This window comes from Myxine glutinosa, chromosome 10 (assembly GCF_964187855.1).
Source record: "Myxine glutinosa chromosome 10, kmMyxGlut1.1, whole genome shotgun sequence".
NCBI classification, from domain to species: domain Eukaryota; kingdom Metazoa; phylum Chordata; class Myxini; order Myxiniformes; family Myxinidae; genus Myxine; species Myxine glutinosa.
In genome coordinates, this window is record NC_136270.1 from 129,242,398 (window position 1) to 129,304,385 (window position 61,988).

At 49.0% G+C, this 61,988-nt stretch overlaps 1 protein-coding gene across 7 annotated transcripts; it reads left to right on the top strand.

The window, feature by feature from the left end:
- Positions 1–22,536: 22,536 nt before the first annotated feature.
- Positions 22,537–60,717, top strand: WDR25 (WD repeat domain 25). 7 transcript variants are annotated; one of them, XR_013624818.1, is made up of 8 exons: positions 22,537–23,261; positions 28,096–28,234; positions 38,783–38,930; positions 52,341–52,471; positions 54,471–54,641; positions 58,786–59,037; positions 59,331–60,360; positions 60,418–60,717. XR_013624818.1 is itself a non-coding variant. In XM_068126058.2 (7 exons), the coding sequence occupies exons 1-7, from the start codon at positions 22,735–22,737 to the stop codon at positions 59,550–59,552; spliced, it is 1,479 nt and encodes a 492-aa protein (XP_067982159.2). In that variant the 5' UTR covers positions 22,537–22,734; the 3' UTR covers positions 59,553–60,717. The 7 variants fall into 7 exon arrangements, 2 of the variants coding, with proteins under 2 accessions (XP_067982159.2, XP_067982160.2); XR_013624816.1 differs by having other exon boundaries at positions 58,786–58,926; XR_013624819.1 differs by having other exon boundaries at positions 22,547–23,261; positions 54,504–54,641.
- The last annotated feature ends 1,271 nt before the right edge of the window (positions 60,718–61,988 follow it).

Here is a 61,988-nt window from a genome sequence, read left to right on the forward strand (position 1 = left end):
AGATCTCATCCAAAAAATGGCTGAGGTTTTACGTGGTTCAGGTCTGGAGCCATATGGTTTCACATACATGAAAGCTAAACTTCTTGGGCATTTTGGAGACGAAATCATAGTGACAGAATTAAACGGCACTCAAAATGTAGTGACATTTAGACGCACAGCTTCAGCTATTCTAAATGACTTTCACCGGCGACCCAAGGATAGTGATCCGGTGACTGAGAAGTTGAGACTGATAGAAGCTGCGTCTAATCTCATCAAGAGTGATATTAAGTCAGTTGTTCAGTCCAAGGATGTTTATCCAACTAGTCTTTCTATGTCTGCCATCCCAGAGGCAACTAGCTTTCTTCCACAGTCATTGCAATTGTTGCTGGATCATTTACTTGTTGGAAAGGACAAAGACTCAAAGATCTGCTCATTAGGCCAAGCCATAATGCAAGCCACACGCCCCAGAATTCTCATTGCTCCCTTGCAATTAGGTCTTGGTGTGCAACTACATTCCCATTTTGCCTCTCGATTCCTCATTGATACATTGAATGCACATGGCTTTTGCAGTTCATATTCCGAGGTACAGAGGTATGAATGGTGTGCAGCAATGAATCAGGGATTGGACATATCAGGATTTTTTCCTGGGCAATTTATGCAATACGTAGCAGACGATGTTGATCATGATATTAGAACACTTGATGTATCTGGCACATTTCATGGCATGGGAATCATAGCAGCTGTAACACCCAAAAGAGATGTGGCTTCAGTCATAAAACGTGTTTCTGTGAGTGCAGATGAGATAGCTGCTGTTGGACGTATTAGCATAAAGCAGTTCACATCAGATGGTGATGGCCTGGGTGGTCTCAAGTATGAAAGTCTGCCAAAATCATCCAGAGACAAGCACAACTCATTGATAGATATCTTATGGATGACATCTCTGTCACTTCGGTCGCCCAGACCTGCATGGTCAGGTTATATGCAAATGATATACCAAGGAAGCCACCCAGGACAAGCATCTGTGATGTTCCTCCCGATGATCCACATGAATCCCAGCGACATGACGTGTGTGAACTCAACGTTACATTTTGTATCTGAACATGCCAGGCACCATGGAGTGACACCAGTACTTACATTCGACCAGCCTTTGTGGTTCAAGGCAATGACAATTGTTGAAAGTGCTCCAGAGGACAGTCCATTGCATTCGGTGGTGTTACGACTAGAGGGGTTCCATACTTTGATGAGTTTTCTTGGAAGCATAGGACACTTAATGGCGGGGACAGGCCTTCAAGAGCTCCTGGAAGTGATCTTTGCTGGCAACACGGTTTTACATATACTCAGTGGTAAAGCTGTTGCCCGTGCCATTCGCGGTCACTTTCTTATCGATTCTGTGCTTCATACACTTTTGCTGTGTGATATTTTCCAAACAAAGCTCTCCATATCACCCCAAGACATCAATTCTGAGGAACTTGAAGCAATAGGAAACCTCTACGATGATCTCGTTTCTGGTAAAACCACAGTGGAGGAAGTGAAATCATCTTCAGAGCTGAACTCTCTGCAAAGGAAACTTGAAGCAAGCACAAAAAGTCTACTGGAGGCAAAATACATCACTGCCAAACTGTGGCTGCAGTATATGGAAATGGTTAATATCATGATGACATTTATCAGATCTGAACGAACAGGCGATTGGTCTCTCCACCTAGGGACATTGCAAGCCATGTTACCATACCTTGCAGCATCTGGTCATAACCTCTACGCAAAGTCCTTACACTTGTACCTGCAGAAGATGACGCAGTTGGCAACCACACATCCCGATGTTCACAGGCAGTTCACCCAGGGACTATACGTTGTCAGGAGGAGTGATCGTTTTTGGGGAGGGTTGTCCCCGGACCTTGTTATTGAGCAGGTACTAATGAGAAGCCTTAAGACGTGTGGTGGTCTTACGAGAGGGAGGGGCATGACAGAAATCCAACGACTCGTTTGGTGTCTGTCAAGACCTGCTTGCGCAGAAGTGACCATTGCCATGCAGCAGCTGACGTCAGTCACATATGAGACAAGTGAACAACACAAGGACCAATCAAGATCTAGGCAAACAAGGGACACTGCGGATTCAGAAAAGCTCATGTCATTCATTGAATGGAGGTCCCCATTTGAGGCAAAGCTCTCACTTCGGAACGTAGTTAGTGGCATCACAGCTGGACCAAAGGTGAATGTTGATTGTGCAAAACAGATCGGAGAGGCCATTCTAAATGAAATGGATGGAAAAACTGTGCTTCAGTATTCTTTCAAGAGAAAGAACCAAGCTGTAACGTTTGATTCTAAGGCAGCAGTCAAGATAGGTAATGACGTGGTCCAAATAGACCCTCTACTCCTATTCCAAAGGCTAATCATCACCGGATCTCAAGCTAATGATCTTGCGAATGCCCTGACCTATGAACTCTGTAACTACCCCCCTGCATTGTTTGAAGGGAAGGACAGACTCTTAGAAGCCGTGAAAGCGCAACTTGCTAAAGCCATCTGGACTGTTGTACCATCACAACCACCACCAAGTCAGAATTTCAAGTATGTTCTTGATGGAGGGGCTCTCCTGCATCGTATTGCTTGGCAAGTGGGTGACACATATGGCAAGATATTGGAGGATTATAGCAAATATGTGACAAAACACTATGGTCAGGCAGTGGTCATATTTGACGGGTATAAGGCAGGGCCTTCAACAAAGGACAGCACACATCAGCGCCGAGGGGGGTTTGAAGGGCAGAAAGTGATGTTCAATCCATCCATGAAGTTGCAGTTAAAAAAGAATGAGTTCCTCTCAAATCAAGAAAACAAGGTACGGTTCCTTGACCTTTTGGGGGAAAGTCTAGTCAGGTGTGGCTGTGAAATAGCATTTGCTGCAGGGGACGCTGACTTACTTATTGTCCAAACAGCAGTGGACATCTCAGAAACATGCGAAGCAGTACTAGTGGGTGATGACACTGACCTGCTTGTTCTGCCAATTCATCTTGCTGGCAGAAACAAGCACAATATCTACTTTCGACCCGAACCAAAGAAAGGAGCAGGTGTCAAATGTATGGGGGTCAATGTCATCAGGGACACACTAGGGCAGAACATCTGTGAGAATATTCTTTTTGTGCATGCTTTCCTGGGGTGTGACACGACATCGAGGATATTCGGGGTTGGAAAAGCAGTTGCTTTGAAACTGGTCAATGACAACACAGAATTCTGTGAACAGGCTGAACTATCCGGAAATAGACAGTCATCAAAGGATCAGGTCATCAAAGCTGGAGAGAAGGCCATGGTCACTTTATACAAAGGGAAGGAGAATGACCACCTTAATGCCATGAGATATCTACGGTTTCAGGAGCTGGTCACTACACGCAAAAAAGCCATCCACCCCAACATGTTGCCGCCAACAGCTGCGGCAACAAAGTATCACAGCCTCCGAGTGTTCCATCAGATCCAACAATGGAAGGGTAACACATTGGATGCTGAAGAGTGGGGATGGAAGGTTTTGGATGGGCGCTTGACACCCCTGACCTCAGACTTGGATCCTGCCCCTCAGTCATTGCTGAGATTGGTCAGTTGCACCTGCACGTCAGGCTGTGGTACACTACGCTGTGGGTGCCGCCGACAGGGACAGGAATGTTCATCGGCTTGTTCGGGATGCAGAGGCATTTGCCAAAACATGTCAAATGATAACGTAGATGATAATGAGGACAGTGACAGTTAAATGTAACTTGCCAAACATGTTGACCATACATGATGTTCCTCATATAATGTTCGACTATATGCTATGTTGACTCGGCGGTTGTTTGCATGTATTCCGTATATAAGAATGAAGCTTGAAACCATATATGGGTACTTAGGGCCACGTTGGGCACCTCCGATGCCCATCGAGCCCCCATGATGCCCATCGAGCCCCCTCCGATGCATGGGGGCATCGGAGGCTCGATGGGTACTTAGGGCCATGTTACGGCCTAAATGGTGTTTTCATTTGAAAGATTGACCCTGAAAACATGGGTAAAGACACCAGATTTGTCCATTTCTGATGAATGGTTGAGGAGTTATGTAATTTTGTGAATTTTTTATATAGCGGTCAAGGCTACTGGACGGGTCATATGTTGAACCCTAAAAAAAAAAAAGTTCCACTCCAAATAGTTTCTTATACTTTTAGTATGTCATTAAGATACCTTCAAGCAACAAAATACACCAGGTTTCATTTCTGTTGCAATTTGTGATGGGTGTTTCTGGAGTTTGACTGGACTACGCAGGCAGTTGGTGAAAAGAAGCAGGTTTGGAAGAGGATAGAGAAGTTCGAGGATAGAGGGAGACAGCCGGATGCGGAGTTGCTGCACCTGTATGGGCAGAAGAATAAATCACCAAATCAGCAAGGAGAGCTGTGGATAAGGCGAGGAATGACATGGAAGATGAGGTGTTCAAAAAGTTGGAAGAGGATGGTGGGAGGAAGATGATCTATAAATTGGCTCGTGACAGGGATGAGGATAGCAAGGAAATGAAGGAGGTGGGGGACGGGGTGCAGTGATTAAGGATGGTGTCGGGAGGCTCGTGATAGAGAGGGGTGCAGTATTGAAGGTGTGGGAAGGATATTTACCCTGCGATCGCAAAGCGAAAACCAGATAGGGTTAGGCATTCGGTTGCATACATGTGGCATACGTGTGGTGTACGTGTGGCGTACGTGTCTGCATTATAAGAATTCATTTTCTCGGCAACCGTTGGTCCGAGTGACACGAAATTTTACCAAAGGAGTGCCTCGGCCTGCAGAATTTTTTATTCATGTTTATGACTTCATAGGTCACGTGGTACGGACGCCATCTTGGAAAAACGTTACACCTCTATATCTCCGAAACCGCTCAATGGAAAAAATTGAAACAAGGCTCATTGTCAAGTACTCCCCATGGGGAATAAGATATGTCAATGATGATGTCATTGGTGCCTTCATTATGACGTCATAATTCGACAAGTACAAAGCTTGATCTGATCAGTATGAAAAAAAAAATCTCTGCAACTATAAGTCCGATGAACATGAAATTTTCAGAATATGAGCGGCTCCTCCTGTATAATTTTTAAAATGATAATTATGACGTCATATGTTACGTGGTACAGGCGCCATCTTGGAAAAATCCAAAAACGTTGCACTCTATATCTCCAAAACCACTCCATGGAAAAAATTGAAACGTGACTCATTGTAAAGAACTCCACATGGGGAATAGGTGTTGTTAACGATGCCGTCATTGGTGCAATAATTATGACGTCATAATTCGACAGAGACAACGCTTAGTCTGATCAGTTTGAAATTTATTGAGCATGATCTCTGCAGCAATTATATTAGAGAATGTAAATTTATGATGTCATCACTGCACATCGGATTTTTATGTGAAAAAAATAATAATATTTTTTCACATAAAACGGCTTTTTTGTGCGCAAAAAAATTATTTTGCTATTTTCGGAGAAAAAAAGAATTTCGCCCTTTTTCGGGAAAAATAAAATAAAATGCCCTTTTTGGTCGAAAATGTCTGGCAACACTAAAAAAATTAGGGAATTTTTCGAAATTTTAAACTGCGATCGAAATTTGTAACTGCGATCGAAATTTTTAACTGCGATCAATCTCAAAAACAAAACGTTGCATCCACTTGCGTGCGTTGCGTCCCCAGCGTGTACAGCAGTGAGGCGGTGTACTACAGTGAGAGAGTGTACACAAAGTGTGAACAAGTCTCCTATCAAGATGAGTGCTGCTCTTTGTGACAAGTGGCTGAAGGAATTCAACGCTGGCGGCGATGGGGCCACCTTCAAGTACGTGTCGAGTGACACGGCTTTCTGTCGAGCTTGTGAAAAGACTTTCCGGGCGAAGCAGAAGTCTGAGCTGGCCCAACATGTCCGAGGAGAACCCCACAAGAGCAACTTGGCCTTGAAGAAGAAGAGGACGGTCACGCAAGCCACCATGGAGGACTTTGGTGGCGGAAAGAGGCACAAGTGCGACGTCGTGGCTCAGGAGCTGTGCCAGGCCATGCTGGCCGCTGGCATCCCATGGTCGAAATTGGAAAACCCTGCCCTCCGGTCGTTCCTGGAGAAGCACATCACTCTCCAGATCCCCGATGAAAGCTGGATTCGAAAGCACTACCTCGACAAGTGCTACGACGAGGCCTTGGCGGGGATCCGTGCCGACCTCGGACAGCAGCCCATCTGGCTGTCCGTCAACGAGACGACCGATTCGGCAGGTCGATATGTGGCCAACATCATCGCGGGATGCTTGTCCAAGGAGGGGTACTTTCGTTCCCACCTCGTCCAGTGCATGTTTCTGGAGAAGACCAACTCCGGGGAGATCGTGCGTGCAGTCAATGACACGCTGCGCTATCTTTGGCCTGATTTCAAGCCGGAGTGCCTCAAGGTCCTCGTCAGCGACGCCGCAGCCTATATGATCAAGGCCGGCCATGCCCTGAAGGAACTCTTCCCGGACTTGCTGCATGTGACTTGCGTTGCCCACGCGCTCCACCGTGTCTGCGAGACAGTCCGAGAAATGTTCAAGGACGTCAACGACCTGATTGCCACGACGAAGAAGGTGTTCGTCAAAGCCCCGTCGCGTGTTGTCTTTTGGAAGGAGCAGCAGCCCAATCTTTCTCTCCCCCCGGAGCCCATTCTGACTCGGTGGGGGACGTGGATCGACGCCGCGGTGTTTTACGCCGAGCACTTCGAGGCCGTCAAGGACATTGTGGACCAGCTGAACGATGACGACGCGATGGCAATCCGGAGTGCCAAGGACCTGTTCGGAAAGGCGGACATCAAGCTCAGTTTGGTCTTCTTAAATGCCCACGTGTCGTTCATCCCGAAGATCCTTAAGCAGCTGGAGGAGGCCGGCATGGAGCTGGCCAAGGCCTTCCAGCTCCTTGATCAGGCCAAGGAGGAGCTCGAAAAGATCCGAGGCTGCCATAAGGAGATCCTGCTCACCAAGTTCAAGGCGGTGCTGCAGCGCAATCCCGACATTGGTGTGCTGAGGACAGTGGCTTTGATCCTGGATGGAGATCAGCACGGATCTGAGGTTGGTGTGCCCGCTGAAGTCAAGCTTGCTGACATCCCCCTCTTGAGGTACTGCCCCATCGTCAGCGTCGACGTGGAAAGGTCCTTCTCCGTCTACAGAAACGTCCTCACCGACCGCCGACACCGCCTCACCAAGGAGAACATTACCAAGATAATGATTTCAAACACCTACTTTAACCGTTCCTAAAAGGGTCTTGTCAATTTCTTCTTGTCCTCTACTTATCAAACAATGCGGTTGCAATAAAGGTACCTGAACGTCATTTTTTACCTGTTTACTAGCCCAGAGTGCTTAATGTTGTGCAGGAAAAAGCTTACCATTTTTTGTTCTTTTTTTGACTGATTTCTGAAAAACTTGGTAATAAAGCGCGGCGTTAAGCGCGCTGCTTGCGAGCAAGGAGGAAGCGGACAAGCGGTAACTTATAAGCGTCTTTATTTCAGGAGCTCACTGTAACACTGACGCGCTCCGGGCTGCGCACCCGGTGTATATCATGAGGCCACGCCTACCCCTCGGGCGTGGCCACCGCCCACTTGGTGGGCGGAATGATGTCACCACGCCAGTGGGCTTTTGTGTCCGCTACACGCGCCCCCCCAGAATTCCCGCGCACCTGGAGGGCCAGTTTGCGGGGCAGACGAATGACCCGGCCGAAGCGCCCCCTGGCGATCGGCGGCGTCCGGGGTGCAGGGATGCCAGGTGGGATGCCCCTGGCTGCCCCTGGGATGGGTGCAGGACCGGGGGGCGGCGTGGCGGCGGGGTTGGGCGGTGCCGGGGTCCGCCCGCAGGGGGGGCGGCCCCGACGTGGGGGTCGGGCCATTGGCGGTGGATGGTCCACGTCGAGGTGGGCCGGCTTGAGGCGGTCTACCGAAACGCGGTCAGGAGTACCGCCGATGTCCAGGGTGAAGTGCTTCGCCCCGGTCTCCAGCACGCGGAAAGGCCCGTCGTACGGGGGCCGCAGTGGTGTCCGGTGGGCATCGTGGCGGACGAAGACGTACTCCGCCGTGCGAAGCTCCGGGGCGACGTGCGTCGGTGGGTGCCCGTGGCATGCCGTTGGCACCGGGGCGAACCTCTGGGCGGTCTCTTGCAGAGTGGAGCGCTGCTGTGCCGCGGACCATGGTGCCGTGGAGTCGGGGAGGAACTCGCCCGGCACCCGCAGCGGTTGCCCGAAGACCAACTCCGCCGCGGATGCGCGCAGGTCCTCCTTGGGCGCCGTCCGGAGGCCGAGCAGGACCCAGGGGAGCCTGTCGACCCAGCCGCCGTCGCGGAGGGTGGCCCGGAGCGCGGCCTTCAATGAGCGGTGAAATCGCTCACACAGGCCGTTAGCCTGGGGGTGGTAGGCCGTGGTTCGGTGCAGCCGGACCCCGAGCCCCTGCGCGACCGCCCCCCAGAGCTCCGAGGTGAACTGGGGGCCGCAGTCGGACGAGATGTCTGAGGGGGCACCGAACCGGGCGACCCAGGTGGCGATGAAAGCCTGCGCGACATCGGCCGCCGTTGTCGACGCCAAGGGCACGGCCTCCGGCCACCGGGTGGTGTGGTCCACCACGGTGAGGACGTAGGTGAAACCCCGCGAGGGGGGCAGAGGTCCCACCAGGTCCACGTGGACGTGGTCAAACCGGCGTTCGGCACCGTGAACGGGGCCAACGGGGCCTGGGTGTGCCGGTGCACCTTGGCGCGCTGGCACGTGAGGCACGTCCTGGCCCAGCCGCGGACGGCCTTCCAGAGGCCATGCCAGACGAACTTGTCGGCGATCAGCCTTTGGGAGGCCCTCGCGCCCGGGTGGGACAGGCCGTGGATGGCGTCAAACACCTGGCGCTGCCAGCCCGTGGGCACGATGGGGCGAGGACACCCGAGGGAGACGTCGCACAAGAGGGCCGCGCCCGCGCCGTCGAACGGCACCTCGGTGACGCGGAGGCCCGTGACGGCGGTCCGCAAGGCCTGGACGTCGGGGTCAGCGGCCTGGTCCGCTGCCATCCGGGCATAGTCGATGCCGAGGTGGACTGTGTGGGCGACGGCCCGGGAAAGGCAATCCGCCACCGGGTTGTCCTTCCCCGCGACGTGCTGGATGTCCGTCGTGTACTCGGACACGGCCGAGAGGTGACGCTGCTGCCGGGCCTACCACGGCTCGGTGACCTTGCCCATCGCGAAGATCAACGGCTTGTGGTCGACGAAGGCAGTGAACGCATGGCCCTCGAGCAGATGGCGGAAGTGCCTGACCGCCAAGTGAAGCCCGAGCAACTCGCGGTCGAAGGTACTGTAACGGCGTTCGGGCGGGCGAAGCTGCCGGCTAAAGAACGCCAGCGGTTGCCAAGCTCCAAGCACCCATTGCTCGTGCACCGCGCCCACCGCGTAGTCTGAGGCATCGGTGGTGAGGGCGATCGGTGCATCGGGCGCCGGGTGCGCGAGCATGGTGGCGTTAGCCAAGGCGAGCTTCGCGCCCGTGAACGCCGTGTCCATCTGCTCGGTCCAGGTAACGTCGCCTTTGCCCGGCTTACCTCGGAGAGCTTCGTGCAGGGGGCGCAGGAGCTGGGCGATACGGGGCAGGAACCGATGGTAAAAGTTCACCATGCCCAGGAACTCCTGCAGCCCTCTGATTGTGCGGGGGCGCGGAAACCCCTTCACCGCCTCCACCTTGGCCGGCAGGGGGACGGCTCCGTGCCTGGTGACACGGTGCCCCAGAAAATCGATTATGGCGGCGCCGAACCGGCACTTTGCGGGGTTCACAATCAGGCCATGCTGGCCCAGGCGTTCGAAGAGCGTGCGGAGGTGGCGTAGGTGCTCTTTGCGGGACGCGCTGGCGACGAGGATATCGTCCAGGTAGACGTAGACAAAATCCAAGTCGCGCAGGACGCTGTCCATCAGTCGCTGGAACGCCTGAGCCGCATTCTTCAGACCGAAGGGCATGCGCAGGAACTCGAAGAGTCCGAATGGCGAGATGACCGCCGTCTTCGGGACGTCCTCTGGCCTGACGGGGACCTGATGGTAGCCGCGTATGAGGTCCACCTTCGAGAAGAAGGACCTGCCCGCCAAACGGGCGGAAAGGTCCTGAATGTGGGGGACGGGGTAGCGGTCGGGAGTCGTGGCGTCATTGAGACGGCGATAGTCCCCGCATGGTCGCCATCCCCCGCCGGGCTTCGGCACGATGTGCAGCGGTGACGCCCAAGCGCTCTCTGAGCGCTGAACGATGCCGAGTCGCTCCAGGGTAGCGAACCCCGCTTTTGCCACTGCCAGCTTCGTCGGCTCGAGGCGGCGTGCCCGGGCGTAGACCGGTGGCCCGACGGTGGGGATGTGATGGGCCACCCCGTGCTTGACGGCCCCCGCCGAGAAGGTGGGCCGCGTGAGGGCAGGGAAGCCGGCGAGGAGGCGGGTGAATGCGTCCGCTGCCGGAAGCGTACAGACCAACGTGGCCGGAACCGAACCGTTCGGCAAGCCGCTTGGCAAGCCGCTCGTTGAGCTGGGCAACGCACAAGCGAGCGAGCTGAACGTCTCGGCCTGGACAAGACGTCTGCGCTTGACGTCGACCAGGAGCCCATTAGCGCACCGGAAGTCCACGCCAAGCAGTGCCATGGGCACGTCGGCGGTGACGAACGTCCATCGGAAAACCTGCCCTCCGAACCGCAGAGAGAGGCAGCGTTTTCCGTACGTACGGATGGGCGTCCCGTTCGCGGCAAGCAGCGCGGGGCCCCCACCCGCGGCGTGCTTGTCTGACGTGCCGGCGGGAGCGACACTCACCTGCGCTCCCGTGTCGCACAGGTAACGGCGCCCGGAGAAGGTGTCCGTTATGAACAGCAGGCTGCTCGAACGGCCGGCACTGATCGCCACTATTGAGCGCCGGCCCGGGCGTTTCCCGACCTGTTGAAGGAGCATGGCGGATGACACTGCCGAGCTTCTTGGCCGAACTTGGCGTGGAACCAGCACCAGGTGGTGGAGCTGGAGGAGCGCGGCTGGCTCCGCCAGGCTGGTGGAGTTGGCGGGTTTCCCCACGGTGCGGTTTTCGCCGCGGCGGTGGGTGGGGCGTGGCGGCGGTCACGAGGTGCGTATCAGCATGCTGTGTATGCTGTATAAGCTGATGCTGTGGAACAGCAGCATCAGCAGCATCAGCAGCATCAGCCTCGAGGGCCGTGACGGCCACGCCGACTCTCGCCCGCGTGTCCGAAGCGGCGAAGTACCTGTCCGCCTCGGCTGCCAATGCTCAGGGTTCCGTTAGCCCGGTCCCGGCCAACGCGAGGCGAACCTGCGCTGGAAGTTGGCGACGGAAAAGCGCCCGGAATAGAGAACCGGGGGCTTCGTCGCCCAACAGTGACAGCATATGGTCCATTCGGACCGACGGGCGCGTGTCACCGAGCTCGGGGAGATCCAGGAGGCGGTCGGCCCGTGCGTCGTCCGTGAGGCCGAACGTGGCTAGGAGTAGCCGCTTGAGTGCCTCGTACTTGTGGCCGTCCGGTGGGTGGCGAAGGACGGACACAACTCGAGCGGCCGTGCCGGGCCCGAGGGAGGCGACGACGTGGCAATAGCGCGTGTCATCGCCGGTGAGGCGCCGAAGCTGAAATTGGGCTTCGGCCTGGACGAACCAGACTTCGGCCTGAGCCTCCCAAAATTCGGGAAGTTTGATGAAGTTGGCCATGGCAATGGCGTCGCGTGTGGAAGGATCGCTCCGGCAGATCCAACGTCGAGGGGGTCACCAGTAAAGCGCGGCGTTACGCGCGCTGCTTGCGAGCAAGGAGGAAGCGGACAAGCGGTAACTTATAAGCGTCTTTATTTCAGGAGCTCACTGTAACACTGGCGCGCTCCGGGCTGCGCGCCCGGTGTATATCATGAGGCCACGCCTACCCCTCGGGCGTGGCCACCGCCCACTTGGTGCGCGGAATGATGTTACCACGCCAGTGGGCTTTTGTGTCCGCCACAGTAATAATATAAAATGAATAAAACGGGGTAAAAAAAAATTTCGGGATTTTTTCGCATTAAAAAAAAAAAATTCCGCTTTTCAAAACATAAAAGGCCTATTTTCTTAACATAAAAATCCGTAGTCTAGTCATCACTCACATGGTCTGGCAGCCATATTGGATCAAAGTTAAAACCTTCAAAAACAGAAGGGTTTGCTCGCACCAAGTTGACTGCGCTGGGTAAGTATTCCATGAATACTAACTCGTTTAAACAGTTGTTCAACCGGGAAGGAAGCAATGGTGAGCTGTAGCTACAGAGTTATGTGGAGGGGAAAGAGGAGGTAGTATAGATGACGGAAGAGGAAGTGTGGACGGCATTGAAGAGGATGAAAAAGGGAAGGGAGGCAGGCAATAATGAGGCATGTGCAGAGATGAAAATGAGCATGGAGAAGATGGAGGTGATGTGGGTCGGGCAGCAGAGGTAATACATGAATATCAGGTTCGAGGGGAAGGAAATCAGACAAGGAAATATGTTTGAGTATCTGGGGTGGAACAGTGACCAGGGATGGTAAGTCAGAGGCACAGGTGTGGAGGAGGATTCAGGTGGGTGCAATTGCATGGAGATGGGTGGAGGAAGTAATGGCAGACAGCAAGATTTCAAGGAGATTGAAAGGAAATGTCCTGATGTCGTTTGTAAGGCCGGCCTACCTTTCCGGTCTGGAGACGGTGGCACTGACAGAGAGACACAAACAGAGGCTGCACGTTTGCGGGAACAACTGGGTCGGGAGGATTACGGGTCTGAAGAGGGTGGATAGAAGGAGAATGGATGAACTGAGGGAGGAGATTGGTGTGTAGATGAGTTTGACAGGGAGATTGGTGAAAAATTCCGGCTGAGATGGGCTGGACAATTGGTGTGGATGGGGGAAGAGAGAATGGCAAAGAGAGGATATAGGTTGAGGGAACAAAGTAGGAGGAAAAGAGGTGGACTGCGGGTGTGATGGGAGTGAGGTTGTGATGGTGTGAGGAGGGATATCAGTAAGATGGGGGTGGTTGGAGATTAGAGAGAGTTGGCTGAGAACAGAGGGGAGTGGAGAAGTATTGTGATCAAGGCAGAGCAGGTGATTGGTACAATTGGACCTCACCCCTTAAAAGGCTTAAAGGGAAGAGGAGGAGAACAACAACAACAGTACAATGGTGAGCTGTCATTTTGGGAGATGTGACGGCTTCAACCATAGTGTAAAGGCTGGTAGTGTTGTTCAAACGGTCACAATGAAAAACCATTATAAAGCGCATGATGCTATGCATTGTGGGTAAAAGAGGCACGCGTGCTGTGAGGGTCCATATTAAGTTTGATTGTGTGCGCTTTTTGCATGCTCATGTCGATCTGAGACAATTACTGTTTAGCAGAACAATCAAGCCCATCTCCCTTCATGCTCACAATTGTACAAAGTTTAATCCAAATCAGGAGACAAAACGAATGCCAACGAGATAGGGTTAGTGCCACAAATTTGAGCCACCCTGATTACCCCTCTCCCTGTACGATAGCCCCCAATTTTGAATGGCACCCCATTTTCTCAGACCCCACGGAGTACTAAACCACCATTTAGGGTTTTTCTGCCAATGTCCGAGCTGTATCTCGAAGCTGTCTGGGATTTTTATAATTAAATTTTGCATCAATAATGTGACTAGTTTATGGGGTTCACAAAATTTTAACCTTGACCTAATTTTAAGGTCATGACCTAATTATAGATAATTTAACATTTTTCACCATAATTCGACTAAGGCTTGTCGGATCAGAATGAAATTGCCATCTCTAGATAGCCTAGACATAGACTGAGGCTCATTTACACTTAATTTACATCATACCCATCCGGGGTAAAGGTCAAGGTCAAATTGTGGTCGGAAAAAAAACAACTTTTTTTTGTCATCGCTCCTCAAGCTTGTGGAATCTCAGACCGCTTGGCCTTCCAAGATGTTCTTGCATCATAAGTGCATCTGCATTGAAGTTGTGCACCTGATATTTGTTTTGTGGCCTTGACCTACTTTTTTCGGATTGTGACCTAATTGACGAAAAAAAAAAACTTTTTGATGATAACTTTTTTTCTCCAAAACATTTTCCTTCAATTTTCATGATGTTAAGTTTTATATATATATATATTTATTTTTTTTGTATACTGAATCGAGGCTCTTGAAAGAGCTAACATTTACTTCACAAACAAATCAACCAGACAAACAAAATATATAAAAAGAGGGAGCGGAAGACAAGATGGGGAGAGAAGGGGAAGCACACAAACACAACATTTGAGAGCAGGGAGATGTGTGGAAGGGAAAGGGCTTGGGGGGAGGAGGCGTGGGAAGGGGGAGAGGTATAAAACACAAGGACACCAAGGACTTCCAGGACAGAAGTTGGTATTTCAAAAAAGTGGAATTGGGGTGAAATTAGTGGGGGTAGAAAAGATCAAGGTTTTGGATGGGGGAAGATAAGAGATGGTGGTGATCAGCTGTTTTAAAGACCTGGAGGGTGGAGTGGGATTGAAGAGAGTGAGGGAGTTTTTCCAGAGGTGGGAGAAAAGAGGAATGAAGGAGTGAAGGTGAGCAGAGAGTCTTGATTTTGGCAGTTTAACCATAAGAGGGTTGCAGGCAGATCTTGTGCGACCTGTAGGAATATTTGCTGGACAGAGCCCAGAGAGAGCTGGGGGGGCAAGGCCAGAGAGGAGTCGGTCGAAGACGGAAAGACCACCAACCTGCCTGCGATGAGTGAGTGAGAGGCCCTTGGAGTTAGCTTCATCGCGGGAGATTCCAATGATTCTGAATGCTTTGGTTTCAACAGCGTGAAAACGAGCTCGGTGTGAGGCAGGAGCACCAGCCCAGAGGGGAGAGCAGTATTCCATTGAGCTGCGGATGAAAGCCTTGTATGTGGTGAGGAGCTCAGGTGTGCCAAGGAAGGACTTCGCACGACGGAGGATGCCCAGTCGGCGACTGGCTTTGGAGGCCAGCTTGGAAATGTGGTTTTCCCAGGAAAGATCATGGCAGATAGTGAGACCCAAAAGCTTGAGTGAGTGTAGATGGGGTAATTTTTTTAAATGTACACTCTGTCCCTAAATGTTGTAAAGGTGGATGTTGCACCGAGATGCAGCCAATGCTCCCCAGAAGCTGGTCGAAGGTCTCGCAGGTAAACTCGTCATATAATGTTGATTTTCAGGAGACAAAAATACCAATGCTCTGGGTGTGACCAAAGCAGTGGTTAAAACAAAATGGATATTCCATCAGCAAAAGATGATCCAAAATGGCGGAGGAAAAAAATAACCCTGGAAAGTAGAAAAGTTCAGGTTGTCATGAGCAGTGAGCGGGTGGTGAAGTAGAACTCTGCTGATAGTCCCAAGGGAAACCAAATAACAGTGAAGTACAGTATTTATCCGCTTCATGTTATCTTGCCTTTTAGCTCCAAGCCCCCCGACTGGAGAGAGTCCGCGTGAAACACCATGACCGACTTCTTCTTCATCCTCCTACTTCGTCCTCTCATACTCAGAGTTGATTGGTGTCCTGGTTTTAAACCACGCCCCACAGACCGAACTTTTGCTCGGAGTGTGTCAGTATGTGAGGAACAAGCTGGTGAATTGATTCTGCCTGCACCGTCTGTTCATGTAGAAAATGATGTAAAACTATGTCACTACACCTTTGTGATCGCAGGTATCTGTAGTTGTTATTAGTGTTCTTTCATATTCAATACATGGCTGCATGATCATTTGCTGGGGACGAAGCTGTTCCGCTGATGCAGTGTCCCTTAGACTTAGAGGATAGAGGGAATTTGTCGTTTGTTCTGTCTGCCGGAGAAAGCTCACCTATTCATCCTCTAGGACACAGTGGGATCTTTAACGTCCTACTAATGCCGGAAGATCGGACGCCCGGCTTAATGCCCTTCAGAGGGATGGCACACACATTGATGAATTACCTGTCTATGAAACACCTGGATGAAGGGTTGGGATTCAAACTCAGACGAGACAGCTGAAAGTCACGTGGGCATACCTCGAGGGCCTAGCCTAGTCCAAGCCATCCTCCCACCCTGGTGACAAACTAATCTTGTAAACACTGTAATTGTATTTCGAATAACACATGATGGAAGCTACATGTTTTACAATGAGATTGCTCGAATCAACAAACCTGCGCTTATTATTGCTCAAACTCAATGCCAGTTACATCCTTGCTCACAAATATCACACACCTTGTTTGGTGACACGGGAGGGCCACCTGTTCAAAAACATCAATTTCCGAAACCTTATTGAGGCTTCTGCAGCGAAACATTCCTGGAATAATTTGCTATTTGGTAAATGCAATAAAACAGCTTAGGTTTTGCTGAAGCTACAACAGGAAAGGATCAGTGATTTGAACAGAGCTGTGCAGACAGAACCATGGGGATCGAGAGAAAAACAGATGTAACTTATAATGGAACCGAGAACGTGAAGGCGTTCATGTGGGTTGTTTACTTTACAGTGTCTGGTGTTGATGATAATTGGAAGGAGAGTCAATTATGCTGTACACACACACACACACACACACACACACACACACACACACACACACACACACACACACACACACACACACACATCTATACACACACACACACACACACACACACACACACACATACACATACACACACACACACACACACATCGACACACACACACACACACACACACACACACACACACATACCCACACATATACACACACACACACACACACACACACACACACACACACACACACACACACACATACCCACACATATATACACACACACACACACACACACACATACCCACACATACACACACACACACACACATATACACACACACACACACACACACATATACACACACATGTACACATATATACACACATATACACACACATGTACACATATATACACACACATGCATACACACACATCTCGTTTTTTCATTTCTGTTCCTTACAATTCTATCCCTCTCTTTCATACACACACACACACACACACACACACACACACACACACACACACACACACACACACACACATATATATACACACACATCGACACACACACACACACACACACACACACACACACACACACACATACACACATATACACACACATATACACACTTATACACACACATCGACACACATCGACACACACACACACACACACACACACACACACACACACACACACACACACACACACACACATACCCACACATAGACACACACACACACACACACATACACACACATACACACACACACACACACACGTACACATATATACACACATATACACACACATGTACACATATATACACACACATCGACACACACACACACACACACACACACACACACACATATACACACATATACACACACATATACACACTTATACACACACATCGACACACACATCGACACACACACACATACACACACACACACATACCCACACATAGACACACACACACACACACACACACATACACACACATACACACACACACACACACACACACACACACACACACGTACACACATATACACACATATACACACACACACATATACACACACACACACACACACATATACACACATATACACACACATATACACACTTATACACACACATCGACACACACATCGACACACACACACACACACACACACACACACATACTCACACCATACCATTAATTTGTTTTCCCAATCATCATGTGGAGTCTCCTCGGGCTATGTTGAGGTGCCAGACTCCATGATCGTCCATACTCAACCTGATGAATGCAGTGGTCGCAGGTCCTGTGTTCCGCCTCACTTGGTCGACGTATGCCAAGTGACGTCCCCCTCTCGAGGCCTGTCCATGCTCCGGTTCCCAGAGCACCAGCTTACTAACTGCTGGGTCTTCATGCCGTACGCCGGTGGTTCCCAACCTTTTCTATGCCCCACACCCCTATGAAATATTTGGTTAATGTTCGCACCCCCTGCAAAAGTAATATCACATTTGAAGATGAAGAAGTCAAATTTTTGAACCACAAATTGAACCACATACCGTACAATACTGCGGGTGAACAAATTGAACTAAAAAACAAGATTTTAACTCCGTGCATGAAATGCAAATATAAATTGGGCAATTAGATTCTAATTTACACAGAATAAATTTTTAACAGTAAAATCAATCCCAATTGTGAACATAAAATTCAATGACTTCTTCGTTCCTGCTTCTCTTTCATGATTTTGTCAAAACGTGGAACTTTCTTGCTGACTGCGATCCGCAGGTCTGCCTGTGGATTCAGGCGATTCCTAGATTTTGTCTTGATCGACAAAAGAGATTCACACAGGTTTGTCGTTGCAAATGGAATGAGGACACGGAGCGCGTTTCCACCAAGTCTTGGGAACATATCCAGTGCTGTGAAGCGCGGTGCTACGCGCGCTACTTGCTTACCAAGAAGGAAGCGGACAACGCGGTAAATCAAAAGAGTCTTTATTGAAAGAGCCCTACTGTAGCACTGGAGTGCTCCGGGCTGCGCGCCCGGTGTATATCCCGAGGCCACGCCTACCCCTCGGGCGTGGCCGACGCCCACTTGGTGCGCGGAATGATGCCATCACGCCAGTGAGCTTTTGTGGAGCGCTTTTCCACCAAGTCTTGGGAACATATCAAGTGCTGCACACCAAAACTCCTCCCAAGTCTTGGGAACATATCCAGTGCTGCACACCAAAACTCCTCCCAAGTCTTGGGAACATATCCAGTGCTGCACACCAAAACTCCTCCCAAGTCTTGGGAACATATCAAGTGCTGCACACCAAAACTCCTCCCAAGTCTTGGGAACATATCAAGTGCTGCACACCAAAACTCCTCCCAAGTCTTGGGAACATATCCAGTGCTGCACACCAAAACTCCTCCCAAGTCTTGGGAACATATCCAGTGCTGCACACCAAAACTCCTCCCAAGTCTTGGGAACATATCAAGTGCTGCACACCAAAACTCCTCCCAAGTCTTGGGAACATATCCAGTGCTGCACACCAAAACTCCTCCCAAGTCTTGGGAACATATCCAGTGCTGCACTCCAAAACTCCTCCCAAGTCTTGGGAACATATCCAGTGCTGCACTCCAAAACTCCTCCCAAGTCTTGGGAACATATCCAGTGCTGCACTCCAAAACTCCTCCCAAGTCTTGGGAACATATCCAGTGCTGCACTCCAAAACTCCTCCCAAGTCTTGGGAACATATCCAGTGCTGCACTCCAAAACTCCTCCAGAGTCTTGGGAACATATCCAGTGCTGCACTCCAAAACTCCTCCCAAGTCTTGGGAACATATCCAGTGCTGCACACCAAAACTCCTCCCAAGTCTTGGGAACATATCCAGTGCTGCACACAAAAACTCCTCCCAAGTCTTGAGAACATATCCAGTGCTGCACGCCAAAACTCCTCCCAAGTCTTGGGAACATATCCAGTGCTGCACACCAAAACTCCTCCCAAGTCTTGGGAACATATCCAGTGCTGCACACCAAAACTCCTCCCAAGTCTTGGGAACATATCCAGTGCTGCACAACAAAACTCCTCCCCAGTCTTGGGAACATATCCAGTGCTGCACACCAAAACTCCTCCCAAGTCTTGGGAACATATCCAGTGCTGCACACCAAAACTCCTCCCAAGTCTTGGGAACATATCCAGTGCTGCACACCAAAACTCCTCCAGAGTCTTGGGAACATATCCAGTGCTGCACACCAAAACTCCTCCCAAGTCTTGGGAACATATCCAGTGCTGCACACCAAAACTCCTCCAGGATCCTGCTCTCAAATTGCATTTCAAGAGCTCTATTTGTCCGCAAATCAATAACATCTGCCTTCAGTTCTTCATCATTTGACATTTTCTCCATATTGTAGGAATATGGATTCATGATCCATTCTTCTGAAATCTTCAGGTCTCCAGCAGCAAAATATCCATCAAACGACTCTGACAGCATTTCCAAATGAGCCACAGTTTCTTCGCGCACAGCAGGAGTGATGGATCCAGCATCATCAACCATCTCTTCAAGTGAAGGAAAATGCCGGGGTATTACACGTGCATCGCCGGGGTATTACAAGCTTGCTGCGGCGATTCCGATACGTCACGCCGTGCATCGCCGGGGTATTGCAAGGGTGATGCTGCGATTCCACATACATCACGACGTGCATCGCCGGGGTATTGCAAGGGTGATGCGGCGATTCCCCATACATCACGACGTGCATCGCCGGGGTATTGCAAGGGTGATGCGGCGATTCCCCATACATCACGACGTGCATCGCCGGGGTATTGCAAGGGTGATGCTGCGATTCCCCATACATCACGACGTGCATCGCCGGGGTATTGCAAGGGTGATGCTGCGATTCCGATACGTCATGACGTGCATAGCCGGGGTATTGCAAGGGTGCTGCGGCGATTCCGATACGTCATGACGTGCATAGCTGGGGTATTTCAAGGGTGATGCCGCGATTCCCCATACATCACGACGTGCATCGCCGGGGTATTGCAAGGGTGATGCTGAGATTCCGATACGTCACGACGTGCATAGCTGGGGTATTGCAAGTAACAAGGGTGATGCGGCGATTCCGATACGTCACGACGTGCATCGCCGGGGTATTGCAAGGGTGATGGGGCGATTCCCCATACATCACGACGTGCATCGCCTGGGTATTGCAAGGGTGATGCTGCGATTCCGATATGTCACGACGTGCATCGCCGGGGTATTGCAAGGGTGATGCGGCGAGTCCGATATGTCACGACGTGCATCGCCGGGGTATTTCAATGGTGATGCTGCGATTCCGATACGTCACGACGTGCATAGCCGGGATATTGCAAGGGTGATGTGGCGATTCCGATACGTCACGACGTGCATCGCCGGGGTATTGCAAGGGTGATGCGGCGATTCCCCATACATCACGACGTGCATCGCCGGGGTATTGCAAGGGTGATGCGGCGATTCCCCATACATCACGACGTGCATCGCCGGGGTATTTCAAGGGTGATGCTGCGATTCCCCATACATCACGACGTGCATCGCCGGGGTATTGCAAGGGTGATGCTGCGATTCCGATACGTCATGACGTGCATAGCCGGGGTATTGCAAGGGTGCTGCGGCGATTCCGATACGTCATGACGTGCATAGCTGGGGTATTTCAAGGGTGATGCCGCGATTCCCCATACATCACGACGTGCATCGCCGGGGTATTGCAAGGGTGATGCTGAGATTCCGATACGTCACGACGTGCATAGCTGGGGTATTGCAAGTAACAAGGGTGATGCGGCGATTCCGATACGTCACGACGTGCATCGCCGGGGTATTGCAAGGGTGATGGGGCGATTCCCCATACATCACGACGTGCATCGCCTGGGTATTGCAAGGGTGATGCTGCGATTCCGATATGTCACGACGTGCATCGCCGGGGTATTGCAAGGGTGATGCGGCGAGTCCGATATGTCACGACGTGCATCGCCGGGGTATTTCAATGGTGATGCTGCGATTCCGATACGTCACGACGTGCATAGCCGGGATATTGCAAGGGTGATGTGGCGATTCCGATACGTCACGACGTGCATCGCCGGGGTATTGCAAGGGTGATGCGGCGATTCCGATATGTTATGACGTGCATCGCCGGGGTATTGCAAGGGTGATGGGGCGATTCCCCATACATCACGACGTGCATCGCCGGGGTATTGCAATGGTGATCCTGCGATTCCGATATGTTACGACGTGCATCGCCGGGGTATTGCAATGGTGATGCTGCAAGTCCGATATGTCACGACGTGCATCGCCGGGGTATTGCAATGGTGATGAGGCGATTCCGATACGTCACGACGTGCATAGCCGGGATATTGCAAGGGTGATGTGGCGATTCCGATACGTCACGACGTGCATCGCCGGGGTATTGCAAGGGTGATGCGGCGATTCCCCATACATCACGACGTGCATCGCCGGGGTATTGCAAGGGTGATGCTGCGATTCCCCATACATCACGACGTGCATCGCCGGGGTATTGCAAGGGTGATGTTGCGATTCCGATACGTCACGACGTGCATCGCCGGGGTATTGCAAGGGTGATGCCGCGATTCCGTTACGTCACAACGTGCATAGCCTCAGGATAAACCTAAAAATCAGGATAAACTCTGTCTACCTGAGAGCAAGGGTATTGCTAACAATACCGTGCTTTGAGAAAACTTTGATACACTGTAACTTTGTAAGAAAACTTTGTAACTTTGAGAAAATCTGTGAGTCGGTGGTGCAAATGGTAACGCTGAGGAGGTGGTGTAAATGCTAACATTCAGTTGGCGGTGTAAAAGGTAACATTTAGTCATCGGTGTAAAAGGTAACATTTAGTCATCGGTGTAAAAGGTAAAATTTAGTTGGTGGTATAAATTGTAACGTTTAGTGGGCGGTGTAATAGGTAAAATTTAATAGGAGGTGTACAAAGTAATATTTGGTCGGCAGTAAGGAAATTAATATCTTAACTTGTAATTTTAGTTTGTTTGACCGCTTGATATTTTATTCGGAATTTTAAAACGGGTACATGTTTTATGGAGTCGCATCTGTGTCAAAACAGAATAATGTAGAGGATCAAATGACATCATCATATTGACAGGAAGTGCGCTGTTTACCCGTCAGTCCGGCGAGAAACATCTCGGGTTTCAATATCCTGCGATTTTTACTTGTAATTCACAATCCCAACGTTGTTATGAGCATTAGAAAATAATTAAAATCCTTTAACGGTTTGCGATAGGTGGACCCTTCGCGGCATTCCGTTAGGATGAGGTCTCTGGTCGCGTACGATCCATCTGGATCAGAGGAGGAGGAGGAGGAGAAGGATGTTTACGAGGGCTCTGTGCTGGCGTTCAGTGCTCACGGTAAAGTGGGCGCGAAACACGAGGTCGATGGTCATGCGAGACCTTTGGGTGAACGAAACGGACTACAAACGGGACTACCTGTACCTGGTGACGTAGACGTCACGAGAAGGTGCACCTTTCCTCAACCTTGTCCGGTGATCGTTTCGGATAAACCTGGACGCGAGGTCGACCGATCCGCGGCTCTTCGAAGGTGTTCGGCTGGGATACGGAAGGAAAAGCCCTCGGTGCAGGTGGGACGAGCAGCCACCGCGTCGTGCGGAGGGAAGGTGAGACCGTACGTGGCTAAACGGAGGCGAACCGGGGAACCTGACCGTGGGACGGACGTGGACGTGAGCGCACCGGGAGCGAGCAGCCGGAGCGGAGACCCCGAGCGGGAGGTTGTGCTGATGCGCAGCGTATCCCCGGTGGTGGCCCCTTACCTGCAAAGCAGGTGTGCTTCGAGTGAGGGAATGTCTGTGGTCGGGATCCGTCTATCAGGTTGATGTTCTCATGACCGGGATAATCCTCGTTATCCGCACGACCTATGATTGTGGTTAATCCGACGGGATAATGCAGACAAAACGGGACAAACTAGACCGACACTCGGTAGAACGCACACCTGCACTCCACCAGGCTGAACACTTCACCTTTTGTATCACAAAATCGAATCACCTTGTTCTTGTCACATGACCAACTCATGCACCAAGTTTTATCATAATCCCCCCACAACCTTTTGAAATATCACGCTGTATATTCGTTTTTGTCCCAACTCCCAATGGTGAAGAATCACTAACAATTCCAGCACTCAGATCGGAATCTTCACCAAAATCTAATCATTTCGACCTTGTCAAACACCAAACCTCAACACCAAGTTTCGTCCTGATCACACACCAAACCTCTCCACCAGGTTTCCTCCTGCTCAAACACCAAACCTCTCCACCAAATTTCATCCTTGTCACACACCAAACCTCTCCACCAAATTTTGTCCTGGTCACACACCAAACCTCCACCAAGTTTCGTCCTGGTCACACACCAAACCTCTCCACCAAGTTTCGTCCTGGTCACACACCAAACCTCTCCACCAAGTTTCGTCCGGGTCACACACCAAACCTCTCCAGCAAATTTCATCCTTGTCACACACCAAACCTCTCCACCAAATTTTGTCCTGGTCACACACCAAACCTCCACCAAGTTTCGTCCTGGTCACACACCAAACCTCTCCACCAAGTTTCGTCCTGGTCACACACCAAACCTCTCCACCAAGTTTCGTCCGGGTCACACACCAAACCTCTCCACCAAGTTTCGTCCTGGTCACACACACCAAACCTCTCCACCAAGTTTCGTCCGGGTCACACACCAAACCTCTCCACCAAGTTTTGTCCTGGTCACACACACCAAACCTCTACACCAAGTTTCGTCCTGGTCACACACACCAAACCTCTCCACCAAGTTTTATCCTGGTCACACACCAAACCTCTCCACCAAGTTTTGTCCTGGTCACACACCAAACCTCTCCACCAAGTTTTGTCCTGGTCACACACCAAACCTCTCCACCAAGTTTTGTCCTGATCGCACACCAAACCTCTCCACCAAGTTTCGTCCTGGTCACACACCAAACCTCTCCACCAAGTTTTGTCCTGGTCCCACACCAAACCTCTCCACCAAGTTTCGTCCTGGTCACACACCAAACCTCTCCACCAAGTTTCGTCCTGATCACACACCAAACCTCTCCACCAAATTTCGTCCTGATCACACACCAAACCTCTCCACCAGGTTTCCTCCTGCTCACACACCAAACCTCTCCACCAAGTTTTGTCCTGATCACACACCAAACCTCTCCACCAAATTTCGTTCTGATCACACACCAAACCTCTCCACCAGGTTTCCTCCTGCTCACACACCAAACCTCTCCACCAGGTTTCCTCCTGCTCACACACCAAACCTCTCCACCAAGTTTTGTCCTGATCACACACCAAACCTCTCCACCAGGTTTCCTCCTGCTCACACACCAAACCTCTCCACCAAGTTTCGTCCTGATCACACACCAAACCTCTCCACCAAATTTCGTCCTGATCACACACCAAACCTCTCCACCAGGTTTCCTCCTGCTCACACACCAAACCTTCCCACCAAGTTTCGTTCTGATCACACACCAAACCTCTCCACCAAGTTTTATCCTGATCACACACCAAACCTCTCCACCAAGTTTCGTCCTGATCACACACCAAACCTCTCCACCAAATTTCGTCCTGATCACACACCAAACCTTCCCACCAAGTTTCGTTCTGATCACACACCAAACCTCTCCACCAAGTTTTATCCTGATCACACACCAAACCTCTCCACCAAGTTTCGTCCTGATTACACACCAAACCTCTCCACCAAGTTTCGTCCTGATCACACACCAAACCTCTCCACCAGGTTTCCTCCTGCTCACACACCAAGCCTCTCCACCAAGTTTTGTCCTGATCACACACCAAACCTTCCCACCAAGTTTCGTCCTGATCACACACCAAACCTCTCCACCAAGTTTCGTCCTGGTCACACACACCAAACCTCTCCACCAAGTTTCGTCCTGATCACACACCAAACCTCTCCACGAAGTTTCGTCCTGGTCACACACCAAACCTCTCCACCAAGTTTCGTCCTGATCACACACCAAACCTCTCCACGAAGTTTCGTCCTGGTCACACACCAAACCTCTCCACCAAGTTTCCTCCTGCTCACACACCAAACCTCTCCACCAAGTTTCGTCCTGATCACACACCAAACCTCTCCACCAAATTTCATCCTTGTCACACACCAAACCTCTCCACCAAGTTTCGTCCTGGTCACACACCAAACCTCTCCACCAAGTTTCGTCCTGGTCACACACCAAACCTCTCCACCAAGTTTCGTCCTGCTCACACACCAAACCTCTCCACCAAGTTTCGTCCTGCTCACACACCAAACCTCTCCACCAAGTTTTCTCCTGCTCACACACCAAACCTCTCCACCAAGTTTCGTCCCGCTCACACACCCAACCTCTCCACCAAGTTTCGTCCTGGTCACACACCAAACCACTCCACCAAGTTTCGTCCTGCTCACACACCAAACCTCTCCACCAAGTTTTGTCCTGGTCACACACCAAACCTCTCCACCAAGTTTTGTCCTGGTCACACACCAAACCTCTCCACCAAGTTTCGTCCTGGTCACACACCAAACCTCCCCACCAAGTTTCGTCCTGATCACACACCAAACCTACCCACCAGGTTTCGTCCTGATCACACACCAAACCTCCCCACCAAGTTTCGTCCTGATCACACACCAAACCTCTCCACCAAGTTTCATCCTGGTCACACACCAAACCTCTCCACCAAGTTTCGTCCTGGTCACACACCAAACCTCTCCACCAAGTTTCGTGCTGGTCACACACCAGACCTCTCCACCAAGTTTTGTCCTGGTCACACACCAAACCTCTCCACCAAGTTTTGTCCTGGTCACACACCAAACCTCTCCACCAAGTTTCGTCCTAGTCACACACCAAACCTCCCCACCAAGTTTCGTCCTGATCACACACCAAACCTCCCCACCAAGTTTCGTCCTGATCACACACCAAACCTCCCCACCAAGTTTCGTCCTGGTCACACACCAAACCTCCCCACCAAGTTTCGTCCTGATCACACACCAAACCTCCCCACCAAGTTTCGTCCTGATCACACACCAAACCTCTCCACCAAGTTTTGTCCTGGTCACACACCAAACCTCTCCACCAAGTTTCGTCCTGGTCACACACCAAACCTCTCCACCAAGTTTTGTCCTGGTCACACACCAAACCTCTCCACCAAGTTTCGTCCTGGTCACACACCAAACCTCCCCACCAAGTTTCGTCCTGGTCACACACCAAACCTCTCCACCAAGTTTTGTCCTGGTCACACACCAAACCTCTCCACCAAGTTTTGGCCTGGTCACACACCAAACCTCCCCACCAGGTTTCGTCCTGATCACACACCAAACCTCCCCACCAAGTTTCGTCCTGATCACACACCAAACCTCTCCACCAAATTTTGTCCTGGTCACACACCAAACCTCTCCACCAAGTTTCGTCCTGGTCACACACCAAACCTCTCCACCAAGTTTTGTCCTGGTCACACACCAAACCTCTCCACCAAGTTTCGTCCTGGTCACACACCAAACCTCCCCACCAAGTTTCGTCCTGATCACACACCAAACCTCCCCACCAAGTTTTGTCCTGATCACACACCAAACCTCCCCACCAAGTTTTGTCCTGATCACACACCAAACCTCCCCACCAAGTTTCGTCCTGATCACACACCAAACCTCCCCACGAAGTTTCGTCCTGATCACACACCAGACCTCTCCACCAAATTTCGTCCTGATCACACACCAAACCTCCCCACCAAGTTTCGTCCTGATCACACACCAAACCTCCCCACCAAATTTCGTCCTGATCACACACCAAACCTCCCAACCAAGTTTTGTCCTGGTCACACACCAAACCTCCCCACCAAGTTTCGTCCTGGTCACACACCAAACCTCCCCACCAAGTTTCGTCCTGGTCACACACCAAACCTCCCCACCAAGTTTTGTCCTGGTCACACACCAAACCTCTCCACCAAGTTTTTTCCTGTTCACACACCAAACCTCTCCACCAAGTTTCGTCCGAATTTATTGGCCTAATCTGTCTAAAGGGGGTAAGGGGTCTAAATGGTGTTTTGGTCTTACGGGTCAAAAGGAACTTTGACGCACTTGGAAAAGTTAAAGATTGGTTGAACGTTTTCCGCTGAATGGGCTGGCAGGATGACCTAGAGGTGTGCGCGCACACTCGACTCGAAGCCGTCTCGTCTGGGTTTGAATTCCGACCCAGATGAAAACTCCCATCCTGGTGTTTCACAGGTAGTGTGCGTGTGTGTGTGCGTGTGTGTGTGTGTGTGTGTGTGCGTGCGTAAGTGCGTGCGTGCGTGCGCCGTCCCTCAGATGGACGTTAAATGGCCGTCCCGTCTGCTGGCATTCCTTGGTGGAAGCTAAAGATCCCACGTTGTCGTGAAGAGTAGGTGAACTATCGCCGGCACCCTGAACAAATCACAAATTCCTTCTGTGACTGCTGCTGGGAATGCAGCGGCAAACCCCCTAGTGTAACCCTTGGCTTGCCAAGAAACTGCTTCGGCGGCACCTATGCTCTGTAACGGAGTACGGTACATTGGTACATCACAATCAGAATTCTTGTTTTGTGAGGGCAAAATGGCCCCAGTATAGTGAGTTCATGGAATGCTATTCATTGGCAGGTACGTTGGAGCGCAGTTGACGGGGCGCAAACACCTTTCCTTGAATGGACACACGGGACCCGTTCATTCTGTGCACTGGTGTCCCATTCCGTGTCGGAGCCACCTCCTCCTTTCTGCCTCCATTGATACAACCATCAAGGTGCTGGCACAATAATCTCCAACTACCACAACAAAACCACAATTTGTACACTATTGTTTTAATACATCTGACATTTAAAGGGATCTGCTATTTAAAGGGATGTGCTATTTAAAGGGATCTGCTATTTAAAGGGATCTGGTATTTAAAGGGATCTGCTATTTAAAGGGATCTGGTATTTAAAGGGATCTGGTATTTAAAGGGATCTCGTATTTAAAGGGATCTGGTATTTAAAGGGATCTGCTATTTAAAGGGATCTGCTATTTAAAGGGATCTGGTATTTAAAGGGATCTGCTATTTAAAGGGATCTGGTATTTAAAAGGATCTGGTATTTAAAGGGATCTGGTATTTAAAAGGATCTGCTATTTAAAGGGATCTGGTATTTAAAAGGATGTGGTATTTAAAAGGATGTGGTAATTTAAAGGGATCTTGTATTTAAAGTGATCTTTTATTTCAAAGGATGTGGTATATAAAGGGATCTGGTATTTAAAGGGATCTGGTATTTAAAAGGATCTGGTATTTAAAGGGATCTGGTATTTAAAAGGATCTGCTATTTAAAGGGATCTGCTATTTAAAGGGATCTGGTATTTAAAGGGATCTGCTATTTAAAGGGATCTGGTATTTAAAGGGATCTTGTATTTAAAGGGATCTGCTATTTAAAGGGATCTGGTATTTAAAGGGATCTGGTATTTAAAGGGATCTGGTATTTAAAGGGATCTGGTATTTAAAGGGATCTGGTATTTAAAGGGATCTTGTATTTAAAGGGATCTGCTATTTAAAAGGATCTGCTATTTAAAGGGATCTGCTATTTAAAGGGATCTGGTATTTAAAGGGATCTGCTATTTAAAGGGATCTGGTATTTAAAGGGATCTGGTATTTAAAGGGATCTGCTATTTAAAGGGATCTGGTATTTAAAGGGATCTGGTATTTAAAAGGATGTGGTATTTAAAAGGATGTGGTAATTTAAAGGGATCTTGTATTTAAAGGGATCTTTTATTTCAAAGGATGTGCTATATAAAGGGATCTGGTATTTAAAGGGATCTGCTATTTAAAGGGATCTGGTATTTAAAGGGATCTCCTATTTAAAGGGATCTGGTATTTCAAAGGATGTGGTATATAAAGGGATCTTGTATTTTGAAGGATGTGGTATTTAAGGGGATCTGGTATTTAAGGGGATCTGGTATTTAAAGGGATCTGGTATTTAAGGGGATCTGCTATTTAAAGGGATCTGGTATTTAAAGGGTGTGGTATTTAAGGGGATCTGGTATTTAAGGGGATATGGTATTTAAAGGGGATCTGGTATTTAAGGGGATCTGGTATTTAAGGGGATCTGGTATTTAAAGGGATCTGCTATTTAAGGGGATCTGGTATTTAAAGGGATCTGGTATTTAAAGGATGTGGTATTTAAAGGGATCTGGTATTTAAGGGGATCTGGTATTTAAACGGATCTGGTATTTAAAGGGATCTGGTATTTAAAGGGATCTGGTATTTAAAGGGATCTTGTATCTAAAGGGATCTGGTATTTAAAAGGATGTGCTATTTAAAGGGATCTGGTATTTAAAGGGATCTGGTATTTAAAAGGATGTGCTATTTAAAGGGATCTGGTATTTAAAAGGATGTGGTATTTAAAAGGATGTGGTAATTTAAAGGGATCTTGTATTTAAAGTGATCTTTTATTTCAAAGGATGTGGTATATAAAGGGATCTGGTATTTAAAGGGATCTGGTATTTAAAAGGATCTGGTATTTAAAGGGATCTGGTATTTAAAAGGATCTGCTATTTAAAGGGATCTGCTATTTAAAGGGATCTGGTATTTAAAGGGATCTGCTATTTAAAGGGATCTGGTATTTAAAGGGATCTTGTATTTAAAGGGATCTGCTATTTAAAGGGATCTGGTATTTAAAGGGATCTGGTATTTAAAGGGATCTGGTATTTAAAGGGATCTGGTATTTAAAGGGATCTGGTATTTAAAGGGATCTTGTATTTAAAGGGATCTGCTATTTAAAAGGATCTGCTATTTAAAGGGATCTGCTATTTAAAGGGATCTGGTATTTAAAGGGATCTGCTATTTAAAGGGATCTGGTATTTAAAGGGATCTGGTATTTAAAGGGATCTGCTATTTAAAGGGATCTGGTATTTAAAGGGATCTCCTATTTAAAGGGATCTGGTATTTCAAAGGATGTGGTATATAAAGGGATCTTGTATTTTGAAGGATGTGGTATTTAAGGGGATCTGGTATTTAAGGGGATCTGGTATTTAAAGGGATCTGGTATTTAAGGGGATCTGCTATTTAAAGGGATCTGGTATTTAAAGGGTGTGGTATTTAAGGGGATCTGGTATTTAAGGGGATATGGTATTTAAAGGGGATCTGGTATTTAAGGGGATCTGGTATTTAAGGGGATCTGGTATTTAAAGGGATCTGCTATTTAAGGGGATCTGGTATTTAAAGGGATCTGGTATTTAAAGGATGTGGTATTTAAAGGGATCTGGTATTTAAGGGGATCTGGTATTTAAACGGATCTGGTATTTAAAGGGATCTGGTATTTAAAGGGATCTGGTATTTAAAGGGATCTTGTATCTAAAGGGATCTGGTATTTAAAAGGATGTGCTATTTAAAGGGATCTGGTATTTAAAGGGATCTGGTATTTAAAAGGATGTGCTATTTAAAGGGATCTGGTATTTAAATGGATCTGGTATTTAAATGGATCTCGTATTTAAAAGGATGTGGTATTTAAAGGGATCTTGTATCTAAAGGGATCTGGTATTTAAAATGATGTGCTATTTAAAGGGATCTGGTATTTAAATGGATCTGGTATTTAAATGGATCTCGTATTTAAAAGGATGTGATATTTTAAGGGATCTGGTATTTAAAGGGATCTTGTATTTAAAATGATGTGGTATTTAGAGGGATCTTGTATCTAAAGGGATCTGGTATTTAAAATGATGTGCTATTTAAAGGGATCTGGTATTTAAATGGATCTGGTATTTAAATGGATCTCGTATTTAAAAGGATGTGGTATTTAAAGGGATCTTGTATCAAAAGGGATCTGGTATTTAAAAGGATGTGGTATTTAAAGGGATCTTGTATCTAAAGGGATCTGGTATTTAAAAGGATGTGGTATTTAAAGGGATCTGGTATTTAAAAGGATGTGGTATTTAAAGGTATCTTGTATTTAAAGGGATCTGGTATTTAAAAGGATGTGGTATTTTAAGGGATCTTGTATTTAAAGGGATCTGGTATTTAAAAGGATGTTGGTATTTAAGGGGATCTGGTATTTAAATGGATCTGGTATTTAAATGGATCTCGTATTTAAAAGGATGTGGTATTTAAAGGGATCTTGTATCAAAGGGGATCTGGTATTTAGAGGGATCTGGTATTTAGAGGGATTTTGTATTTAAAGGGATGTGGTATTTAAAGGGATGTGGTATTTAAAGGGATCTGGTATTTAGAGGGATCTGGTATTTAGAGGGATTTTGTATTTAGAGGGATCTGGTATTTAAAAGGATGTGGTATTTAAAGGGATCTTATATTTAAAGGGATCTGGTATTTAAAAGGATGTGGTATTTAAAAGGATCTGGTATTTAGAGGGATCTGGTATTTAGAGGGATTTTGTATTTAGAGGGATCTGGTATTTAAAAGGATGTGCTATTTAAAGGGATCTTGTATTTAAAAGGATGTGGTATTTAAAGGGATCTTGTATCTAAAGGGATCTGGTATTTAAAAGGATGTGCTCTTTAAAGGGATCTGGTATTTAAATGGATCTGGTATTTAAATGGATCTTGTATTTAAAAGGATGTGGTATTTAAAGGGATCTTGTATCTAAAGGGATCTGGTATTTAAAGGGATCTTGTATTTAAAGGGATGTGCTATTTAAAGGGATCTGGTATTTAAAAGGATGTGGTATTTTAAGGGATCTTGTATTTAAAGGGATCTCGTATTTTAAGGGATCTTGTATTTAAGGGGATGTGGTATTTAAAGGGATGTGGTATTTAAAGGGATCTGGTATTTAAAGGGATCTTGTATTTAAAGGGATCTTGTATTTAAAGGGATGTGGTATTTAAAGGGATCTTGTATTTAAAGGGATGTGGTATTTAAAGGGATTTTGTATTTAGAGGGATCTGGTATTTAAAAGGATGTGCTATTTAAAGGGATCTGGTATTTAAAGGGATCTTGTATTTAAAGGGATCTGGTATTTAAAGGGATCTGGAATTTAAAAGGATCTGGTATTTAAAAGGATGTGGTATTTAAAGGGATCTTGTATTTAAAGGGATCTTGTATTTAAAGGGATCTGGAATTTAAAAGGATCTTGTATTTAAAGGGATCTGGTATTTAAAGGGATCTGGAATTTAAAGGGATCTGGTATTTAAAGGGATCTGGAATTTAAAAGGATCTTGTATTTAAAGGTATCTGGTATTTAAAGGGATCTTGTATTTAGAGGGATGTGGTATTTAAAGGGATCTGGTATTTAAAAGGATGTGGTATTGAAAGGGATCTTGTATTTAAAGGGATCTGGTATTTAAAAGGATGTGGTATTTAAAGGGATCTGGAATTTAAAAGGATCTTGTATTTAAAGGTATCTGGTATTTAAAGGGATCTGGTATTTAAAAGGATGTGGTATTGAAAGGGATCTTGTATTTAAAGGGATCTGGTATTTAAAAGGATGTGGTATTTAAAGGGATCTGGAATTTAAAAGGATCTTGTATTTAAAGGTATCTGGTATTTAAAGGGATCTGGTATTTAAAAGGATGTGGTATTGAAAGGGATCTTGTATTTAAAGGGATCTGGTATTTAAGGGGATCTGGTATTTAAAGGGATCTTGTATTTAAAGGGATCTTGTATTTAAAGGGATCTGGTATTTAAAGGGATCTGGTATTTCAAGGGATCTGGAATTTAAAAGGATCTTGTATTTAAAGGGATCTGGTATTTAAAGGGATCTGGTATTTAAAGGGATCTGGTATTTAAAAGGATGTGGTATTTAAAGGGATCTTGTATTTAAAGGGATCTTGTATTTAAAGGGATCTGGTATTTAAAGGGATCTTGTATTTAAAGGGATCTGGTATTTAAAAGGATGTGGTATTTAAAGGGATCTTGTATTTGAAGGGATCTTGTATTTAAAGGGATCTGGTATTTAAAAGGATGTGGTATTTAAAAGGATCTGGTATTTAAAGGGATCTGGTATTTAAAAGGATGTGGTATTTAAAGGGATCTGGTATTTAAAGGGATCTTGTATTTAAAGGGATCTGGTATTTAAAAGGATGTGGTATTTAAAGGGATCTGGTATTTAAAAGGATGTGGTATTTAAAGGGATCTGGTATTTAAAAGGATGTGGTATTTAAAAGGATCTGGTATTTAAAGGGATCTGGTATTTAAAAGGATGTGGTATTTAAAAGGATCTGGTATTTAAAGGGATCTGGTATTTAAAAGGATGTGGTATTTAAAGGGATGTGGTATTTAAAGGGATCTTGTATTTAGAGGGATCTTGTATTTAGAGGATCTGGTATTTAAAGGGATCTTGTATTTAGAGGGATCTTGTATTTCGGGGGATTTTGTATATAGAGGGATCTGGTATTTACATGGATCTGGTATTTAAAAGGATCTGGTATTTAAAGGGTCATTTTATCTCGAAAGAAAATGATTGTCGGGCAAATGAGTGCTGATGTGCTGATGTTTGTCGTTTTAAGATGCAGCTTATCTGTAATCTTGGATTATCTTATGATCTGATGATCTGATGCACATTCACATTGTGCATTGCGCCATTCACATGTGCACCCTCATAAATGCAACTTCACATGCACACTCAGACACTCAGACATTCAGACACAAAGACACATATGCACACTGCGCACACAGTCACACGTACACACTCACACTGCACAAACACATACATACACACATACACACACACTCACATACATGCACACTCACACACACACACTCACTCGTGCTCACTCACAAGCATGATCACATACGTGCATACACTCACACAAGCCCACTCGCAATCGCACACACACATGTGTTCACTCAGTGCACACTCACACGCACACTCAGACACACACAGACACATATGCACACTCGCACTCACACACACGCATGTGTGCAGTCACATTCACATTTACACTCGCACATTCACCCGCACACATTCACACGCACTCATTCACACGCACTCATTCACATGCACACATTCGCATGCACACACTCACTCGTGCACACTCACACAAGCATAGTCACATATGTGCATACACTCACACAAGCTCACTCGCACTCACACACACACACACACATGGCCACAGTCACATTCACACTCACACATGCACACTCATGTGCACTCGGTCCTGGCGTTATTGATATTTTTGCTAGTTCATTATCGACCCTCCAAATATCGACGAAATTGCACAATCTCTTATACTAACGTAGCGCGGCTGCCCATTGGTGATACTGAGCACTTGGAGGTGGGAGAGGTAGTGGTTGGTGGGTGGCGGGTGGGATTTGGGAGGGTTACAGACTATAGGTGTTTATACCACCTTAATGACCCATTGCACAGTAGCTCGGATATAGGATATATACCTGTTTATCACAGTGTAATGTGTCCTGAAATTGATGTCGACACTTTTATTTGCTCTCATTGAAATCAGTGTTTGTGACGTTGTCAAACAAAACATCCCATCAATGCGTAGTTTTGAGCATTTATTGACCTTTTGCAGAATGAGGAAGAAGCCGCTGTGACCCAACATTGGACCTCATCTAGACTGCATAATGTACATTATATTAATTAAAGAATCCGGATACCTCCGTCCATCCCTCTGCCTGCCATGCTCATTTTGCTGGGTTGGCATTATGTTGAGTGCTAGACTAGGCCTCTATAGACGTGCACCCTCTGCCTGCCATGCTCATTTTGCTGGGTTGGCATTATGTTGAGTGCTAGACTAGGCCTCTATAGACGTGCACCCTCTGCCTGCCATGCTCATTTTGCTGGGTTGGCATTATGTTTAGCGCTAGACTAGGCCTCTATAGACGTGCACCCTCTGCCTGCCATGCTCATTTTGCTGGGATGGCATTATGTTTAGCGCTAGACTAGGCCTCTATAGACGTGCACCCTCTGCCTGCCATGCTCATTTTGCTGGGTTGGCATTATGTTTAGCGCGAGACTAGGCCTCTATAGACGTGCACCCTCTACCTGCCATGCTCATTTTGCTGGGTTGGCATTATGTTTAGCGCGAGACTAGGCCTCTATAGACGTGCACCCTCTACCTGCCATGCTCATTTTGCTGGGTTGGCATTATGTTTAGCGCGAGACTAGGCCTCTATAGACGTGCACCCTCTACCTGCCATGCTCATTTTGCTGGGTTGGCATTATGTTTAGCGCTAGACTAGGCCTCTATAGACGTGCACCCTCTACCTGCCATGCTCATTTTGCTGGGATGGCATTATGTTCAGCGCTAGACTAGGCCTCTATAGACGTGCACCCTCTGCCTGCCATGCTCATTTTTCTGGGTTGGCATTATGTTTAGCGCTAGACTAGGCCTCTATAGACGTGCACTCTCTGCCTGCCATGCTCATTTTTCTGGGTTGGCATTATGTTTAGCGCTAGACTAGGCCTCTATAGACGTGCACCCTCTGCCTGCCATGCTCATTTTTCTGGGTTGGCATTACGTTTAGTGCTAGACTAGGCCTCTATAGACGTGCACCCTCTGCCTGCCATGCTCATTTTGCTGGGATGGCATTACGTTTAGCACCAGACTAGGCCTCTATAGACGTGCACCCTTTGCCTGCCATGCTCATTTTGCTGGGTTGGCATTACGTTTAGCCCTAGACTAGGCCTCTATAGACATGCACCCTCTGCCTGCCATGCTCATTTTGCTGGGATGGCATTACGTTTAGCCCTAGACTAGGCCTCTATAGACATGCACCCTCTGCCTGCCATGCTCATTTTTCTGGGTTGGCATTATGTTTAGCGCTAGACTAGGCCTCTATAGACGTGCACCCTCTGCCTGCCATGCTCATTTTTCTGGGTTGGCATTATGTTTAGCGCTAGACTAGGCCTCTATAGACGTGCACCCTTTGCCTGCCATGCTCATTTTTCTGGGTTGGCATTATGTTTAGCGCTAGACTAGGCCTCTGTAGACGTGCACCCTCTGCCTGCCATGCTCAATTTGCTGGGATGGCATTACGTTTAGCCCTAGACTAGGCCTCTATAGACATGCACCCTCTGCCTGCCATGCTCATTTTGCTGGGATGGCATTACGTTTAGCCCTAGACTAGGCCTCCATAGACATGCACCCTCTGCCTGCCATGCTCATTTTGCTGGGATGGCATTATGTTTAGCGCTAGACTAGGCCTCTATAGACGTGCACCCTCTGCCTGCCATGCTCATTTTGCTGGGTTGGCATTATGTTTAGCGCGAGACTAGGCCTCTATAGACGTGCACCCTCTACCTGCCATGCTCATTTTGCTGGGTTGGCATTATGTTTAGCGCGAGACTAGGCCTCTATAGACGTGCACCCTCTACCTGCCATGCTCATTTTGCTGGGTTGGCATTATGTTTAGCGCTAGACTAGGCCTCTATAGACGTGCACCCTCTTACCTGCCATGCTCATTTTGCTGGGATGGCATTATGTTCAGCGCTAGACTAGGCCTCTATAGACGTGTACCCTCTGCCTGCCATGCTCATTTTGCTGGGTTGGCATTATGTTTAGCGCTAGACTAGGCCTCTATAGACGTGCACCCTCTGCCTGCCATGCTCATTTTTCTGGGTTGGCATTATGTTTAGCGCTAGACTAGGCCTCTATAGACGTGCACTCTCTGCCTGCCATGCTCATTTTTCTGGGTTGGCATTATGTTTAGCGCTAGACTAGGCCTCTATAGACTTGCACCCTCTGCCTGCCATGCTCATTTTTCTGGGTTGGCATTACGTTTAGTGCTAGACTAGGCCTCTATAGACGTGCACCCTCTGCCTGCCATGCTCATTTTGCTGGGTTGGCATTACGTTTAGCCCTAGACTAGGCCTCTATAGACATGCACCCTCTGCCTGCCATGCTCATTTTGCTGGGATGGCATTACGTTTAGCCCTAGACTAGGCCTCTATAGACATGCACCCTCTGCCTGCCATGCTCATTTTTCTGGGTTGGCATTATGTTTAGCGCTAGACTAGGCCTCTATAGACGTGCACCCTTTGCCTGCCATGCTCATTTTTCTGGGTTGGCATTATGTTTAGCGCTAGACTAGGCCTCTATAGACGTGCACCCTCTGCCTGCCATGCTCATTTTTCTGGGTTGGCATTATGTTTAGCACTAGACTAGGCCTCTATAGACGTGCACCCTTTGCCTGCCATGCTCATTTTTCTGGGTTGGCATTATGTTTAGCGCTAGACTAGGCCTCTATAGACGTGCACCCTCTGCCTGCCATGCTCAATTTGCTGGGATGGCATTACGTTTAGCCCTAGACTAGGCCTCTATAGACGTGCACCCTCTGCCTGCCATGCTCATTTTTCTGGGTTGGCATTATGTTTAGCGCTAGACTAGGCCTCTATAGACGTGCACCCTCTGCCTGCCATGCTCATTTTGCTGGGTTGGCATTACGTTTAGCCCTAGACTAGGCCTCTATAGACATGCACCCTCTGCCTGCCATGCTCATTTTGCTGGGATGGCATTACGTTTAGCCCTAGACTAGGCCTCTATAGACGTGCACCCTCTGCCTGCCATGCTCATTTTTCTGGGTTGGCATTATGTTTAGCGCTAGACTAGGCCTCTATAGACGTGCACCCTCTGCCTGCCATGCTCATTTTTCTGGGTTGGCATTATGTTTAGCACTAGACTAGGCCTCTATAGACGTGCACCCTCTGCCTGCCATGCTCATTTTGCTGGGATGGCATTACGTTTAGCCCTAGACTAGGCCTCTATAGACGTGCACCCTCTGCCTGCCATGCTCATTTTGCTGGGATGGCATTACGTTTAGCCCTAGACTAGGCCTCTATAGACATGCACCCTCTGCCTGCCATGCTCATTTTGCTGGGATGGCATTACGTTTAGCACGAGATTAGGCCTCTATTGACATTCACCTCATCCCTACATCCAACACTCGACCCATCCCGTGCTTATATATTTAATTAAAGTTTTTTTCTTTGTTTATGATGGGCACATGGGGGGATGAAACGCGCACCGTGATGGTGGGGATGAATGTTGTCTTTGACTATGGTGTTTGTCACTATGAGGACTGCATGTCTTTGCTGCCCTGGGGGCAGCACTTTTTGTATGAATGCTTCGCCATTTTGATAAAAGGTCTCCTGAACGGAATCCGACTTGGAGTTCAGATGTGTTGATTGTGCCGGTACATGCAGTCCCATGCCCTCTCACCTCCCCCTTTCCAGAACGGCACAGCCAAAGGCTTCTCAATGGAAGATGAGGCAGGAGAACTGGCACTGAGATGGGAAGAAGTTCTCCCTCCATTTGCATGAAAGTCGAGAGAGAATAGTGTTGTGTATATCATGTTGATTTACTGGAACTACCCGCTATTGTGTCGTGTTTATTACCGATGTCTTATGTATGTTTTGTGTAGGTGTGGGATGCCGTGGAAAGCGGGGCCTGTTTGTGGACCATGAACCAGCACACAAAAGCCGTGCGGGACGCACATTGGACCTGCAATGGCTGTGCGATCCTCTCTGCTGGCTTTGATGCCAAGATCTACGTGTCGGATGTGGAAACTGGTACCTCGTTGATATTGGGAGGGTTTTCTGTACGTGTGCATTACAAGAGTCCACAAGGTGCAGATGGTTATATTTTGCACGTACACTAGCTCTGCATTTCCGAACACTTGAGTTTTACAAATAATGTGAAATCTTAAAATTACTAAACACATGGGGCGTTCACAAATTGTACAAACGAGATTCTCACAATAGTCCAAAACAGCACAACAACAACAACAACAACAACAACAATCGGCATTTTAAGGCCATTTTCCTTGCTAGAGCGGGTATTAGCTTTGCGGTCCCCATGACAATGTTCTCCATTTTGCCCTATTTTCTGCATCTCCCCTTGTTAACCCCCTTGCCCGCATTTCTTCTTCCACCATCTTTAGCCAAGTCTTTCTCGGTCTTCCCCGTCCTCTACTTCCTTCTACATTCATTTCCATCACTCTTCTCAACTAGTCACTTTCATCCTTCCTCAACACATGACCAAACCATCTCAACCCGTTTCTCTTCACAGCATCAATCACAGGCTCTATTCCCATGCACATCTCACTCTAGCAACCGTTGCCGAGTCTGATCCAGCTTCTCCATTCAGCATGTCTCAACAACAACACAACAGGCATTTTAAGGCCATTTTCCCTGCTAGAGCGGGGGTTAGCCTTGCGGTCCCCATGACAATCTTCTCCATTTTGCCCTATTTTCTGCATCTCTCCTTGTTAACCCCCTTGCCCGCATTTCTTCTTCCACCATCTTTAGCCAAGTCTTTCTCGGTCTTCCCCGTCCTCTACTTCCTTCTACATCAATTTCCATCACTCTTCTCAACCAGTCACTTTCATCCTTCCTCAACACATGACCAAACCATCTCAGCCTGTTCCTCTTCACAGCATCAATCACAGGCAATATTCCCATCATCTTTCGCAATTCATCATTTGTCTTCCTCTCTCTCAACGATACTCCGCACATCCATCGAACCATTCGCATTTCCACCCTTTCCAGCCTTCGTTGCTGCTCTACGTTCATTACCCATGTCTCGCTCCCATAAATCATAACACTTCTCACACATGCAGCATACACCTTTCCCTTCAGCTTCAGCGACACTCTCCTCCTCATCAGCACGCCACTCAGTTCCCGAAACTTCTTCCATGCACATCTCACTCGAGCAACCGTTGCCGAGTCTGATCCACCTTCTCCATTCAGCATGTCTCCGAGGTAGCAAAATGTTTTCACACCTTCCAGCTTCACGCCATCTCCAAGATCCAACTCAACATTTCCTCCATCTGCAGCTCCCTCTGTGCACACCTTACACTTGAATGTCCGTACACCTTACACAGCACACGGCCACTTCCCAGTTCTTTCCACCTCACCACATGCTTTACCACTTGCCATCACCTTCGTCTTTCTGATATTCACCTTCAGACCTTTTGTCACCATACATTCCTTCCACTTGTTCATCTTCTCCTTCAGTCCATTCATACTTTCTGCAATCAACACCAGATCATCTGCTTACAATAATTCCCACGGTAAACCCTCCTTTATGTTCCGAGCCAGCACCTCCATCACAGCTACAAATAGTAGTGGACTTAGTACCGACCCCTGATGCACTCCCACCTTCACCTCAAACTCACCACTGTTCCCGTCCTTCGTCCTTACAGCTGTGTGCGCTCTCTCATACATTGCCATCACTACTCTGATCAACCATTCCTCCACTCCTAACTTCCTCAATGCCCATGTCAAACTTCGCGTGGAACCCTATCGAATGCTTTCTCCAGATCAATAGTCCAATAAACATGAGTTTTCAATAAATGTGGAAATATACAGTTGTGGCCAAAAATATTGGCACCCTTGTACTTTTTTCAAATAACTCAATTTTTTTTCTAAAAATACGTTGAAATTGACAAACGTATTTGGTCTCCACAATTCCTTATTTCACTGTTAATATTACAGAACCTTTGTTTTTTTTAAATTCAGAACCTAATATATCCTTTTAAATCAGAAAATAAAAAGAAATGGCCCTAACAAAATTATTGACACCCTATAATTAATATTTGGTAGCACGGACTTTGGACAAAATAACTACAGTCACGCGCTTCCTATAGCCATGAATGAGCTTCCTCCACTTCTCTACTGGCAGTTTGGCCCACTCTTCTTGTGCAAACTGCTCCAGTTCTCCCAGATTTGAAGAGTGCCTTCTCCCAACTGCTGTTTTCAGATCTCCCCACAGGTTTTCAATGGGATTTAGATCTGGACTCATTGCTGACCAATTCAGAACAGTCCAGCATTTTGTCGTGAACCATTCCTGGGTGCTTTTTGAAGTGTGTTTGGGGTCATTGTCCTGTTACAAGACCCATGACCTTCGACAAAGAACAAGCTTTCTGACACTAGGTTGAACATTGCGCTCTAAAATGCCTTGGTAATCTCCTGTTTCATGATGCCGTGCACACATTTAAGGCACCCAGTGCCAGAGGCAGGGCAGCAACCCCAAAACATCACTGAACCTCCTCCATGTTTGACTGTGGGGAAGGTGTTCTTTTCTTTGAAGGCTTCATGTTGTTTTCTGTAAACATAGAGATGATGTGCTTTACCAAAAAGCTCTAATTTGGTCTCATCTGTCCACAAGACATTCTCCCAGAAGGATTTTGGCTTGTTGAGGTGTGTTTTGGCAAACTCCAATCGGGCTTTCTTATGTCTCTCTCTCAGCAGTGGGGTTATCCTGGGTCTCCTACCATAGAATCCCCTTTCATTGAGTTGACGACGGATGGTGCGAGTTGAAACTGTTGTACCTTGTGTTTGAAGGTCAGATTGAATCTGTTTGGCAGTTTATTGAGGTTCTTTCTCCACCATTCGAACAATCCTTCGCTGCAATCCTCGATGAAGTTTTCTCTTGTGTCCATGTCCATGGAGGTTGGCTTCAGTGCCATGGGCCTTAAACTTCCTGATAACATTGCATACGGTGGACCCAGGAACATCAAGGTCTCTGGAGATGGACTTGTAGTCTTGAGATTGTCCATGCTTGGCTACAATTTTGTATCTGCCCTCCTTCGACAATTCTCTGGTTTTCTTTATTTTCTCCATGCTCATTGCGGTGCACACGGTGACACAAAGCAGCAGAATAACTCCCTTTCTCCATTCAAACTGGTTGAATGAGTGATGTATAGCTCACCTGGAACGAAGTTCAGGGGAGCTTATGCGATGGCGCGTCGTCCGTCCGTAAACACTTGCAACTTCTCCTCCGAAACCGCTGAAGGGATTGTGACCAAACTTGGCACAAATTATATTTGTTGTTTTGTGACTAAAGTTTGTTCACGGCATTGAAAAAATGGTGGTCTGAGGGGGTCGACCGGGGGCAAAGTGGATCCAGGTTTGACCTCCCAAAATAGGTATTTCCTTTCTTCTCAGAAACTACACATGCAATTTCGCTGAAACCTGACCACATCGTTCATCACCCGTGTTGTACCAATGTTTGTTCACGGCATTAAAAAATCTGGGTCTAAGGGGGGCAAAGTGGTATCATGTTTGACCTCCCAAAATAGGTATTTGCTTTCTTCTCAAAACCTACACACGCAATTTTGACGAAACTTCACCACAATCTTCATCACCCATTTTGGAACAATGTTTGTTCAAGGCATTAGAAAAATTGGGGTCTGATTATGTCTACGGGGTTGGGGGGAGGGGAGGTGTGAGGGGGAGAGAGAGTGAGGTGGGGCCCAAAATAGTTTTTTTTTGTTTGTTTGTGTTTAATCTCTTTGATTATGTTAGTATGATTCGACATGTTGCCCTGTCTTCTAGCAACCATTGAAATTGGTTGAAAATATCTTTAGTCAGTGCTGTATACTGTTTATTCTACCAGGCGATTGCCAGGGGTATTGCTCCTATGTTTATATTGCAGGCACCTGCAACTCACCATAGGTGGTGAGTTCAATTCCAAAGTAAAGGAGAATCACCTGCTTGAAATATAATTCTTTCTAATAACTTCTAAAAGGTGCCAATAATATTGTCTGGGCCATTTTAAGATTTTTGTGTGGAATAAGCTAAGATTTAGTGATTTATTTATTTTTCACCTTCTTTTGTTTTGTTCCACTGCAAACCAAAGAAATACAAATGTGGATACCAAAATATTTTTTAATTTCAACAATTTTCTGGAAGAAATGGTGCATTATTTGAAGAAAGTGCAAGGGTGCCAATATTTTTGGCCACAATTGTAATTAAAAGGTAAATATATAAATTGTGTGAAATCCCTGCTGTACACCTGCAAGGAGGTGGAATTGTGGTCGGACGTATGTAACTCCACCTCCTGGCTGGATCTCAGTGGGGGATGTGCAAGTCCACCTCCTGGCTGGATCACAGCGGGGGATGTGCAACTCCACCTCCTGGCTGGATCTCAGCGGGGAAGGTGTAATTCCACCTCCTGGCTGGATCTCAGCGGGGGATGTGCAACTCCGCCTCCTGGCTGGATCTCAGCGGGGGATGTGCAACTCCACCTCCTGGCTGGATCTCAGCGGGGGATGTGTAACTCCAACTTCTGGCTGGATCTCAGCGGGGGATGTGCAACTCCACCTCCTGGCTGGATCTCAGCGGGGGATGTGCAACTCCACCTCCTGGCTGGATCTCAGCGGGGGATGTGCAACTCCACCTCCTGGCTCTCAGTGGGGGATGTGCAACTCCACCTCCTGGCTGGATCTCAGCAGGGGATGTGCAAGTCCACCGCCTGGCTGGATCTCAGCGGGGAAGGTGTAATTCCACCTCCTGGCTGGATCTCAGCGGGGGATGTGCAACTCCACCTCATGGCTGGATCTCAGCGGGGGATGTGCAACTCCACCTCCTGGCTGGATCTCAGTGGGGATGTGCAACTCCACCTCCTGGCTGGATCTCCGCGGGGGATGTGCAACTCCAACTCCTGGCTGGATCTCAGCGGGGGATGTGCAACTCCACCTCCTGGCTGGATCTCAGCGGGGGATGTGCAACTCCACCTCCTGGCTGGATCTCAGCGGGATGTGCAACTCCACCTCCTGGCTGGAACTCAGCGGGGGATGTGCAACTCCACCTCCTGGCTGAATTTCAGCGGGGGATGTGCAACTCCACCTCCTGGCTGGATCTCAACGGGGGATGTGCAACTCCACCTCCTGGCTCTCAGTGGGGGATGTGCAACTCCACCTCCTGGCTGGATCTCAGCGGGGTTGTGCAACTCCACCTCCTGGCTGGATCTCAGCGGGGGATGTGCAACTCCACCTCCTGGCTGGATCTCAGCGGGGGATGTGCAACTCCACCTCCTGGCTGGATCTCAGCGGGATGTGAAACTCCACCTCCTGGCTGGATCTCAGCAGGGAATGTGCAACTCCACCTCCTGGCTGGATCTCAGCGGGGGATATGCAAGTCCACCTCCTTGCTGGATCTCAGCCGGGGATGTGCAACTCCACCTCCTGGCTGGATCTCAGTGGGGGATGTGCAACTCCACCTCCTGGCTGGATCTCAGCGGGGTTGTGCAACTCCACCTCCTGGCTGGATATCAGCGGGGGATGTGCAACTCCACCTCCTGGCTGGATCTCAGCGGGGGATGTGCAACTCCACCTCCTGGCTGGATCTCAGCGGGGGATGTGCAACTCCACCTCCTGGCTGGATCTCAGCGGGGGATGTGCAACTCCACCTCCTGGCTGGATCTCAGCGGGGGATGTGCAACTCCACTTCCTGGCTGGATCTCAGCGGGGGATGTGCAACTCCACCTCCTGGCTGGATCTCAGTGGGGATGTGCAACTCCACCTCCTGGCTGGATCTCCGCGGGGGATGTGCAACTCCAACTCCTGGCTGGATCTCAGCGGGGGATGTGCAACTCCACCTCCTGGCTGGATCTCAGCGGGGGATGTGCAACTCCACCTCCTGGCTGGATCTCAGCGGGATGTGCAACTCCACCTCCTGGCTGGAACTCAGCGGGGGATGTGCAACTCCACCTCCTGGCTGAATTTCAGCGGGGGATGTGCAACTCCACCTCCTGGCTGGATCTCAACGGGGGATGTGCAACTCCACCTCCTGGCTCTCAGTGGGGGATGTGCAACTCCACCTCCTGGCTGGATCTCAGCAGGGAATGTGCAACTCCACCTCCTGGCTGGATCTCACCGGGGGATGTGCATCTCCAGCTCCTGGCTGGATCTCAGCGGGGGATGTGCAAGTCCACCTCCTGACTGGATCTCAGCGGGGGATATGCAAGTCCACCTCCTTGCTGGATCTCAGCCGGGGATGTGCAACTCCACCTCCTGGCTGGATCTCAGTGGGGGATGTGCAACTCCACCTCCTGGCTGGATCTCAGCGGGGTTGTGCAACTCCACCTCCTGGCTGGATATCAGCGGGGGATGTGCAACTCCACCTCCTGGCTGGATCTCAGCGGGGGATGTGCAACTCCACCTCCTGGCTGGATCTCAGTGGGGGATGTGCAACTCCACCTCCTGGCTGGATCTCAGCGGGGGATTGCAACTCCACCTCCTGGCTGGATCTCAGCGGGGGATGTGCAACTCCACTTCCTGGCTGGATCTCAGCGGGGGATGTGCAACTCCACCTCCTGGCTGGATCTCAGCGGGGGATGTGCAACCCCACCTCCTGGCTGGATCTCAGCGGGGGATGTGCAACCCCACCTCCTGGCTGGATCTCAGCGGTGGATGTGCAACCCCACCTCCTGGCTGGATCTCAGCGGGGGATGTGCAACTCCACCTCCTGGCTGGATCTCAGCGGGGGATGTGCAACTCCACTTCCTGGCTGGATCTCAGCGGGGGATGTGCAACTCCATCTCCTGGCTGGATCTCAGCGGGGGATGTGCAACCCCACCTCCTGGCTGGATCTCAGCGGGGGATGTGCAACTCCACCTCCTGGCTGGATCTCAGCGGGGGATGTGCAACTCCACCTGGCTGGATCTCAGCAGGGGATGTGCAACTCCACCTCCTGGCTGGATCTCAGTGGGGGATGTGCAACTCCGCCTCCTGGCTGGATCTCAGCGGGGGATGTGCAACTCCGCCTCTTGGCTGGATCTCAGAGGGGGATGTGCAACTCCACCTCCTGGCTGGATCTCCGCGGGGGATGTGCAACTCCAACTCCTGGCTGGATCTCAGCGGGGGATGTGCAACTCCACCTCCTGGCTGGATCTCAGCGGGGGATGTGCAACTCCGCCTCCTGGCTGGATCTCAGCGGGGGATGTGCAACTCCGCCTCTTGGCTGGATCTCAGAGGGGGATGTGCAACTCCACCTCCTGGCTGGATCTCCGCGGGGGATGTGCAACTCCAACTCCTGGCTGGATCTCAGCGGGGGATGTGCAACTCCACCTCCTGGCTGGATCTCAGCGGGGGATGTGCAACTCCACCTCCTGGCTGGATCTCAGCGGGATGTGCAACTCCACCTCCTGGCTGGAACTCAGCGGGGGATGTGCAACTCCACCTCCTGGCTGAATTTCAGCGGGGGATGTGCAACTCCACCTCCTGGCTGGATCTCAACGGGGGATGTGCAACTCCACCTCCTGGCTCTCAGTGGGGGATGTGCAACTCCACCTCCTGGCTGGATCTCAGCAGGGGATGTGCAAGTCCACCTCCTGGCTGGATCTCAGCAGGGGATGTGAAACTCCACCTCCTGGCTGGATCTCAGCAGGGAATGTGCAACTCCACCTCCTGGCTGGATCTCAGCGGGGGATATGCAAGTCCACCTCCTTGCTGGATCTCAGCCGGGGATGTGCAACTCCACCTCCTGGCTGGATCTCAGTGGGGGATGTGCAACTCCACCTCCTGGCTGGATCTCAGCGGGGTTGTGCAACTCCACCTCCTGGCTGGATATCAGCGGGGGATGTGCAACTCCACCTCCTGGCTGGATCTCAGCGGGGGATGTGCAACTCCACCTCCTGGCTGGATCTCAGCGGGGGATGTGCAACTCCACCTCCTGGCTGGATCTCAGCGGGGGATGTGCAACTCCACCTCCTGGCTGGATCTCAGCGGGGGATGTGCAACTCCACTTCCTGGCTGGATCTCAGCGGGGGCTGTGCAACTCCACCTCCTGGCTGGATCTCAGTGGGGATGTGCAACTCCACCTCCTGGCTGGATCTCCGCGGGGGATGTGCAACTCCAACTCCTGGCTGGATCTCAGCGGGGGATGTGCAACTCCACCTCCTGGCTGGATCTCAGCAGGGGATGTGCAACTCCACCTCCTGGCTGGATCTCAGCGGGATGTGCAACTCCACCTCCTGGCTGGAACTCAGCGGGGGATGTGCAACTCCACCTCCTGGCTGAATTTCAGCGGGGGATGTGCAACTCCACCTCCTGGCTGGATCTCAACGGGGGATGTGCAACTCCACCTCCTGGCTCTCAGTGGGGGATGTGCAACTCCACCTCCTGGCTGGATCTCAGCAGGGAATGTGCAACTCCACCTCCTGGCTGGATCTCACCGGGGGATGTGCATCTCCAGCTCCTGGCTGGATCTCAGCGGGGGATGTGCAAGTCCACCTCCTGACTGGATCTCAGCGGGGGATATGCAAGTCCACCTCCTTGCTGGATCTCAGCCGGGGATGTGCAACTCCACCTCCTGGCTGGATCTCAGTGGGGGATGTGCAACTCCACCTCCTGGCTGGATCTCAGCGGGGTTGTGCAACTCCACCTCCTGGCTGGATATCAGCGGGGGATGTGCAACTCCACCTCCTGGCTGGATCTCAGCGGGGGATGTGCAACTCCACCTCCTGGCTGGATCTCAGTGGGGGATGTGCAACTCCACCTCCTGGCTGGATCTCAGCGGGGGATTGCAACTCCACCTCCTGGCTGGATCTCAGCGGGGGATGTGCAACTCCACTTCCTGGCTGGATCTCAGCGGGGGATGTGCAACTCCACCTCCTGGCTGGATCTCAGCGGGGGATGTGCAACCCCACCTCCTGGCTGGATCTCAGCGGGGGATGTGCAACCCCACCTCCTGGCTGGATCTCAGCGGTGGATGTGCAACCCCACCTCCTGGCTGGATCTCAGCGGGGGATGTGCAACTCCACCTCCTGGCTGGATCTCAGCGGGGGATGTGCAACTCCACTTCCTGGCTGGATCTCAGCGGGGGATGTGCAACTCCATCTCCTGGCTGGATCTCAGCGGGGGATGTGCAACCCCACCTCCTGGCTGGATCTCAGCGGGGGATGTGCAACTCCACCTCCTGGCTGGATCTCAGCGGGGGATGTGCAACTCCACCTGGCTGGATCTCAGCAGGGGATGTGCAACTCCACCTCCTGGCTGGATCTCAGTGGGGGATGTGCAACTCCGCCTCCTGGCTGGATCTCAGCGGGGGATGTGCAACTCCGCCTCTTGGCTGGATCTCAGAGGGGGATGTGCAACTCCGCCTCCTGGCTGGATCTCAGTGGGGGATGTGCAACTCCGCCTCCTGGCTGTAGCTCAGCGGGGGATGTGCAACTCCACTTCCTGGCCGGATCTCAGCGGGGGATGTGCACCTCCACCTCCTGGCCGGATCTCAGCGGGGGATGTGCAACTCCACCTCCTGGCTGAATCTCAGCGGGGGATGTGCAACTCCACCTCCTGGCTCTCAGTGGTGGATGTGCAACTCCACCTCCTGCCTCTCAGTGGGGGATGTGCAACTCCACCTCCTGGCTGGATCTCAGTGGGGGATATGAAACTCCACCTCCTGGCTGAATCTCAGCGGGGGATGTGCAACTCCACCTCCTGGCTGGATCTCAGCGGGGGATGTGCAACTCCACCTCCTGGCTGGATCTCAGCGGGGGATGTGCAACTCCACCTCCTGGCTGGATCTCAGTGGGGGATGTGCAACTCAAGCTCCTGGCTGGATCTCAGCGGGGGATGTGCAACTCCAGCTCCTACCGACTCCTCTTTGGCCTTGCCCCCCCAGCCCTGTCTGGGCTCTGTCCCCCAAATATTCCTACAGGTCGCACAAGATCTGCCTGCAACCCTCTTATGGTTAAACTGCCAAAATCTCGGCTCTCTGCTCACCTTCACTCCTTCATTCCTCTTTTCTCCCGCCTCTGGAACAAACTCCCTCACTCTCTTCAATCCCACTCCACCCTCCAGGTCTTTAAAACAGCTGTTCACCACCATCTCTTATCCTCCCCCATCCAAAACCTTGATCTTTTCTACCCCCGCTAATTTCGGTCCCCTTGTGTTTTATACCTCTCCCCCCCCCCCCCCTCCCCTTCCCACGCCTCCTGCCCCCAAGCCCTCTAACCTCCCACACTTCTCCCTGCTCTCAAATGTTGTGGTTGTGTGCTTCCCCTTCTCTCCCCATCTTGTCTTCCGCTCCCTCTTTTTGTATATTTTGTTTGTCTGGTTGATTTGTTTGTGAAATAAATCTTAGCTCTTTCACGAGCCTCGATTCAGTATACACAAAAAAAAAAAAAAAATCTCAGCGGGGGATGTGCAAGTCCACCTCCTGGTTGGATCTCAGCGGGGGATGTTTAACTCCACCTCCTGGCTGGATCTCAGCGGGGGATGTGCAACTCCAGCTCCTGGCTGGATCTCAGCGGGGGATGTGCAACTCCAGCTCCTGGCTGGATCTCAGCGGGGGATGTGCAACTCCATCTCCTGGCTGGATCTCAGCGGGGGATGTGCAAGTCCACCTCCTGGTTGGATCTCAGCGGGGGATGTTTAACTGCACCTCCTGGCTGGATCTCAGCGGGGGATGTGCAACTCCATCTCCTGGCTGGATCTCAGCGGGGGATGTGCACCCCACCTCCTGGCTGGATCTCAGCGGGGGATGTGCAACTCCACCTCCTGGCTGGATCTCAGCGGGGGATGTGCAACTCCACCTGGCTGGATCTCAGCAGGGGATGTGCAACTCCACCTCCTGGCTGGATCTCAGTGGGGGATGTGCAACTCCGCCTCCTGGCTGGATCTCAGCGGGGGATGTGCAACTCCGCCTCTTGGCTGGATCTCAGAGGGGGATGTGCAACTCCACCTCCTGGCTGGATCTCAGCGGGGATGTGCAACTCCGCCTCCTGGCTGGATCTCAGCGGGGGATGTGCAACTCCGCCTCCTGGCTGGATCTCAGCGGGGGATGTGCAACTCCACTTCCTGGCTGGATCTCAGCGGGGGATGTGCACCTCCACCTCCTGGCCGGATCTCAGCGGGGGATGTGCAACTCCACCTCCTGGCTGAATCTCAGCGGGGGATGTGCAACTCCACCTCCTGGCTCTCAGTGGTGGATGTGCAACTCCACCTCCTGCCTCTCAGTGGGGGATGTGCAACTCCACCTCCTGGCTGGATCTCAGTGGGGGATATGAAACTCCACCTCCTGGCTGGATCTCAGCGGGGGATGTGCAAGTCCACCACCTGGCTGGATCTCAGCGGAGGATGTGCATCTCCAGCTCCTGGCTGGATCTCAGCGGGGATGTGCATCTCCAGCTCCTGGCTGGATCTCAGCGGGGATGTGCAAGTCCACCACCTGGCTGGATCTCAGCGGGGATGTGCAACTCCACCTCCTGGCTGGATCTCAGCGGGGGATGTGCAACTCCACCTCCTGGCTGGATCTCAGCGGAGGATGTGCATCTCCAGCTCCTGGCTGGATCTCAGCGGGGATGTGCAAGTCCACCACCTGGCTGGATCTCAGCGGGGATGTGCAACTCCACCTCCTGGCTGGATCTCAGCGGGGGATGTGCAACTCCACCTCCTGGCTGGATCTCAGCGGGGGATGTGCAACTCCACCTCTCGCCCTCATACACCCTCTCTCCCCAAACCTCTCTTCCTCATACACCCTCTCTCCCCATACCTTCCTTCCTCATACACCCTCTCTCCCGATACCTCCCTTCCTCATACACCCTCTCTCACCAAACCTCCCTTCCTCATACACCCTCTCTCCCCATACGACCCTTCCTCCATACACCCTCTAACCCCAAATCTCTCTTCCTCCATACACCCTCTCTCCCCATACCTTCCTTCCTCATACACCCTCTCTCTCGATACCTCCCTTCCTCATACACCCTCTCTCCCCAAACCTCCCTTCCTCATACACCCTCTTTCCCCAAACCTCCCTTCCTCATACACCCTCTCTCCCCATACGACCCTTCCTCCATACACCCTCTCTCCCCATACGACACTTCCTCCATACACCCTCTCTCCCCATACGACCCTTCCTCCATACACCCTCTCTCCCCAAACCTCCCTTCCTCATACACTCTCTCTCTCCCCATACGACCCTTCCTCCATACACCCTCTCTCCCCATACGACCCTTCCTCCATACACCCTCTCTCCCCAAACCTCCCTTCCTCCATACACCCTCTCTCCCCATACGACCCTTCCTCCATACACCCTCTCTCCCCAAACCTCCCTTCCTCCATACTCCCTCTCTCCCCATACCTTCCTTCCTCATACACCCTCTCTCCCGATACCTCCCTTCCTCATACACCCTCTCTCCCCAAACCTCCCTTCCTCATACACCCTCTCTCCCCATACGACCCTTCCTCCATGCACCCTCTCTCCCCATACCTCCCTTCCTCATACACCCTCTCTCCCCATACCTCTCGTCGTCATACACCCTCTCTCCCCAAACCTCTCGTCCTCATAAACCCTCTCTCCCCAAACCTCCCTTCCACATACACCCTCTCTCCCCATACCTCCCTTCCTCATACACACTCTCGCCCCAAACCTCCCTTCCTCATAAACCCTCTCCCCATACCTCTCTTCCTCATAAACCCTCTCCCCATACCTCCCAGAAAACGTATTGTCATTAAGCACAGCAATAGCTACGTTTACCTGTTGTCCTCCAGGTGAGATGGCGAGCCTTCAGGTGCTGATGCCGAGTGATGTGATGCGAGTGACTGTCCCGACCTCCCTCACGTTGACTGCGTTTCCCCTCAACATTTCATGTTTGCAGGATCCGTTCGTGTAGTGGTTTATATAATCCAGTAAATGAACACAGTGTATACATGTTTGTTTTATTGTTAAAAACAGTCTCACATCCTTCAGTTCTTGGTCTTTTATCCTGGAAATTGGGAAAGCCGACATCCCTTCAGTCTCAAGGTTCCTGTATTTGTGGTGGTTACCTGGATATAAAACCGAAAACACGGGAGACAGTGAGGCCTCGGTCGACCCTTGAGAGTACATGACCCACACAGACCCATCCACAGTGTATTTGAATACCATATGCGAACCTCGTTTGTAGTACTTTGTGAATGCCCGCCACGTGCTCGGTTCTTCTATGATTTGACGTTCTTGGTAAAACCCTCGTGTTCAGAAATGGACAAATCGTTGAAAGAACAACCCAGCATCTTACAATGGTGATCCTTGCCAGGGCATATAGATTACAGTAGATCTAATAATCGGTGCAGACTCGCTCACTCACTGACGGACACACACGCAGAGTGCTCGAGTCGCGGCTTTGGCTCTTTTCTCGTGAAGTGCGGATCGATTTTGGCTTCTTGTGTCATGTGCCATGGAGCTCTCTGAATGGAACTTCCTGTGTCCTTTTAGGCTGCGTGGAGCTCGACCTACTGGAAGATGCACCCTTGATGACTCTTGCACCGCACCCTTCTAACCCCAGTCTCTTTTTGTCCGCCGGCTTTAGTCCCGTGATCAAGGCCTGGGATCGTCGAGCTGGAAAGGTGAGGAGAGGAGCACGCATTTTGCTGTGGGAGGGCAGGCAGTTGTGTTACACGTACGTACACCTTGTGAAGAGGGCAGGCAGTTGTGTTACACGTACGTACACCTTGTGAAGAGGGCGGGCAGTTGTGTTACACGTACGTACACCTTGTGAAGAGGGCAGGCAGTTGTGTTACACGTACGTACACCTTGTGAAGAGGGCGGGCAGTTGTGTTACAGGTACGTACACCTTGTGAAGAGGGCAGGCAGTTGTGTTACAGGTACGTACACCTTGTGAAGAGGGCAGGCAGTTGTGTTACACGTACGTACACCTTGTGAAGAGGGCGGGCAGTTGTGTTACAGGTACGTACACCTTGTGAAGAGGGCAGGCAGTTGTGTTACAGGTACGTACACCTTGTGAAGAGGCCAGGCAGTTGTGTTACACGTACGTACACCTTGTGAAGAGGGCGGGCAGTTGTGTTACACGTACGTACACCTTGTGAAGAGGGCAGGCAGTTGTGTTACACGTACGTACACCTTGTGAAGAGGGCAGGCAGTTGTGTTACACGTACGTACACCTTGTGAAGAGGGCGGGCAGTTGTGTTACAGGTACGTACACCTTGTGAAGAGGGCAGGCAGTTGTGTTACAGGTACGTACACCTTGTGAAGAGGGCAGGCAGTTGTGTTACACGTACGTACACCTTGTGAAGAGGGCGGGCAGTTGTGTTACACGTACGTACACCTTGTGAAGAGGGCAGGCAGTTGTGTTACACGTACGTACACCTTGTGAAGAGGGCGGGCAGTTGTGTTACAGGTACGTACACCTTGTGAAGAGGGCAGGCAGTTGTGTTACACGTACGTACACCTTGTGAAGAGGGCGGGCAGTTGTGTTACACGTACGTACACCTTGTGAAGAGGGCAGGCAGTTGTGTTACACGTACGTACACCTTGTGAAGAGGGCGGGCAGTTGTGTTACACGTACGTACACCTTGTGAAGAGGGCGGGCAGTTGTGTTACACGTACGTACACCTTGTGAAGAGGGCAGGCAGTTGTGTTACAGGTACGTACACCTTGTGAAGAGGGCAGGCAGTTGTGTTACACGTACGTACACCTTGTGAAGAGGGCAGGCAGTTGTGTTACACGTACGTACACCTTGTGAAGAGGGCAGGCAGTTGTGTTACAGGTACGTACACCTTATGAAGAGGGCAGGCAGTTGTGTTACACGTACGTACACCTTGTGAAAAGGGCAGGCAGTTGTGTTACAGGTACGTACACCTTGTGAAGAGGGCAGGCAGTTGTGTTACACGTACGTACACCTTGTGAAGAGGGCAGGCAGTTGTGTTACACGTACGTACACCTTGTGAAGAGGGCAGGCAGTTGTGTTACACGTACGTACACCTTGTGAAGAGGGCAGGCAGTTGTGTTACACGTACGTACACCTTGTGAAGAGGGCAGGCAGTTGTGTTACAGGTACGTACACCTTATGAATTATTCACGGTACGGTACATTGTATTGTTTTAGATCTGTGCAGAGTTAGCAAACTTCTTAATTTGGCCTAAGTAAGGCTTAATTTGGCTCTTACTTTGGCCTCCCCCCAAGCCCTCTTCCTCCCACAGATCTCCCGATGTCCCTGCTCTCAAATGTTGTACTTGTGTGCTTCCCCCTCTCCCCATCTTGTCTCCCGCTCCCTTTATTTTGTCTTATATGTCCGTTTGTTTTTTTGTCAGTAATGTTAGCTCTTACACGAGCCTCCATCTTATATACTTCAAAAAAAAAAAAAGAAGAAGTGATGTTTCGTGTCTCCGGGTTAAAACTACTGGTCATAAGGAATCTCTGCTTCTTCTTCTTCATCTTCATCTGTTCAAACCAAACAGTGTACCTTAGCTTGGTGAGTTCACAGTGACTGTGTTTACCTGACCACAACTACTCATCTAGCTGACATTCCAGCCAAGTGCACAACTTTATTTCATGGTGAGAGTACCGCTCTCGTTGCACGTTTACCTCGATCCATGTGATACGCAGGTGTGCAGGGAGTTTATGACAAACTGCCAGCAGGTGATCGATCTGCTGTTCCTATCGGGTGGTGATGAGTTCCTGGCGAGCACGGACGCCGTGAGCCGCGATTCGGCCGATCGCACCATCATGGCATGGGACCTCGGCTCGGCCGCTCGACTCTCCAACCAAATCTTTCATGTGAGGCTCTTCAGCATTCTCATCTTCTTGCATGGCACCTGTTGATCTATTAGGTGACAGATAATTGATTGCTCTTGCTAAGAACGAATGAGAGACCTAGTTTGGCCTTCAAGATTGGTAATGTGGGAGGTTGACCTCCTCTTTGTACTGCACATGGTCGGATGCCTTGGTGTTTCATGATTTAGTCTGCACTCTTGCTGTTGATTTGCCAACAGGTGATGAAACAGTTATTGCATTTAGATGAATGTGGGTCGCTATACACCAACGCCAACTGAACCAGAAAAGGACATTTTGTTGCCCGACCCAGCGACCCTCTCAGATTTTACTAGAAAAATCCATGTGATGGTTTTCGGATCCGCATAGTACAAATCTCCTCACCATTCTAAAACAAAATCCCCTTTGACCTGTGACCTGGAAAAGGTCATCATAAAGTGAAAGAGTGACCTGACTACGATGACCCCATCATGTGAAGCACCTCGTTGGACTCGTAATGAATATAACTTTCGAGAAAAAAATATCTTGAACCCCAAACTCACTTTGGGAGGTTTACAGACATGGGGTAAATGATGAAATTTATTTTAACTTCAACCGAACCCTTTACCCTGTAGATGATGCAGATCCGAAAATGTTCCAATTGCTGTTCCCTCAGGGACCAGACTTTCAAATTCTGTAAACCAAAGTTGGGTTCAAGTCTCCCCATTGATTAAGAACCCTCTCTGAAATTTGGGTTTTTCGTACTTTTACCAAGTTTAGGCCAAAATAACTCACAAGGTAGGGGGGGGGGCGGGTAGGGAGTTCCAAAAAGATCACCCAGAGATATGTTTTGATACATCGTGATGTTCTTTACAAGAATCAAGGGAAATAATTTCGCATCCCTGGATTTGGAATTTTTGAAGTTGCATTTTTCGTACCTTCAACCTGCATTTTTTCCATTGTTGTATATTACACGACATTTGTGTCCATTGTTGTATATTACACTATATTTGTGTCCATTGTTGTATATTACACGACATTTGTGTCCATTGTTGTATATTACACTATATTTGTGTCCATTGTTGTATATTACACGACATTTGTGTCCATTGTTGTATATTACACTATATTTGTGTCCATTGTTGTATATTACACGACATTTGTGTCCATTGTTGTATATTACACTACATTTGTGTGCATTGTTGTATATCACACGACATTTGTGTCCATTGTTCTATATTACATGACATTTGTGTCAATTGTTGTATATTACACTATATTTGTGTCCATTGTTGTATATTACATGACATTTGTGTCCATTGTTCTATATTACACTATATTTGTGTCCATTGTTGTATATTACACTACATTTGTGTGCATTGTTGTATATTACACGACATTTGTGTCCATTGTTGTATATTACACTATATTTGTGTCCATTGTTGTATATTACACGACATTTGTGTGCATTGTTGTATATTACATTACATTTGTGTCCATTGTTCTATATTACACTATATTTGTGTCCATTGTTGTATATTACACTATATTTGTGTCCATTCTTGTATATTACACGACATTTGTGTCCATTGTTGTATATTACACGACATTTGTGTCCATTGTTGTATATTACACTATATTTGTGTCCATTGTTGTATATTACACTATATTTGTGTCCATTGTTGTATATTACAGACATTTGTGTCCATTGTTGTATATTACACTATATTTGTGTCCATTGTTGTATATTACACGACATTTGTGTCCATTGTTCTATATATATATATGTATATATATATTTTTTCTATACTGAATCGAGGCTCGTGAAAGAGCTGACAACCGCGAGGGAAAGACAGCACAGGGGGACCACGAGGGAAAGACAGCACATGGGGACCACGAGGGAAAGACAGCACATGGGGACCACGAGGGAAAGACAGCACATGGGGACCACGAGGGAAAGACAGCACATGGGGACCGCGAGGGAAAGACAGCACATGGGGACCGCGAGGGAAAGACAGCACATGGGGACCACGAGGGAAAGACAGTACATGGGGACCACGAGGGAAAGACAGCACATGGGGACCGCGAGGGAAAGACATACATGGGGACCACGAGGGAACGACAGTACAGGGGGCCACGAGGGAAAGACAGCACATGGGGACTGCGAGGGAAAGACAGCACATGGGGACCGTGAGGGAAAGACAGCACATGGGGACCACGAGGGAAAGACAGTACATGGGGACCGCGAGGGAAAGACAGCACATGGGGACCGCGAGGGAAAGACAGCACATGGGGACTGCGAGGGAAAGACAGCACATGGGGACCGTGAGGGAAAGACAGCACATGGGGACCACGAGGGAAAGACTGTACATGGGGACCGCGAGGGAAAGACAGCACATGGGGACCCCGAGGGAAAGACAGCACATGGGGACCGCGAGGGAAAGACAGTACATGGGGACCACGAGGGAACGACAGTACAGGGGGACCACGAGGGAAAGACAGCACAGGGGGACCGCGAGGGAAAGACAGCACAGGGGGACCGCGAGGGAAAGACAGCACATGGGGACCACGAGGGAAAGATAGTACAGGGGGACCACGAGGGAAAGACAAAGACCTATTGTGTTACACTATATTACACTATATTTGTGTCCATTGTTGTATATTACACTATATTTGTGTCCATTGTTGTATATTGCACTATATTTATGTCCATTGTTGTATATTACACTATATTTGTGTCCATTGTTGTATATTACACTATATTTGTGTCCATTGTTGTATATTACATGACATTTGTGTGCATTGTTGTATATTACATGACATTTGTGTCCATTGTTGTATATCACACGACATTTGTGTGCATTGTTCTATATTACACTACATTTGTGTCCATTGTTGTATATTACACGACATTTGTGTCCATTGTTGTATATTACACGACATTTGTGTCCATTGTTGTATATTACACGACATTTGTGTCCATTGTTGTATATTACACGACATTTGTGTGCATTGTTGTATATTACACTATATTTGTGTCCATTGTTGTATATTACACTACATTTGTGTGCATTGCTGTATATTACACTATATTTGTGTCCATTGTTGTATATTACACTATATTTGTGTCCATTGTTGTATACTAGGGCATGCCCGTACTATATATATATCTAAAATTATATCCCCCCCCTCTATTTACATGAAATGGTTTGGTCCATGAAATGTTTTGGGTATTCGCAACGCCAAAGCGAACGGCGAACGCTTTACATGAAATGGTTTGGTCCATGAAATGTTTTGGTCCATTCGCAACGCCAAAGCGAACGGCGAACGGCTTGCGAGTACAGTGACAATCCCCCCCCCCTCTATTTACATGAAATGGTTTTAATTAGTTTTAAAACATAGTTTAACGCCAACATATGGCATGCCCGTACCCGTACTATCCGTAATGGCGCACGCTCTCACAGGAGCTCCGGAAGGTCGCATATCGCAGGAAAGCGAAAGAATCGCAAATTAGTTTTAATTAGTTTTAAAACATCGTTTAACGCCAACATAGCGCCAACATAGTTTGCCGACGGGAAATAAATGAATACGCTCTCAAATGTGCCATCCGAGGCAGAGTGTGTTCGCCACGTTCGGCACACGCGATAGCTCGCTGCTCTCTGATTGGTTGAATCGTTTTTTGGACATAGCTCGGTAAGTAATTGTCCGATTAATATGAAACCTTGAAAAGGCACATCCTCGGGTCCCCAGCAATATACCTGGCAAGTTTCAAGTATATCGGACCGGTAGTTGTCGAGAAACAGCGGTCACAGACAAACAAACAAACAAACAAACATACACACAGAGATTACTGGAATTATAGATAGATTACACTATATTTGTGTCCATTGTAGGTACTCTAGTTTATAATCTGTCCAAATGTATCTGGTACTCCATACCATCTCAGTATCTTCCACATTGCCTCCGTATTCACACTTTTGAATGCTTTCTCCAAGTGAATGAATGATCGGTGAAGGATTCCATTTCATTCATTGTATTGTTCTGTTATTGTTCTTCATGTGAAGATGTGGTCCATGCATGCCCTGTTTGTCCTGAATCCATATTGTTCCTTTCTTGTGGGACTATCAACTCTACGTACGTTGACGCTCTGTCCGCATATTTTGTCTCATAGGAACGATACACGTGTCCGTGCCTGTGCTTGAACCCCTGCAAACCGACGTTTGCCGTTCAGACGAATGGCAACTACATTGCACTTTTTTCATCGCATCGGCCTTACTGCATGGACGGCACCCGCAGGCTAGAAGGCCACAAGGTTCGGGCTCTCGAGCATTCTCGGTTTGATTCACCGAGACAAATATGACCGATCTTCTCTAAACCTCCTATTTCTCTCGCACCTCCCAAGTGCACACACCATTTTGGTTTGGTGAGACCTTTTTATTACCTTCTTGAGCAATAATGTTTTCGTCTCAAAATGATTCTCATTTGATAATTCAGGCCAGCCATTGGTTGGCCATAGTTTCTGTTTTGTTACTCTCGAGCCATCACTTGTACATCGTGTTGGTAAGCTATTACCATCGTGTTGGTAAGCTATTACTAAGATGAGGCTGTGAGTTACCACATTGGTTCTGTCAGGTTGACTGTTTCTCTGAGTCATGAAATTAGTGGTTTGTTGTGAGCACCTTTAGAAGAGGACTATTGAATTGTTTGTGCATGCAGGTGGAGGGTTACGGCGTGACGTGCGCCTTCTCCCCGGACGGCACTCTTCTGTTGTCGGGAAGTGCGGACGGCCGGCTTGTCACGTACTGTCCCGAGCGAGCGAGGCGACTGCGGAGCGTCGTCGCGCATGACGGGCCTTGTCTCGCGGTAGAACCGCATCCCGTGCTACCACGTACAGTTGCCTCGGCCGGCTGGAAAGGAGACCTGGCTGTGTGGAACTAATGTAGTGTAGTGGTGAAAGGTAATGGGGTTATGGGCTCCGTTGCTGGGACATAAAGGGTAGAACAATATTGTGATTTAAAATCCTACTTTTCAGTGGTCAAAAAATGTTTTTGGAAACGTAGGAAGGGGTTACCTGTTCAATTACTTAGATGCCAGAGGTACAGCTCAGAGGTTTTACTGTATTTAAGGAAGCTTTGAGACAGCAAGATGCCATTTGGTCCATTGTGTGCCCACGCTCCTGCTCTTCCAATGGGATATATAACGATCGTAGTTGGGATGGCAAGTATGGCGTCTCTTTAAAGGCCTCGTGCTCTGTGATGCTTTGCCTCCTGCAGGCAAGGACTCCATTAAGATTCAAACCCAAACCGAGTATGCTGCTCATCGAGCCATGTTGTTACCATGGCACCAATGTTTAAAACAATTGAAGCTATTGGTTTGTGTGCGTTCATTGAACTTTGCTGGTTGTACATTTAGGGTGCAGTCGTGTATTACTGGTGAGGATACTGGACTGGCATCCCAGAGGTTGCGGGTTCCATGGCAACACAGTATTGGGGATTTGGATTCGAACCTTCAGGAAGTTAAGTTGGTTTCGGGAAAACTGCCATATCATTTTTGGATTGTTGGTAAAAACTCAGCTGATTCATTCACAAGCTTCAGGCTGGGGATATTCCACCTGCCCCACGTGGTCCTGAGGTGGTTCATTCACAACCTTCAACCTGGAGATATTACACCTGTCCACCTGGCCCTGAGCTGGTTCATTCACAACCTTCAGGCTGGGGATATTCCACCTGCCCCACGTGGTCCTGAGGTGGTTCATTCACAACCTTCAACCTGGAGATATTACACCTGTCCACCTGGCCCTGAGCTGGTTCATTCACAACCTTCGACCTGGGGATATTCCACCTGCCCCACGTGGTCCTGAGCCGGTTCATTCACAACCTTCAAGCTGGGGATGTTGCACCTGCCCCACCTGGTCCTGAGGTGGTTCATTCACAACGTTCAGTCTGTCCACTCATTCTGATTGACTCATTCCCTCCCCTAGTTTGCAGGAGTTCCTTCCTGGTGACGATTGACCTTCCCTTTCTGTACAGTACACTTAAAAAAGAAAAACAAAGGCTTTGACGTTATACAAGTAAATAAACTTTTTTTAAATTTTGTAAAAATATTTGGTTTCATCGTGACACTTGTGTTCATATCTTGTTTAGACTCTCAATGACAACTAGATCCTACTGTGAGTTCATGGCTTCCTTTGTGTTCTCTATAAATAGGCCATATATTTATTACGTACACAAAATACCAAATTTTTGACATGGCCTTTACTGCCCACCCCTCGTTTTAATCAGATCTTCCAACCTCCTTTTAACTTATTTCGTCGCACCTCACATGGTCTCCTCTGTGCTCTCCGTTCCCCTTTCCTTTTCAATTTGCATTTCTCCTTCCTTGAGGAATCCGTACTGTAAGAGAGATGTCGGTGTGTGTCGCCATTTTTGTCAGTTGGATTTTTTCCCCCCCAAGTTAAAAAGTTGGATTTTTTGGGGATTTGTAAAATCGCTCTGTAGTGCCTAAGCCTCTGTAGCTTTGTGAAAGGTCATATTACATGATCTCCGACCCCATTACTGAGTGGGTGTAGGGAAGTCTTTCTGGTCCTCACATAAAAAATAGAAATAAATCCAAGTTTTATTTCTTCAAAATGCCAACAGGAATAGAACAGCACCTGGAAACACAGGGTACCCCTGCGAGTACATAATAAATGTATGACGCCCTCCCTCTACCCCAACCCCCATAACAGGTGTTGCGAACATTGCCAGACTACTCGGAGCAAAAATGCATCTTCAAATGTTTCAGGCATCGCAGATGGGTTTGAATTTGGCCTTGTTTGTAAGGTGAGCGTGTTACGTTTATTAGATGACGTTGAATGTATACGTGGATAATCGGATCGCTTGCTTCACGATATATTAACTACTCGTATAAGAGCCCATCAAAAATGACGGGTTGGAGTATTTTATTCGAAATATTCCAGGAGATTGGAGGATATCATGTTTTGTCGCAAGGAAAGTGTTATTTTAAAACAAGTGTACAAATGTGACCACACTTTCTTTATCTTCTGGGATGTTTCCTTTCGACGGTGCAGCCTCGCGAGCGTGCCAAAGTCTGAAGCCTTGGCCTTGTGTCAGGTGTGCTTATATCTTCTTTATTTATTAGACATTCAATGGATGTAAATGAGCACTCGTTTTACTCTGCGCATGTTGCACATCACGTGCAGCGAATTTCACCTCCCTACGTCTTGTATTTATTTATTTTTAAAAAAAAGCTTCTGTACACTTCTTGAAGTCACCGTCTTCTTGAAGTCACCGTCTACCATCCCAATGGAAGAGACTTAATTACTCTTATGTTGGGTCCTCGGTGGCTTTTTGGGTTATCGGGCTCTTTTGTTTA

What these genes read in the sequence shown, in the direction of transcription:
- WDR25 (XM_068126058.2), top strand. Translation starts at nt 22,735, where the DNA reads ATGAGGTCTCTGGTCGCGTACGATCCATCTGGATCAGAGGAGGAGGAG. An exon ending in GCCCCTTACCTGCAAAGCAG is followed by an intron (nt 23,262 to 28,095) that starts GTGTGCTTCGAG and finishes ATTCATTGGCAG; the next exon opens with GTACGTTGGAGCGCAGTTGA. An exon ending in CCATTGATACAACCATCAAG is followed by an intron (nt 28,235 to 38,782) that starts GTGCTGGCACAA and finishes TGTTTTGTGTAG; the next exon opens with GTGTGGGATGCCGTGGAAAG.